This window comes from Silurus meridionalis, chromosome 1 (assembly GCF_014805685.1).
Source record: "Silurus meridionalis isolate SWU-2019-XX chromosome 1, ASM1480568v1, whole genome shotgun sequence".
NCBI lineage: Eukaryota > Metazoa > Chordata > Actinopteri > Siluriformes > Siluridae > Silurus > Silurus meridionalis.
The window spans coordinates 15,711,526-15,783,614 of NC_060884.1; the positions used below are offsets into that span (position 1 = coordinate 15,711,526).

Consider the following 72,089-nt stretch of genomic DNA (forward strand, 5'->3'; position numbering starts at 1 on the left):
GTTGTGTGTGGTTGTGTGTGGTTGTGTGTGTGTGTGTGTGTGTGTGTGTATATTGGGTGGAGGGATGGTATTTTGGCATGCATGCGAACCTAAACCAATGTCTTTAAAATCCCTCCAATTAAAGTCACAGAAAGTGCAAATGCAGCAAAACAATGTGTGTGTGTGTGTGTGTGTGTGTGTGTGTATGTGTGTGTGTGTGTGTGTGTGTGTAAAAAGTAACAGAATAAAAAATATCATAGAGGGGAAAAGAGGAAGTTTAAAAGGCAAACTGGAAGTTTAAGATGATCTGTGTGAGCAAAAGAAAGAGAGAGGGAGATGGGATGGGATGGGAGGGAGGGATGCATATTACCGGGACTTGAGTTCTGTAAGTTAAAGCAGAAGGCTGGTGGGCTGTAGCATATTTGATGTGTGTGTGTGTGTGTGTGTGTGTGTGTGTGTGTGTGTGTGTGTGTGTGTGTGTGTGTGTGATGTGGTTTTGGGGAAAAAGAAGCAGTGTGTGGCGTCAGTGGGACTCTGGGAGGGGGGTGATGGCGACAGTATGGTGCTCGGGTGACCCGCTCCCTCCTTCTCTCTTGCTCTCTCTCTTTCTCTCAACTGCCTTCTGCTTCATCTCCTTGTCTCTTTATATTATTGCATTTGTGTGTGTGTGTGGGTGTATGTCATATGTCATGTGTAAGTCCTCTTGCAGTATCAGTCAGTTAAGGATAAAGTCCACTTATGTAAAGGATCTATGAGACCTATATTTTAATCATTTATACAATTAACATTCCATTCTCCTGCTCATCATACCTTCATAATGAGATTTCTACTATCACTCTCACAGTGAGAGAATGCTTACTTCACTTAAGCTCTCATAAGAACCGCTGGGTTACGACTGTGGTCGTACAACAGGTTCTCATTTAACACAGTTTACGTATTTACTTCAAACTCTCAAGGAACAGCATGCTTTCCAGAAAAAGGTAGTGCAGGTAGAGTTCAAAGTTATAACGCATTAAAATGTAGTGAGGTAAATGTTTCTAAAAATACTTTAAAAAATTACAGATACTTGAAAAAATTATGATTTATGTACAGAAACAAATTAGAAATACTACCTTAGTTTTTACCACTTGTATCCTTAAGGCCTCATTCTCACCACTGCTTGCCTATTTTAAGTGATTTGTTTAATCTACATGAAGCATTACCAATGTTCTGGAACAGACCCAAACCTGTTCCCATATGACAATGCCCCTGTGAACAAAACCAGCTCCATTGGTTTACATGAGTTGGAGTGAAAGATCTTAAGTGTCCTGCTATAGAGCTCTAAACTCAACTCCACTGAACACCTTTCGAATAAATTGGAACACTGACTGCACACTTTACTTTACTAACACCCTTGTGGATGAATCAGGCCCAAATCTCTAAACTACACACCAAAACTGAGTGGAACATCTTCCCAGAAGGGTGGGGGTTTATTATAACAGCAAATGGGGACTAAATGTGGAATGGGTTATTCAAAAAGTATTTGACTCTTATGGTCACGTGTAAACAAACATTTGTCCATATAGCGTATCTTTTAGCTCATTTAAAATTTCAGGTATGCAAGAAGATCAGTTGGTTACTTTATTGTTTTTTGGGCACTGAATAGTAGAGTGGTGGCACAACATACAATGAAATGACCACAACATTATTGGTTTCCATAATATTTACCTTTACATAGTTCCTAATATTAAGGTAATTGGGTCAAAATACCCACAACATGTATTAAATTGTCTGGCTTTAAAATTATCACTTATTTCATGCCATGTACTCTCAGTATTACCTAGACATAGTTCAGAGGTGTGTGTTTTGGGGAAATTGCAGTCTTCTCTAGGGACAGCATTTTCTTTAGCTAGATTATTGTTCAACCCTTACATTATTAGCATTTTTCTTTACATGGGTGATAGTTGCAGGCTGAAGCTGTGGTTAGTGAAAATCTTGTGAGTGAAAGTGCAGTGCAGTGGAGCAGGTGCAGGTGTATGAATAGCTGGGTGGTTAGGTTGTACCTGTTTCCTGCAGGTACTGGGAAAAAAAGGAGGGAAAGGGAGTAACTTTCAGTCTCTCTCTCTCTCTCTCTCTCTTCTAATGCTCAAGGTTAATATTTATTTTATCTTCATTCACCTCAAATCTGTGTGTGTCTGTCTGTGTCTATGTGCACGTGTGGTTAGTTGTGCTTTCAAGTGTGTGCAAGAAAAAGTTGCAATTATCCATAGGAACTCAGTACCACAAGTGATAGACACCAACAGTCCATCACAACACATCACACATCACACAAAAACACCACCTCAAGTGTGTGCACACACAGCAAGACTTGCAGCCCCTCACGAGCAAACAAAAGGTTGAGCTCGACAAATATCTCGGTTGGCTCACTGTTGATTCATCACTGGCCCAGCTGTGGTAGTTTAAGTTCCCAAACATGAGATGATTGCAGTCACATGCAGTCTCACCTTTTCTTCACACAGGACAACTGTTTTAACACGTACACATACACATAGAGGCCCAGAAGCCACATTGCTATGTAGTGTATTAGAGTGTGAAAAATTGCTGTATATTAAGAATTGGGTGTTGAATTGTGACACACACCTAGTCAATAACAGCAGTTTCAATGCAAGAACATGGCAAAAGTCACAAGGTTAATCTGTGTTGTGCATATCATTTTGTTCTGGATGTGTTTTGGGAAGCAATTCTGTCTTATGAAATTATACGATTTCCCACTGGGGAGAAGCCACACGCTTTCTTGAGACCAAAATATATACACCTCCCTACATTAGAATTATCATCTCGGGTTGCTGTGAAGTCTGCTACTTAAGATTCAGGTCCATCGGGTTGACATTCTGTATTCACACCCCACACACATGCACTTCCCTTTCTGCTCCTTCTATGTGCTGATTATTTGTCCCTGTCTCTCTGAATCCCTCTCTCCTGCTGAGGCTGACGCCTTGGCCCTGTCGTATAGGCAGCAGTGCTAATAAACCTTGGAGCCTGGACTCCACACGGTCTCTCTTTCTCTCGCGCTCTTACTCTTTTTCTCATTCTCTCTCTCTGAATCTCTCTGATTTCGTGCCCAGTTTTTCTCTGCGGTCCAAAATGACAAGTGACTCCCACTTACAGTTTTTCTGTTACCCCCCTCCCTTACTTTTTTCATGCACTGCCCACTGTGACGAGCCTGTGCCAGAGAACCACACACACACACACACACACTCGACAGAAAACACACAGCTGGACCCCAGCTGCCTACAAAGTGAGTGCTTTGGAAATCAATGAAGGAGAATGTAGAAAAACGGGAAAGAGTTTAAATAAATTGGCACTAGAAATAATAAAGCATGGAAAGGGAGGCATTTGGAAACGTTGAAAAGAGGGGACAAATGAGGAGGGTCAAGAGGAAAGGAAATGGGCTGCAACCAGAGAATAAAGTTTTAGTGTTGATCCAATAACAGGTCAAACACTAGGATGGCCACAGACAAGAGCCATATTAGTCTCATCTTCAGTTTAGCTGAAATCTCAATAAAACTTATAAACTCTACTTCCATATGTATAAACAGCAGATTGTTTCATGTTTCACAATTCCATCTTTTTTGTGTCAGATAACTTTGTGGATTTCCCTTAAATGCTCAGTGTGATAGATTTAACCAGCTAATGTGTCTAATCAACTAATGTTTGTTCACTGATTTAAGCAATGATTATGTGCTATAATCTCGATTTAAGGTTGAGAAGTTGTACTCCGTTGACCGTCTAATCTGCTGATATTCTGTCACACTGTGAAGTCCAGAAGTAGGATATTAGGAGTTACATGTTGAGGAGATGTTCTTTTTGTTTTTGTATCGTCAGTAGTGGGAAATTCAGTATCCCAATCTTTAGTCAAATCGCATCATAGATTACATTTACTGATTTACCACATCACTCAGCAGTATTTAATTTAATATGATCCAAGTGACAAGGAACCCCAATTTTATAACTCTTCTATAATTCTCTTTTATACTAGAGAGTCTTGGCCTTGCTCTGTAGAATGTTGTTTAATTCCATTTTTCATTTTGTGTCCTCGCATTTGACAGCACACATGCAGTGTATTGTAGACTGTATTCATATTCTATGATTGAATCAGAATGTGTGTGTGTGTGTGTGTGTGTGTGTGTGTGTGTGTGTGTGTGTGTGTGTAATGGCTACAACAGTTAGGTTCAATCTCTAGTTCTGAAAGACTTTTTCAGCTCAAGGTGCTGTTTGAACCAAAGACAAAGTGTAGATGATAATTTGATCTACATTCATAACCTACTTTAGGCACAAATCTCCTTGTTTTGAACCTTGCAATAAAGTGCAATAAAGAAAATGGCTACCAGGTGACCATATTTATTTCCTTACGAATCACAAAGCATTTTGCGTCGTGGTTCTTCTTTTCTTTTTTTTGTCTGCCTTTATCATGGTGTGTTAATTGTTAAGACTTATTTTGTTGTCACTTTTCCCATGAAACAAGCCATGAACCAGCAGCATTCCAGGGAACTCACCCAGAATTTCTAATCTGCTTGGCTGTGTGTTCTCTCCCCCCGCAGATCACTCTCATCTGTCCTACACATGCTCATATCCCAAAGGACATGAAGGAGAAGAGTGGAGGGAAGACGGATGTTGAAAAGACACATTAGAGGACACGAGAAATAAAAGGGATGCGTGTGTGACATTCACACACATACTGTTTATGGCTAGCGCTGGTTGCCTTGAAACCAGAAAGATGTAGAACGTGATGAAGACGCACACTCCTTAATTTACACCGAAAGTTGTCACCTTTGCTGCGGGTTCCTGTAAGTTGACCATTTAAGCCACAAAAAGCCAGTTGACACTTCTGAGAAACATGCTGCCATCACAAATGTGTGGCTGACAGTTGAGCTATAACAACTGCATCATGTAGGAACATTATCACCTAATAGAGGAAGTGCATAACTTGTGAAGAACAAAAGTTGCCTCTCATTGCCCACTTCTTCTACAATGTATGTGTGTTTGTGTGTGTGTGTGTGTGTGTGTATGTGTGTGATGTCTGAATATCCGAATGTACTTATGTTAGAGATTGGATAGTAGATGGTAGCATTCACCCTTAAGGACTTGCATTGTGGTGTGAGGTTGACAAAACAGACAATTCACGAAGCATACTACTGAGGAAAGTCAAACACACACACACACATTTCATTTCATGCCAAATGCTTGTCTTATCAACTACTGATAAAAATATTAAATCCACGATCATGAGACTATATTATACAAAACATCTTTAATATCTAAGGTCACACATAATTCATTAATATTTACCACACAGTAAACAAAAAAGGTTTTTTGTTACCTCTTGAAGTCAGTTAAAAATGTATAAAGGCAGAATATTGCCTACGAAATATTTTTTAAGATCATCAACTGTTTGTGCGTCATGTAGTGCTAAAGCCTGATATCGATACATACTGTATATTGTATAACGTATAATGCTTATGTTTCATAATGAAATAAAATAAACAAGTTCAAATGTTAAGGTATTCAGAATGTGGCTCCACAAACATCCTTGGATATAATGGTGGCTTGACATGTTTTATTACAATTAATCAGTTAAAGATGTTAAATTGCCACACAGAAAGCACGTGCTGAAGTTTTCTTGAGCAAAAAATTAAGAAAAATAATGAATAGACGAATTAAAAGGTTTTGTATGGCAACAAATATATAACTATAAATATCTTATACAAGATAATAATTTGTGACTGCATGGATTCTTCTGTTAAAAATAATTATGCGTTGAGCTGTGGGATTTTACAAAAAAAGAAGATTTAAAAACAAATAATTGTCAGATCAGGATAAATTAATTAAATTAAAGACATGGGAAAAAAAATAATAACAATTAAATTTTAAAAGACACTGCAACTTCCTAAAACCTGAATCGAAGTGATTGATAAGGCGTAGAAAAAAAATACGGCTGCCGTGCTGACGGGTCTGTGTCTGATGTGCATATAAAGTATAATTACATACTATTTAAATTTCTGTTTTACGGAACACCTGGTAAGCAGATCAAATTTTCTTAGGTTTTTTTTTTTTTTTTGGGACGATTTTTTTTTAAACGTTTTTTATGGTAAAAAAAAAAGAATCTTGATCTAGTGTCGCTACACTTCGCAACTCAGCAAACAAATTAGAAAATGTTTGAATATAAATACATATAAATTAAAGACTAAATTCATTAAAAAATACAAAAATATGGACCTCAATTTAATTTTATTTATTTATTTATTTTTACTAAAACTCTGCAGAAGAAGTGCAGTGCACAATAAACTAACTGTAATTTTGTTTGTATTTAGAATATCTAAATAAAAAAATTATAATAATAATGTCATAATTTGAAAACTTTGTAATATATTTGCTCATTATTAAACATATTAGGTAGGCCTAGATGACGGTAATACATATTTTATTTATATATATATATATATATATATATATATATATATATATATATATATTAAAAGTGAATCTTGCTTACATTCAGTTTTGTTTATCTTTATCTTTGTTTCTTTATACTGAATTCTGTTCATTACAGTTTCGTGAGGAAGTTCACAAAATGAATTTTTTTGTTGTTTAAAAAAATGTATATATATTTTAAAACACAAAGAAATTTCAGGCTAAATTCAGTACCTCTGAATATGAAATCATCAACTGATATTTGCCTATAATAACTTTTTTTTTAATGGATCAAAGAAGACATTAGTTGCCTGTAGAATCCTAAAAACAATAAATCATCCAAACACATTTGTGTTCTGTTAAAACCCATAAAACTCCAAATCCAAGTCTGTGTCCATATGCATTACGCATGGCGACAAATTACCATGAAGAATTTAGTGATGCTGAAGGAGAATGTGGTGTTGATCAGAGAGGAAAAGCCGCACATCATGTTGCTGTGTGTGTGCATGTGTGTGTATGTGTGTGTGGTGCTCTCCGGAGTTCTCCTTAATATATAAATCGCTATCAGCTTTAAATGCGAATTCAGGTATGCACAGGTCCGAGTGATTGAAACCGAGTAAGACACATGCATTTACACACTAACAGTCTAAAGTTTACATCTCACTAACTTTTGAGTAGTTGCTGCTGCAGTTGCACGAACTTCAGACGCGCAACTGCAAAGTGCATGGAGAAAAATGCATTATATATATAAATACGTTTATCTTATATGCACGTGTCCTAATTTATCATACCTCGGTTGCGTCGGGGGTTTGCCTGTTTCCTCCGTTTTCCGCGGCTCTCCTCGGCCATAGTTCCTCTGTAGCTGCCTCAGTGAGTTCTGGGCTGAGTGACAGAGCAGTGCTCCGTGTGGCCCGCGCGCTCTGCTTCGCTGACGTCCTGCACGCGTGCACCACCGCCAGTGATGTCATCAGAGGCTGGTCCTGACCTGGCATGCTCACACGCTATAGCCCTGTTAAACATTCATTTAAAAATACACCTTTAAAAAAATTCATATGCACGCTTCTATGAATACTTTACTTTCAGAAATAAGTGCTTTTCCGTGCCACCTGGGGTGCTACCATTAGATCACTATAAGTGCGCGTGTGTGTTTTTACTTGGAAATGTGTATCTAATTGTTAAGGTTCACTACAATTGCGTTTCCAAATGCACCTTTTGCATATAAACAAAAATTGTTTGAAATGTAGAGAAAAAGTACAGCTTGGCATCTTTGGCTTTCAAAGTGTATACGATTGTGTGATTTGGATCAGGAGATTTTTTTTCTCAAATACAAACAGAAGGTATTAAAATCCAACATTAGAAAATAATAACAGTGATGCCTCTGCTCATATATTCCAGGTGATAAACTGAGATGTTATTAACAGTAACACTCTAAACAGGATCAGGGTGTTTCTTTGCTTGTCTTTTTAGTTGTTGTAAAGCATTTGCGCATATCAATTATATGCGCAAATGGGCGCATTATAGCCAACAATCTCTGACACCCAAGTGGATTCTAATGCAAAAATATGCAAATAATATACGACCTTAGAAATTTCGTTTTAAAACAAACACTTTTACTACACGACATATCCTTAATGCAGCCTATATATGCCTAAAGAAATATTGGTGCGCAATAAAAACGCATAAAACAATAGGCTTTGACATGCACACGTTATAACCTGATCTATAGATGTAAAGTCATGTAAAGTCATCCCACCTGCACCTCGCTGCTCCCCACGATCGCTGTAGGAAGTATTACATTGTCAGTTCTATTGTGTGAATGATTGGACTGTAATCTGTTTAGCAAGTGAAAAAAACATCCGAAAAAATAAAGAAATCCGCGCACTAACGCACCGTTTCAGGACCCCTACCTTGACATTCACACGCATGTCCCCCCTGCAGCGCACAGCGGGGCTTCTCCAGGCCGATGACGAGTGGGAATGTGCGAGCAAAACATCCAAACACACTCCAGCACCTCAGTCTGTTCTTACAGAGTCACCGACCTCTGCCATTATTGCTCTCAAGTTAAGGAAAATAAACCCTGAACATTTATGGAATCCGTTTTTGTATTGTTTATAAAAAAACATTTTCAAAGTATTTTCATTTTGCGGGAAACAAACAAAAACAATGGACATTTCAATGTGTGAAATAATTTTATGTGTAACATCTTTATTTATTTATACTAATACAATTCACTAATAACTGATCATCGATACTTCAATTAAACGAGAACCTAGGAACAACCACAATCCGGGAACTCTCGCGAGAGTTTGCGTGAAGTGAGGTTACTCTCAGTGTGGGACTCAGTGAGTCAGAGGCAGAGCTCGTGCCTTAATGGTTTGCGGCGCCATCTCGAAATGTCGCTCCTTGAGTAGCGCCTGAACAGCCGCTGCGCTTTGATGTGGCTGAGGTCGCCGATGCGAGCAGCTCTGAAAATAAATTAACGGCTGTTTCAGAGCAGCAAGGAGGGTTGCCCTTTGTGTGGAAAATCCTCGTAAGGAGCCGCAAACCCACCACGCTAATTGTCACCGTAGAATCTCTCTCTCTCTCTCTCTCTCTCTCTCAGAACATAGGTAATCATACTGTTTTCCATCTGAGCCTTCTGGAAATTTTGACGAAATTTTGACCTCATACTTCAATGAGGTCGAAAGTGCAATTGGTACAGTCAGAGTTCAAAATCTTTTATTCACTTTGGCATTCAGATCCCAACATCTTGGTTTTAAAGTGTGGCAAATACAAAGGGAGTGTAGGGCATTGGATAAACAAACAAATAAACAGGTAAATAAATAAGCGGTATTGATCTCAGGTGCCTCGTTTGGCTTTCTCTAATAAACTGTAGATCATGGTTCAGCGTCGGATGCGAGACTCCCCCCGTCTCTCTCACATCCACAGAAAACCGAGAGTAAAACCAACCTAATCCTCCTGCTGACCCTCTGGAGTTGCTAATGGACATTTGTCCCTTTCAGGCCTGTTAGAAAGAGGATTCCAGGTGGAGAAAAGAAAGAAAGAATGAGGGATGAGAGGGTCACAGACCTTTTGTCCAGGAGAGGAAAGGAGGTGCAAGAGGATAATAAAGCAACACCCTGCTGTGGAGCAGGGATGAGAGGACAGCCGGAGGAGGTGAGAAGAGACACACAAGAATAGGCTCGAGATGTTGAGGTTAGAGAAAAACCATACCAGGATGGAAATCTGACATCATGTCACACTGTGCTACAGAGGATGCTGTTCTACAGGGTTTTTTCCCCTTACAGAACCTGACAGCCTTTGCACGTCCAGATATGGGTATATATGGATAAAATTAGTTAGACCCTAGCTGTAGACCCTTACAAAATCCCAAGATCCTTACATTACCAGGCTTCGTCTGTTGTGTTGCCTGAGTTCCTACTCTTTTGCGCTATTAGAAGCCTGATGCCTATGTAGCTTAAAAATGAATGTGCACAGGACCTGCAAAGCGACAGGAAACCAGAGTGTGATAGCACCATTGCTCGAATGTCAGCAGCTAATGTTGTATTCACAGAGCTCTCCTTATTCTTCAGTGATTTTACTAATAATTGTGTTTTATTTCAAAAAGCACGTATTACATAAAGCAATGGTAAAATAAGTCATACTTTGTAGATTGTTTTATTTTTTTCTCTTTTTTTGTTAACAGTCATGCATGTAGTTTAACTTGCCAGCATTATGACTCTTACTTTGTATGAACACCAACCATTCATCTACAGTGGCTTTCACACTCGATACTGACAAATCCTGCTAAAATGTCAGGTCACCCACTGTTCTCACAATACTCATAGTTCTATAGGCCTACATTACTGCACAGGCCATTGTGTGTGTGTGTGTGTGTGTGTGTGTGTGTGTGTGTGTGTGTGTGTGTGTGTGTGTGTGTAAAATGTACACATAATCATGTGTTATATCTGATAAATCCAGAGGATGCTGATAGTGATCTGAGGAATCTGGTCACCAAGTGGATTCACACACACACACACACACACACACACACACACACACACACACACACACACTAGATCCCAGGGGTGGGGTGCCCCATAGATTCTGAGTATGTGTGTGTGTGTGCGTGTGTGTGTGTGTGTGGTGTGTGTGTGTGTGTGTGTGTGTGTGTGTGTGTCTGTGTCTGTGTCTGTGTGTGTGTGTGTAAAATGTACATAATCATAAGTTATGTGTTATATCTGATAAATCCAGAGGATGCTGATAGTGATCTGAGGAATCTGGTCACCAAATGGATTCACACACACACACACACACACACACACACACACACACACACACACACACACACACACACACACTAGATCCCAGGGGTGGGGTGCCCCACAGAGATTCTGAGTATGTTTGTGTGTGTGAGAGTGAGTGTCTGGCAGGGGTTCAGAGAAAGAGCACTGGGAGGAGACTCCCCAACAGCATATTAAGCAGAAGTTAATTATATGCCAACAGTTGTGACAATGAGCTGAAAAAAAGGAGCTTTCACTTGAATGGCAAAACAAGAAAAGAAAAAGTCATTATCCTGACCTCACTTTTTCGCATGTGAAAACCTCAGTTCTCATTTCAACACTTCCATTTGTATCACAAAGCTCAGCTCAGCGCATTCTGGCTCACATTTTGAGGCTGCGCTTCTGGGCCTGATTAACTCCCTGCTCGGTTTCTTTACAGTTTAATTGTATAATTTTACACACAGTCATCAACACTGTAGAGGTTTTAACTAAAGCCTGATGGAAGATCTCTAACATATGAACCCTGATATAGTGCATTTCAGTATACTTTTTTAAGATTATGTTTAGAGATATCATAATGTAAGCTTTAAAAGCATCAAATAGGAAAAGAAAATGCAGCAGTCAACTAATCTGATCAGACCCGAGGGTGTTTATAGCTTATACTACATTGTGTATATCATTATGATTGTCTGTGTTCACTACATACAGTATGCAGTAGAGTCACTGTGACATTGTAACATCCAAATTATGCATTTTTATGTCTACATTTCTGACTTAAAATATAAAAGCTTGGCAAATAAACATGTAAAGGGATGGTTTTACATTTGCAGACAAGAATAAGCTGATTATTTGGCTATATTGGAACCGAAAAAGGAATTGTGAATTGTGATGTTATCATGATTCCTCTGTCCTCATGCCTACAGACAAATCCCAGCCATGCTGATATTCAGTATAATCAGGCTCTTCCTCTTTATTGCTGCTCACAAATTGGAACAGACTCCAGGTATCCAAGGTCATAAAACACACACACAAACACACACACACACACACACACACACACACACAGAGCGAGTAAGTGAGAGAGAGAGAGAGAGAGAGAGAGAGAGAGAGAGAGAGAGAGAGAGAGAGAGTATTGATAAGATAAGATATACCTTTATTCGTCCCACAGTGGGTAAATTTCTTAATTCTTAATTTCTTCATGTTATTAAGTTTGGATATACACTATATGGACAAAAGTATTAGGACATCTGACTTTTCCAGCCATATCTGGCTTCCCCAAGCAGTTACCACAAAGCTGGAGAAACACAATTATATAAGATGTCTTTGGATGTGGTAGCATTCAATTTTCCCATTTAACTAAGAAACCCAAACCAGTTCCAGCATGAACAATGCACCTGTACACAATATGAACACTATGAAGACATGGTTTACATGGGTTGGAGTGGATGATCTTGAGTGGCCTGCTATAAAGCTCTGACTTCAAACCATATTGAACACCTATGGGATTAATTGGAACACTGATTGCATCCCAGGCTTCTTCACCCTACATCAGTACCTGACTTTACTAACATCCTTGTGGCTTGAATTAACACAAAAATGCACAACCACTCTACAAAATCTAGTGGAACATCTTCCCAGAAGAGTTGAGGTTATTATATCAGTAAATAGGGACTAAATGTGGAATGGGTTGTTCAAAATCACACACACACACACACACACACACACACACACACACACACACACACACACACACACACATATATATATATATATATATATATATATATATATATATATATGTATATATATATATATATATATATATATATATATATATATATATATATATAAAACCAAATATTTTTATATAATGTGCTTGTTCTTAACTACTCTTTAATTTAGCATAATTTTCTATGATTTAATACTCTTAATACTTAGTCTGAACAGTATTCTTAGCATCTCCACTAGATTCATTGGCAAACGTTCTTTACCTTTACTATAGTTAAAAACTTGTTTTAGAAAACAAGACATTAAACAGACATTAATTCATATACTGGCTTTAATTAAAATTAATTATATTTGTCTTGGAGCCATATTTCAACCATTGGTGTTAAACCCTTGTATATCCTTGTATATCTTTGTATCTGGAGGTCCAAACAATTATGTTTCAGCACTGGCTCCATCTAGTGTTTTGAGAGGTTTAAAAATCCCTCCAGCGGGTCCACTTATCCATTGTCCCAAATGACAATGTTTTAATTAAGTGGTATAATGATGAAGGTAAATTATGAATTAAAATGTGCACTAGTGTAATAATAACCTGGCGTTTATAGGATCAGTTGTTTAACTGCTCATTTATGCAATTATTATTGAATAATGTGGCAGCAGTACAGCACACAAAAATTAATGCAGATACAGGTTCAAAGTTTCAGTTATGTTATGTTCAGACCAATGTGGAAATAATGTGGTCTCAGGACTTTGACTGTACCATGCCAGTTGGTGCTAGACAGGACCGTATGAGTATTTCAGAAGCTGCTTATCTACTGTGATTTTCAAATGCAATAGTATGTAAGGTTTACACTTTATAATAGTGTGAATAAAACACAATACCATCCACTGAGCAGCAAATTCTGAGTAGATACAGCCTGTTCAGAAGACGTTCAGAGGAGTATAGCTACACTGTTCACAAACAAAAAAACGTAAGTGAGAACATGTGTCAATGAGGCAAATAGAATACAACAGCTAAAGACCACATCCTGCCACAGCCAAGAACAGGAAACTGAGGCTAGGTAAAGGTTCATCAAAACTGGTCAGGAGCATTAATTAATAAAGCAGCACTACTGTAACCCTGATCAGGATAAAGTGCTTAGTGGTTTCAGAGCTAGGTAGTTTAGGTCACTACTCATTTCAAAAACATTACGTGATTCAAGATGTAACAGTCCAATCGTATAATGGTATGGTTAGTTCAATTCTGTTTGAATATTAGCTACTATAACTATATAACTTGCAGTACATGTGCTCTGCATGATCCTAAAAACAGCTATAACAAGCAAGATCAGTTTTTAAAGAAAGCTATGGCCCATATCTTGCACTCCCTGGCGCATTCATATGATATAATTACCTGTCAGGAAGATTAATTAGTTATCTTAATTTTAAACTAATGTCATAAGGTTATTTTACATTTGAATGGTGTGTTTCTGGCAAGTTTAATGACGTGAGAAGATCTAAAATTTGACACAGAATATGTGACTAACAGAACTCAACACAGACATCCATCACAGGCCATGTTTATTAATAAACAGGTAGAATATAGTACCTTTACTTTGTATAAAAATGTAGAAAATGGTATGCAAAAAATATATCACTTGATTTCCGGTATATAGATGTAATAACTGCTATATCATGAATGTGTAATGCTACATTAAATTCTCTTTTGCCAGCAAAAAAAACAAACAAAAAAAAAAAAAACTGACAAATGCCAGAACAACACACAGACAAATACAAGATCCACAAAACTATTTTTTTTTTCGTAAAAAAAAAAAAAAGTTAGAAAAATTACATTCTCTATCGCAGCACTATAGAGGCATGGCGACATGACTGTATTAATGTTGATACTGAAGGGTGCACATGCACTCTTCCCAGTGCTAATCATCTTTGGTATTCCATAAACAGCTGTAGTGAAGCAAAGGGATATGCTTGTTTTGAATACTTAAATGATTCCTTCACACCATTGTGAGGCATTGCATGAATATGCTAAAAGACAGGACATTACGTCCTCTAGTTTGTCAGTTGGATATTGCGATATAATGCAATATCATATACTGTACTATAAGACTCAAAACAGTAAAATTCAGCTCAGTGCTATTGTCAGTGCAATATTTAGTTTACATGATGTGATGCAATTTAAGGTCTGGAAACAAAGCAAGATGTAAATGTCTAGTTGGTGACTGGTTTATGTTCATTTTTAGAAATAGTAGTTTCAAATAAAAACAATTTTGTGGTTGGACAAAAAAATGGTTTAGTGTCTCCAGGCCTTAGAACAAGGGTAACGTTTAAAAAGTTATAATCAGTGCCACTTGATTAAAGATACCTGTCTGTAGACGAATGAGCAAAAAAAAGTTCATTCAAATCAAATGGGTTGTACTGAATTTAACTGTCAGTCTGTTTTGTCACATTCCCTTGAATAATAATTGACAAAAATAACTACTGATAATGCATGAATACTGCACTGCACATAGGCACTTTGACTGATCTTTATCGGTTTTGTAATCTGACCTGTCTGAGTGTCTTCACTTTCTGAAATGCACACGTACAGTCATTAGCCAAACGAGGCAAAGGCACTTCAGATGTGTTCTAAAATTTATTATAACTAAGCTTTTGTATTACCTCAAAAAGGAAATGTGCTCTCTCTAACTCTTCCTAGTCTCCATAATTTTTTATAATGCAGAAGATTTTTTTTCTTCTATCATCGTTTCAGTATAAACTCCATTGCTAATATAAAGCTAAAAGGTATGTACATTTTAAACAAAGTGTTTTACTACTAACCCTCCCAGCATGGCAACTGAAATACCATTTTAGTCTTGATAATAAAACCCAAGGTAATGTTTATTAAACAAAGAAATCAAAGACAAATGAAAAAAGAAAACTAAATCACTGTCTGTAGAAACCCGGCCCATCCAGTAAGACTTACTACAGGCAGGGGGTATAGGAAGGTCCACACCAACCGCTGTTTCTCTATATGCATTTTTCAAGAGTGTAATTAGTCCAATGAATGTTAATATAGCCAAAATGACAGTCTGTCATAAAATCATCTGAAACATTTAAAGTTATTCTTTAAGTCAGTGTGTTCAAATACTTGTTCTCCCCAGCAAGGGATGTCAGCATGGAAGTCATATCTCCAATGGCCATGTTAGAAAGGTTAGAGGGAAGGGTGATGGAGTTTTGTGGTGTTGTAAGACGAGAAGAGGCCTGGGAAGAAGGCTGATGGCCCAGAACCGGATTTACAGGGCTGTAGGATGATGGATCTGGATCTTCAATGATGGAAGCAAAGTCTATCTGAGCATTTTCCAAATCTATGTTCTCAAGTGTATTTGACATAGATGCAGATTGGGGATATGCCACTGAAGCAGCCTTTGTAGACGAATCTAATCCAGCAAGGTGCTGCTGTGTCTGGCAGGATCCGTCATGGGGTTCCAGGGTCTTATCCATGTTGTGGTGCATGTGGATCTGACCTGAGTAATACAAACTATCAGTGTTTTGCTGCTGTTGATGAACAGGTGGGAGCCTCACACTTCTCCTTGGACTGGTGGCAGAATGACCAGGACTTAAGTTTGGTGGGCTGCTTAGGTATGTACCATTTGCCTGCTGGGATAGACTGTTCTGGCGACATAGAGGCTTTCGACCCTGAGGTGGATGTGGCACTATATCATGGCTGTAGGAGGAATCCTGCATGCTAACCATCTGTTCCTTGACTGGCACTGAGCTGGATGCTTGGCTATGCTCTGTGGGACTCATGACATTCTGATTGGTGTAGCCCTGGTAACTGTTATGGTAGATATTTTGATTAAGTTGCTGATCTTGAGGGCTATGCTGCATCAATGCTGGCTGTGATCCCATCTCCATGCTTTCTGGCTTACGAGGGAGATTACTGTTTGCTGTTTGTTGCTCTTGCTGCTGCTCCCAAAGGAGTGCCTGCTGTGATTGCACATAGTTTCGTACCATCATCTCCTTCACCTGCAGCATTGGCGTCTGTGACCTCCGGTCCTCAGACAACACAGAGCCTGCACAGCCAAGACTTAAACTTCCCCCATGGAGGAATGAACCAGCCTGGCTTTGCTGTTGACGGTGAACAGTCTGGGTCTTGATCTGACCATGGATAAAGTCACAGCTGGGGTTGGAAGCTTTGCTGATTAATCCATGCTCTTTTGTTTGTGGTGCATACCCTTGCTGGCATACCTCCATACTGCTTGCCTGGCGATGCTGTTGAAGAGTCTTGGCATTTTGGCATGCACTGGAGCCTCCCATGGGTGGGTGGAATTGTTCTGGTTTGATAGTGACCCTCTGTTGATTAGGATCAGTGTTGGGATTATAAAGACCTTGAGAATACTGCTGTCCCTGAATTCCTGTGCCTTGGAACTGCATAGTAGCTTGCATACATACATGAGAATTGTGAAGCTGGCCATTTTGTCCCCAGGGTCCTGACCCCTCACTTGGCTGCCCCAGACCAGGGTAATGTGGCCCAGAGGGGCTGAGCTGACAGGTGCTCATGCTGTACTCTGCTTGCTGGAGAAGAGTGTTTGAAATCTCATTCTGACCCATAGTCTCCCCAACACCTACATTACCACTTTGACTTTGATACTGCCCCTGCATTTGTGATTGGTAAGAAGGATCCAAGCATCCTATGCTTTCATTTCCAGGAGAAAGCTGGTCACCAGAATGAGAATGAGGCTGAGACTGCTGGTAGCCCATGTAGGCTCTGTCTGGTCCCTGTATCATAGTTCTGTGGTCCCGACCTTCTGTTGTGTTCCTCTGAGGCTCCATTGCCATGGCCTCCATCATCACATTCTCAGTAATACTTGGTGGTCGTGGTGAATACATGTGTCTGGTGATGTTGGCATCAGATCCACAGTGTTGCAAGGCATTACGCCGGCCCATCAATGTCATGTTACTCAGGCTGTTAAAGCGTTGCACTTTGGGAAGACCTTGTGGGTCAGCTACAGAACGCACAGGATCGCTAGCACGTCGCATGTTGTTGCCAGGGGCCTGGTGTGGGTAAATAACCCCTGTTCCATACTCAGCATTGGCACTGTGTCTCCTGGTTCCCATTTGATGTAGAAATGGTGGGAGTGGCTGACCATCATACTCACTCAAGAAACCACTCTGTCTACCTGGGGTACTAGGTGGCTCCATATTGGGTAGAGGTGTTGGTGGTGGCCCACCAGTTGCTGCTGCATATTTAGCTTTCAAACTATATTGTTCTGCAGGGGTAAGACTTGGTAGACCTGGCAATCCACCGGTGGTCTGGCACAAGCCAGCTCTGTGACAGGTTTCGGGTGATAATGGGTCCCCGCACATGTCGTTTCCAATGACAGACTGGCAATGGCCACCTGTGCCAACCTGGGACACTTCACTTGAGCGTCGACTTGATAGGTAGGGGGAAACAACAGAGGAACGACGGCTCACGGTGTAGGCAGAGCTTAAACTACTGGTACCACTTCCACGACGGTCACTAGGTGGACAAGGCATAACCATTCTACCAATTCCACCCATACCACCCCCACCCAGGTCTGGAGTAGAGAGCTCCATCACACGACGATTAGAAATCAAAGGCGATGGGCCACACATGCTGATCATCTCACTTGATGCTGAGGATAGAAAGGGAATGTTATTTGTGTATCTGTGCTACTAAAATCCTTAAAAGGAATATTTAGGAGAAAAAATAAATACCATACCTGAAAGTGCTGGTAATTTATTTACTGTACCCTGGACTGGTGGCGTCTGCCTGCGGATCTGCTTTAATTTATCGATCTTCAAGTTCTCTAGCCTCTTCAGGGCCTGTGCAGACATGCTTATACCCCCAGAACCCGCTCTTCCATTAGATTCAGCCACACTGGTGCCCCCTCCATCTTCCACTGCTGTCAGGTCTTCCAGACTACCTGCTGCATTCAGGTTCATCTCCACACCACTGTCATTGTTGTTTGCACTTCCTAATGGAGAGCGCTCACTACTGCAGGATGACTGACCTCCAGGACTTGGTTGAGACTTCTAGTGTGTTAACAGCAAGCAGAAGTAGAATATCAGAATATCAGACAGAGCGGTACAAAAATATTTTTATATGATTTGAAAATATTCTAAGGTATGAAAGTGTAAAAACAAATGTCTTACTAGTATATTTTCAGGAGCCAGAAGTTTGCAGTCTTCTCTGGTCCTTTCCTCTTTCTCTACCAGCAGCTCTGAACTTTGACCTGGAGAGGTCAGGGCAGAACCTAGTGGTCGAGGTCCAGTGTCACCACGGTGTTTCTTAGTAATGTGAGCCTCAGGCCCATGTACAGTCTTTACATGTTTCCGCAGAGAGCTTGGGTCTGTGTAACGCTTTGTACATCCAGGGATCTTGCACACATAAGGTTTCTAAAAATGAGAAGCGGAATGAAGGAATGGATAGTATACAATACATTTCACTTCATATGTCTGATTTCTGTCATGAAGCTTTTGTTTTTGTGTCTTTGATATATACCTCATTGGAGTGTGTTCTGTTCTGGTGCTTTGCACGATCTGAGGCGTTAGAGAAAGCCTTGTTACATCCCTCATGCTCACATACATATGGCTTCTCACCAGTGTGTGAGCGCAGGTGCGTTTTCAGGTTCTCCAGACGAGAGTATGCTTTGTTGCAACCCTCAAACTAAGGCACACGATAACACATGATTAGAGATAATGTCATGGTTTGTAGAGACTGTATATAAAATATCTCATTAGTCACACACTTACAGTGCACTTGTGAGGTTTCTCGCCAGTGTGTCTCCGCATATGAACCACCAGCATATATTGAGCCTTAAATGGTCTCTGCTCACGAGAGCATTCCTTCCAGTGGCAAACAAATTCTTTCTTCTCACCGTGGATATGCTCATTATTGATGTGCTGAAGGGAGAGACAATTAAATAAACAAATCCGTAAAGATAAAGAAAAAAGTTATAGATATTACATAAATAACTGCACACACAGAATAATTTCCCTCAACACTTTCACTTCATCTGTCTTACATGCACAAGTTGTTCCTGGGTGTCAAACTCTTTGCTGCAGCTCTCCCAGTGGCAGTTGGTCTCATAGATAGCCTCAGGCTCTGGTTTCTCATCCTTGTCTAAATCATCTCTGCCCTCCAGAAGCCCAAGAAGAGGATCCTATAGGAAATGCATTTTATACATTTTTACATGCAAATAAAGAAGTATCTGGTTCACAAACCTTACAAAAAGTACTTTAATCCACAATATAAAGGAAATGTAACTGTTTTTCTATTTTGTTGAATAGATCTATAAACAAATTTCTAACAATACTTTCAAACATGGAGCATTTACTCTGTTTGAATCAAACCCTGGCGTGTTCTTCTTCTTTGGTGTGGTTCCTTTGGCCAGGTAAGAACATAGAAGTGCAGAACAATACAACTGGTCCAAGACCTTCTGAACAGTCCAACAGCATAAATATTTACTAAACAAATATTATCTGTGGATTCATAGCTAATAGTTAAGGGTGCAATACCTGAGTTCCAGTTGAAGATGGACTGGCAACATCTCCTTCTGAATGCTCCTCTAAACTCTTCACATTTATTCCATCCATCACACTCCCTATGATGGGTTCGGTCTTCAGCTAAACACACAAGCACACCATATTGTGGGTCAACACCCAAGTCAATTTAGGATGTTGTAAAATTGGCAAGGAATCACAAGATCTTATTTACATGTCCATGTTTTGGAGGTGCGTGCAGACGGGGGTTGTGAGGAGGCAGGCGAGTTGGGGGTCCATGGCAGGGAGCAGGTGTGTGGCCAAGTGGAGTTCCATACATGTTCCCTTGAGGCCTGGACTGGTAGTTTGTTGAGCTTGAGTAACCCATTGATGGACTACATATGAAAATAGAATTAGTTACTCAGAAATGTGCAGATATTCTCTCATACAACTGCAACTACCCTGAAGTGGTTTTAATATTTGTACAAGGTTTTGTGGACCAGTGACTGTGTCAAATACTGAATGGAGGCATGGCCTATTTACTGAACATCTTTAATGCTGAAATGATATAACCTGCTACTTACCTTAAAGCTCCCACAGATAGGTGTCCATATGAGCTCGCAGCATTTTGCCCACAGCGAGAGTTAACAAATGCAACCAGAGAGTTAGGAGACGTACGAATCACTGTTTGTATGTCTACGCTTGTATCAGACAGAGGAGAGATGGATAATGCTCGCTTCTTGCTCAACTTCAGTATGGAACGAGGGGTCGAGAAACGAGAACCTGTTGAACGAGCGAAAGGATTGTTTATTGTAATACTTTTCCCTCTCCCCAGGTATTTTGCAGTTGCAAAAAAAAGGTAAACTGTCATTAATAACTCACCTTCTTAGCCTATAAAAAATGTAAGTATATACTTATAAAATTAAAAAACATGAATGTGGTATTCAGATGTTTACAGATTCATTTAACAGATTCCATGTTATTCACTATAACTTAAGAAACCATTTAAGTGCTGTCTCACCATCTCCTGAACCCAAGTGTTCTGGGCCTGACTGATTGTGAGGAAAGCCATGATGTGCTGACATTGTGTTGCCCTGGTTACAGTAGGGGGTACCATTACCTCCTAAAAACACACAGAATACAAATTAACATGAAATACTGCTCCCGACTAAAAAGGTGTTTGAAGAAGAAACATTGGGTCTAAGAATGTTTCTGTTGAAAATGGTTTGAACCAGTTATTCTAATATGCGATATAGTGTAACAGATGTGTTTTTCTGCAGCATTTCTGACATTTTTACCTATATAAACGTATATAAATGTCTTGCAAACAATGAATTTCAGGTTTTTGCTAAGAGCACATACCCTCAGGTGGAGGCATGCCACGGTGTCCCATCATGCCATGGGGCAGGGGTCCCTGTGGAGGCCGCATGTAAGGATCCATGCAGGTTCCAGGGTTGAATGATGGGTTGTACATTGTTCTGCTTTGTGGAAGTTGACCACAAGGGGGAGCCCCACACACAGGAGACACCTCACTGTAGGGTGATTTTAGTGATGGCGCCAGACTACAAACATACAGGACATAATTGTTTACATTTCACACAAAAGTTTTGCAGTATAACTTTAATCAATTTCAGCAAGTACTAATTGTAAGAGCAGCAACTGTATTAACATAATGGGCACAGAATGCCATTGCCCTTTTTATAAAGCATACAATATATAAATATAATATAGTTTCCCTCAATCTGATTTCAATAATATAACTTGTAATTGAAAGAGTTGTATATAAGACCTAACACATTGTGTCTGATTCCTGTCTTCACATCATTCTCATGGTAAAACATACAAGGAATTACACCTAATTCTGAATATGGCCGAGAACAGATTTGGAAAATATCAGCAACAATATGTATAGTAAACAATCTGAAATGATTAGCTTGCAATGTATCCTATGTTGTGATATACGTTCCTGACCACTGGGTGGCATCTAGTGACTGTATTTGGAGAGCAAAAGTGACAGCAGGGGAATTCCCACATTCCTCCAATACGTTGCCTGTCTTGTACACAAATAAACCCCTAGCCATGTATTGCAATTTTGTGAGGTATTTCCATTGATGTGTGATTCACTGAAATCAAAACATTTAAAGCTGTAGCTTGCAAACAAAAGGGCTTTTCTTTAAAGAGACCATTTAAACATCCTCTCGAGGCCATAAATGCAATGTATTACTATTACTCTTGCAGACATAAAGTTCCCATGAAGAGATAAATACATATCCAACACATACCCATACCCAACACACACACACTTAATTCCTTTACACTTTACACCACGTTCACTTGAACACCCAGTCGCTGTGATTCTTTCAGAAACGTCATGTGTATTCCACAACTCCTAATCTCCTTGCACTAATCCACCAATTCCCCCTTCCCCCAATTCTGCCTCCCTTTATGTACTCTATTTTTTGGGGTATTTTTTTCTGAAGCTCCCTCCTTTCATGCAAGTTCTTTCTTCCCCTCTTTCTTCATCGGTAGCCCTGTTCTCGCTGGTGAACATTCTTTCTCTCTCTCTCTCTCTCTCTCTCTCTCTCTCTCTCTCTCTCCTTCTCTCTCTTTCTCTCTCTCTCAATTTCCCCCTCTGTCTCTGACAGCTGCTTATTACTGACTGGTCAGGGAGCTGCTACTCTCCGCATGACTGACCAAACACCACTCAGGTTACCCCAGAGAAAGAGCCAGAGCCCAATGGTGGCTCAACCTGGGTGGCATTCTGCAGAAGGAGGGAGGGTGGAGATGGGGAGGAGAGGAGGAGCTAGTAAGCCTTCTCAACAACAACATCAGGGCACAACGTAAGGAACGACAGAAAGTTTGGCTGCTACTGTAACTCCAGCCCCCCTCCCACCCGCCCCAGGATGTTTGAGTAAGGTATACCACTTGCACTGGTGTTTTAGTAGGGATGCCCTAATCCTGCCTGTTTGGATAAACACAGCACTTAGGTGGAATGTGGGCATCTTTTCTAAATGCTCGTCTTACCCTTTGCTTGGTTGACTGTTGTTGTTGTTGTAGTGATACAGCCTGTGGTGAGGCTGCATGACCACTGGCATTGGGGCCAGCACTCCCGCTAGTCCTGTAGGACCCTGAGAGGACAGAAACAGATTGACGTCAGCATAAATGTGAAGAAAAATGACATGAACACAGAGTTGATCAATATAGCAATGCCGGTTTAATTAATTTCCCACAAATTTCTAGATATACCGTCAGCACCATCAGTTTTAATTAGTCAATAAATTCATTAAAAAAATCGATTGAGCGCTCACTTAGATTACACACCCTGACAGGTTTGTGTGAATGTGTGTGTAGATGTTTTGAGGTGTATATCTGATAATGTGCTAATGAGGTGGATACACAAAATAGAGATCTCTTGTCAAGCCACAGCTGCTATAGCTGTGCCCAATCCTACACACATATACACATACACACACACACACACACACACACACACATATGGACACCTGTTGGAACCAATTCGGGGGGTATTAGAGTATAAGCCAAAAAGAAGGGCTCTGCATTACTGAGAAAGTGTGTTCTTTTGTGTGTAGCAGGACAAGTGTTAATGCATCAGTGACTAAAGGCATGCTGCTTGGCAGGCATGTGCCAACATGCATCGTGCGGGTTTGTGATTGAGAGAAATTGATTAATTACATAGCTAAAGTATTTGAACGTATCTACTGTATGCACAGGATTTTCCAAAGTTTGTTCCAGTCGTCTCTCTCAATTGATGGAGTATAATAATGAGTCTGCCTGTAACTACTAGAGACTTAGTGATGTGTGTGTGTGTGTGTGTGTGTGTGTGTGTGTGTGTGTGTGTGTGTGTGAGGGAGAGAGCGGGAAATATTGCAGGTGCAACAATATCCTGCTGTAAAATGGAAAAATATTAATAAGTATCTCAAATATTGGTCTGTGGAAAAGAATGAAGTAATGATTTTAACACCAAAAAAGACTGTATGTATTACATACACTTCCTTTAAATAGAAACTTTCTTTTAACCACTTCTTGACTAGGACATACACCTCCAAACACTTTATTGGGAGTACCTGTATTAATGCAGTTATAGTTGCTCTGAGTAATGTTTACTATCAGGATGGGGAAAATGTGATATCAGTAATTTTGACTGTTGCATGATCCTTGTTGCCAGTCAAGTTGTCTTAGGTATTTCTAAAATAGTGCCTCTCCATTAATTTACATTTCATTTTCACTCAGAAAAGTGGGTAGAGTGAAGTTAGAGTGAAGTAAAAACCTTTATTGAACAGCAATTTTGCAGATGGAAACACCTTGCTGATGAAATTGGCTAGGATTTTTTGAGCTGACATTAAGGCATTACATAGATAATCACTCTTTACAATGTAGATATGCTGAAAGTGACGTCTCAGAATGCACAACCTGTCAAACTCTGAGACAGAGGTGCTACAACAGCAGAAGTCCTGGGTTCCACATTTGAACGAATTTGAATACTCACATCAATGAGCACAGGGCATAATTAAATAGAAAGAAAAAACATTTCGGTCTGATTAATTTCAGTTTCTGCTGAATGAATTCACCAACAGCATGAATCCATGGATTCAACATGCCTTGTGTCCAGGCTGGTGGCAGTAGTATAATGATGTGGGGAATGTTTTCTTGGAAAACCTTATGCCAGTTAATACCCATCAATAATCCCTTAAATGCCACAGCCTATGTTTTTGAATATCATTCTCTTTGTCCAACACAGTGACCAGTAGTAGGCATTGGTGAGGTGATCTGTGCAGAAGAGGGCAGATAATACTCCCTGTGATGCAGCATGAGGACCAGTTTCAAACTAAGTAGCTGTCTTGATTCACGCAAAATAATTGTGTTACAGTCCACAGGTGGTAAAACTTAAAAATGATAAAATAACAACTCTGGTAAGCTTCATACCTAGAACTTGCCCAGTCGTAGTGACTTGTACTAACAAGATGACCAGGAATAAATGTAAATGGCAGTCTACCACTAACTTCTACCTCATTTCCCCAACACTAAAAACACACAATCATAAGCACGATACTAATAAATCAAAATCACAAAAAAAAAAAAAAAATTTAACTTGTGTATAACGGAGTAAGCTTCATTTGTTTGACAGTTACTGTTAGCTTGAATTCCAGTTAAACTAATAGTATGGTTGGAACTAGTACGTGCTGTTTAGTGATACATTTTAATGGAATGTAATCTGTATGCCAAGTTGTATAAACCTGTTATTTTCCAAACACAGAACAAATGAACTCTTCAATACTAACATACTGTGCATTACATGAATTAGTTAATGCAGAATAAGCCATGGTTGTGTTGCTTCTATTTCTTTTTAAGCGCAAAGTGTAAAAACTGACCCACACACAAGGATGACTGCAATAAAACAAAAATGAAGGCACCAACTATCCAAAACAAAGATTATGTCAAAGTGGACCGAAAGGATGATGAACACCAAATGCCGGAAGAGAGATCGGGGTGAAAGGGTATCTCTTCTTCTCTTCCTTTTAATCTTATTTTCCACAATGCACAATGGTGAATAGGGCGAGAAAATAAATGAAACACTTTCCCTGCAAGTCTGTGTATGAGCATCCTTTAACCCGAAGTACACAGTTAGTCTCTTATGCACTCTTCAGCACTTACAAATGCATCAATCTGCTCAAGGATAAGTTGTCATCTTGTACTATTTTCTATCACTCTGGTTGAATTAACGTTGGTGACCAGCAGCAGTGTTTGTGTACGGAGCAGTACACCAGTCTAAAGCACGATGTTCTGTACAGCCTCACTGTGTACACTCTGTTTAACTTCTTGCCTTACAGACATGTATCTGACCCCACACATACGCCAACATCCATCATTTTAATCTCTCTATTACCACTACTCCTGCTCTATCTCTGTTTCCATTATACGTATAACAGAATGAATTTTCAGGCACATCAAGCTCTCTATCATCCACCTCTTTCACTCCACCCTTTGCACTATCCGGTAATCCTCAAATCGCTCTGTTTGTTCCCACTCGCTACTCACTCTGCGACTACAACATAAACAGTTTGGTACTGTCCCCCAGCAGAAAAGTGCACGTCACCACGAACGAAGGAACTCTAAAACAAGACATTTGGGCTCTAGACACTCGTCTGAACCCCCTCCTCTTTTTCCTCCTCCCTTTTTAGCTGCTCATCTTGCACTCTCTCATCCCAACCCCCATCGCTCCCTCCCTCCCTCTCCCTTTTGCTCATGGAGCAGAGTCGAGGTGGGTGTTCTGGCTGTTATGAGCTAGAGGGGATAATGGCAGCTCTAATGTAGCTTGCTGTTCCTGAGAGAGTGCGGGAGAAAGGGAGGGGTTGGGGGGGACTTGTGTTTTTTCGTGAAATACAAAGAAAAAAAAAATTAAGCGCGTCCTGTCGTTTCGTTCTCTCCACTTTCCGCACTTCTTTCATTTGACTTTTTTTTTTCCAATGGTGAATTTTGTTTTATCGGGCTGCCTTTGTTTGTATAACACATACTCATCGTTTCCTGCTCCCCTCAACCCAGACACCCCACCCCCAAACATTCACTCAAATTCTTTACCACCAAGTACCTCAAGGTGAACTTCTCCTCACAGGAAAACTGTTGTACTGTGTTTGTTTCGCCTCGTCCAGTTTCTGCTGAAGGTAATTGGTAAAAGCAAACATTTGTTTATCTGTACAGAAAACATGACAGTTCATGTGCATCAGTTTTTCTCAATGCAGAGTCATCTTTTGATGACTGAGCTGATGACAGAGTGACTACTGGAAAAGAACTGTAGTCGTGAGATAGAAAGAGAGAAAGGTCTCTAAGAATCTGCTGAAGAAGGAGCAGCAATCCATCCAAAAATCCATGTTCCTCTAGTTTAGACGTGCTCTTACCTCCATCTATCCCGCTTTTCTGCCTCTCTCTTACTTTCCGTCTCCAGGCAGTGCATACCTGTGGTTTCCTGTCGCCCTCCCTCCCTCCCTTCACCTCATACCTCAAGTTCTCTTTCTTGGTCTCCTTTAATCCTTATAACTTCTGAGTTTAGATGCTGTCTGCTTCTATGTTATCATTTCCCACATCCTCCCTTAACTCATGATCGATATCCTAACTTCTTAAAGTCCCGAAATTTTTTTAGGTTATTATATATATTTTTTTACATTTACCCTTATATTTAGACACTCTTATACAGAGCAATTTACACTTTTTATCTAATTTATACAACTGAGCAGCTATGGGGTTAAGGGCCTTGCTCAAGGGCCCAGGAAGGGCAGTTTGGTGTGGCTGGGATTTGAACTCACACCCTTCGGATCCAAATCCATTTGAAAGCATGTAATCAAATAATCACAATATTCAAATACGAAAACTAATACAAAAGATAAGGCAGTGTTAGTGTGTACTCTATCAATGCATGTTGGGAATAATAATTGTCTAAACTGAAAATGATTGTACAGTCTGTGGCAGTCATGTGGCTCAGATGTTTTTTTTTTCCTTCTTTAGTCTCTGTTCTTTGTCCAGAAAGTCTTACATCCTATAGTACAGGGTTATTAATGTGCCCAAATGTGCCCACATGTATCCCTTTGAACTCCCTGTAGGAGACGGAGGAAGTCGGGAGGGACGGAACAGATGAGGAGGAGAAGGAGGAGGAAGAGGAGGAGGAGGAGTGGAAAACAGCTCCACCAAAAGGCTGGGATGCACAGCTGGGACCCAGCTGCAGCGGCCGAGCCCTGACACACGCATGCACGCACCCACCCACACGCACAAACACAAAGAGTCAAGAATAGTAGTGTATAACCCTCTACTAACCCCTAACGTTGGCTACGATGATTGTGTAAAAAAATAATAATCGTAATAATTATGGGTGGCCCAAGAACTTGTGCTTGTGTGCTGAATATTTTCAGAACCCTTACTTTTACTGTAAATACCACAAAAAAACCAAGGGGGACGGTGACAGACAGCAATGAACGGTTGAGAGAAGAAGCAGGCACAGGATAAGAAGTAGAAACAGGACTGTAGAAACATGCCTGTTTTTTTTTTTTTCTTTTTTGAGGAGGTAACGCCAAAAAACCCAAGATTTACATTTTCAAATGGGTTTCATAGCAAGGCTGCATGCTGAGTGTCCTCATGCACACAGACCACACACACTAACACTGACGCCCGTCTGGGATCATGTTCTAGTCTGACATGGCAGTCTGACGTACTGTAGGTCATGTCTGTTTGGGCGTGATCTACAGAAATGATCAAAAAAGGGGGCAATCACCGACATTTGAAATACCTTATTTTGGATAAATCTGGAATTGTACCATAACAACAGTACTTTATCTCAACAGGCGGTTTGACTGCCGTTATTCTAAACATCACTGACACTATGATGCCTTAACAGGGTTCGAGATCGCCTTAACTCCCTACTGAACATTTCCAATCTTTAATTTGGGAAAGTAAACTTTTATATAGCCTGTTTCGACTCACACTCGGCTTGTTAACCGGTGTGCTTACGCGTTTGTGTGCTTATGCATGTGTGAGTGTGTGTTAGGAGCTGACAAGGACTGTAAGCTATGAGTCAACCTTTGGCTCTGTTCCTGGCACACTGTATGAGCATCTTCCTTCTTTATTGTTTGTCTTTGTCATGTCCATTCCTCCAGCTTTTCTCAAGGATTTTCTAGGTGCTTGATTGCAAGCTAAAATGCAGCCTCAGCACGGCTTAGCAGGTCTAACCGTAAAATCAGCTCGTTCTTTAAAACTTTTTCTTCACTACCTTTTCCCACAAGACTCAGGGATCAGCAACGGCACGCGTATTGAGCCTCATATCTTCAAGACCTAACCGTCAACTCTGCACCTCGAAGACTTTGCTGTAGCTGTAAGAAGTGAAGAAAGCTGCAGTACTCGTGTGTGGCCTCGACGGCTGCGATGCTCGGCCAACAACGCTCACTCACACACACCACGCTAACCAGTTCTCACCGATCGTATTACATACGCACACGCACACACATTCAGAAATGCACTCAGAAAACCAAACAGTTTTAAATTGCTCTCGATACTCGACAGTATAAAAATATATAGCTTAGACTATAAAGTAACAAAAAAAACGTTCTGAATAATGCCAGATCCTATACTCACATACGCAGATGTACGCACCAGTTCTGGAGAGTTTCTCTCATTATCCTCATTTAACACGGGCACACTTTCACGGTACTGGAGTGAGATTTTAAAGGGTCGGGTGGGTGGGGGGGTGTCAGTAATGATAATAAAGAATAATTTCAAAAACAAATGAGACAAATGGACTGGATGAAATAGATTCTTGGCTCACAGGAACTGCAAATTGCACATACTTATAGCATTCTGTCTAAAACCGAGGTAACGGAGTATGTTTTTTTTTGGCAACATATAAGCGAGAATAATAGTTATACAACAGTTTTTCTAATTAACCAATCTCAGCACATCATGAAACAACCAATAGATGAGGAAGCACTCTTATTTTGTTGTCTTACTGGGGCCCAACCTGGTTTTAAAAACATTTCTAGGTGGGTTAAGAGAGAACCCAAAAGAATGAGTCGTATGCCAAAAGCACAAGTCTTGGCATTTTAAACAACATATCCACAGATGCACATCACCTTAGTATTCATGGTTAAGCTAATAAATCGGATATAAGAAGCTTAGAATACAACGCAAACAACATCACAAGGATGCCAGGCCGTATATAAGCAAAGTCCTATTATGACTGTATTGTATCCTGTCCTGTATTAGTTTTTTAAGCATTTTCAATACATTTCTATATAACCATATAGAAAAATTGTGACAGACACCATCAAACAAATGTATGTACTTGATCTAAATTCCTAACAAATTTAATGCATACAACAACAGACACACAATATTCACTTCCACTCTTACTCTTTACATAGTGGCCATTTTGTCTGATTTCGTCCTCTGTGAGTGATCAATAATCTGTTCATATTATCATATATGTTGATGTGAATCTGCTCATATCAGCATATCAAAGGGTGAATATTAAACACACTCCAGTGCAGTGCCTAATATTGTAACATTATTACAGTTGTATTATAACCTATTTTAAATCCCTGAGTCATATATTACTTTCATACTAACTCAAAATAATTGTATTTCATTAAAATGTATGAAATTAATTAAGAACAAAAAATTAATTTATTGTGATACTGTTAATCTGTAATAGTAAAAAGTATGGTTTTATTGTGTGAATTTTTTTCTTTTTTTGTATTTTGTTCTATTTAGTTCAGACAAATTGAAATGCTTATGTCTTCACTGAAATCAACAAGTAGCCTGTAGCAATGGTTGCGTTTTTTTTAAAGAAAGAAATCTCTATAATGTGAAAAAATCAACGCCTTCCAGTAAATGATATTATAATATTTATATCAGGAATGCTACATCCGCTGTTACTAATTTCATGAGGTGTACCAGCATTGTGTCTTGAGCTTTTTGGTAATACAAGTGGAGCTGATTTACCATTTTGAACTAGACCCTTCTGTTTAGGTCTGCATCTACTTCTCCTTTCACTTCAGGATCGAATGAGAACGACACAAAGAGATGCCTTCTCCCCCTCTAACCTGAACTCTGTCCATCTCGCCATCATTTGCCCATTCTCCTTCTTATTGCCACCACTTGTCAGACATTAAAGGGGGGAGAATCCTTGAGTGGATAAAAGAGGCTACGCTCTCTCTCCTACCTGGGGTGGAGCAAACATTCAAACGTTTATGATGAGGGGTATGAAAAGAAAGGGAGAGGATAGACAGAGAGAAATAAAGGGGAAATGCTCTTGTGCTTGAGAGAGCAGGTCTGCTGAGAGCCAGGGTCTAGGGCTCTTGGGAAGTTTGTCTTGTAATTGAGTCAATTGTTGACCTCCTGTTCAGTCTGCCCAGGCTACTCTAAAGAGAAAGCCTCCAGAATAATAAATGTTCTCTCTCTCTCTCTCTCTCTCTCTCTCTCTCTCTCGCACTCTTCCCCTCTTCTACTCCGTTGTCTTAGAGTGATTGTGCTGTGATTCAAAGGCTGAGTTAGGGGAAGTCGAACGATCTTATCACTCACGTTCTCCGTCTTTCACATTCTCGCGCTTTTCATTCTTCTTTTTGTTCTCTCTGTGGGATAAATTTTAATCACCCACTCCTCTTACAATTGCTCAGTGCTTTCCACTCATCATCCTTTTATAACCTAATTGTCTTTTTTACCCCATTGGACAGTGGAGTACAGCATTGTACAGCAAAAAAATAAACCCACTTTCTCTTTTTTATTTCCATGCCCAAGTGAGTCATACTGTAACTAAGTATGTTTTCTGAATCCTTCGTATCAAATAACAAGTGAACTGAACTGGGTTGAAAATGTGGGGCCCTAGAAATAATGCAGAAGACCAAGTGGTCAAAGGTGCGTTTGGTCCTCACACAATCATCATGCCTAGTCACAAGTCAGAAAATTGTCATGTTGAAAAATGACCATAAAAATGACCATACCAATGACCATTTCTACCATACAAGATTACACTTTAGAGCTGTTTAGGATGTATTCTTTTAGCGTACTGCAAAGAATTATGTATTCGCTACACCTTATACCGTAGATAACAGTACACCGTTTTAGATTCTGCCGCAGAAAATAACCGCAATTGTGAACACTATAAAACCAGATCACGTTTGTACATTACAGCTGTGTACACTTGAATATCATTGCTAAGGTGATGATATGGTGATAAGTATGGTCCTGTAATAATAGATTTTTGTAAAAGTCATTATATACATTTGACATAAATTTAGCTATATACTTTTTTTTCTAGAAAACGAAAGTTAAACTCCTCCCCCTTTCACAGGTACATTTACTTTTACGGGTAAATTTACACAAAAACGCATCTCTATGTATATGCTATGAAGAATCATACACACTTGATGAGGTCTGTTTAGGATTTAGATTAGTAACTACACTGTTAAATGTTGTACCACACTGTCCTTTGTTTAACTTTAGTTTTACATGTCTAAAAAGTGAAAACACTACAGTCTGCACTCCAATCCAATCCTTAACCAAACAAAAATACACGCATGTTATTTCCAATGACCTTTAATACACGCTGAGTTAACTGTCAGTTACTGTGTTGTGTCTACATGTTCAGTCAATAACACTGAGTTCTGTGGTTTTGATGCTGTAGACAGTGGAAAAGACCTCTTCTCCCCAAAGGCAGTATGTTTGCCCAAGAGCTTTAGAGCCCTGTCTTTGTGTGGATGGACTACAAAGGCCTTTTCTTGGGATTAAGTACGGGGTTCCAAAAAAGCGTGAGAAGCTGATATTTCAGCTCGACTTCACAGCTAATGGTTTATAATTTAATAGTTAACTATTTAATTTACCAGATAATATTCTAAAGGGTTATCAATGAGGAGTTTGAACCTATTCATGATAAAATCTAAACTCCTCACACTTCTAAACTACTTCCCCTTTACTTTCAACCAATAATCTATTACTCCTGCATTGATGCTTTTTCTTGTTCAATCACAATCATTCTCCGTACACACTGGTATTCCATGATAACTACCTGTTGCATGTGATTAGCGATTACTCAAAAAATGTTGTCTTTAGCACTAAAGTGTACCAGTATGATGTATGACAGTTCGACCTGTGGAAGTTGTGTTAAATAAACTATGCCAAACGGACGAGCAAGTGCTCTTCAGTCCTCTTCATTCCGTCTCGTGTCCTCTGCCGTGTGTCCCCTCTCCTCGAGTGTTTGTTAGGAAATCCTGAGTAAACCGCTGCTGTTTGTTCTCGCTTTGTGAACGACCCGTTTTTATAGACTTCCACTGTTGACAGTTGTTTCGCTTCTGTTGGCCTCGCGCAAGCTGGATAACGCTGTGCAAATATGTACGCGTACACACTCGTGATCTCCGAAACACTTACGGACTCGCACAATCAAGCGCCGATCCGGCTTGAAGAATGTGCTAATAACGACATAAAGACTCTCAAGTCAAGTTAATTGGCCACTTAGTTAAAACAGTATTTCTTTTAAACAGGTTTGTTTTTTTATTAGTGTTGCTATTTGCTTTTTGCCCCGTAAAAAACAAAAAAATTACGCATTAATGTAATGTCAGTATTTAGCATTATTGACAACTATTTTATTTTATTTTTTTAAATTAATGTTTTTTACAGACTTCAGTGAAACGTAAATTAGAAAAATTCGAGAAACTGGAATTTACTTTCCCTCTGATGTATTAAGAACAAATGAAATGCAATCAGAAAGATCAACAGAATGCTAAACAAGGATATATTTAAGGGTTTGCATGAGATGTTAGAGGAAATGCAGACCAAAGGACTGCATGGGAATCACTTTTCGACAGTAGCACCGTGTGTACATTAGGCATTGAAAGGTCATTTGATGGTACTTTAGTAGGTGTGTGTGGTGGAATTCTTACGTGTAGCAGGGGGCCGGCTCGGAACAGCTGCTCATTAGTAGTACTTTGGCCGCAGCCGCAGGCCTGCCGTCAGGTTGCATTCACCTTAACGCGGGCAGATCATGGGGCTCAGTGGGGGATTTGATCTCAGGCTGCAACAGACCCCCTTCCTGGGTTTGATCCCTAATACCAATTCTCCCCTTTCATGCATCATCTCAAAAGCTCTTTCCAGCAAGCTGTCCCCTCCTCCCCTATCTATCCTTCTGTCTCTCTTTCGCTCCGTGACTGGTCACAAACCCATGACAATGGCAAGGCTGCAGCACCTTCTCTTTGTGTATTAGAGGACAATGGAGACTAGTGCCATAAATGCTTCCTTTTCACCCTGGGAGAAGTGTTGGTGTGTGTGTATGACTGGCTACTGCTAAATGGGTCATTAACATGAGAAGGTGATACAGTGGGAGTGCGATAATGACAGTCACTGGTCCTAGCTTCTGTCAAAGGACTGCGATTTGGGTAAAGGTTAAATGAACATTATTACATGCTCAGTTAGTATGGGATTTAAGTTTTAACTGATTTCTCCAAATCGACTTCTGTCCAATCACACCAAAGTATAAAGTTTAACACATGCTTCCTCTTCAACAGACGAAACCAGCAACCACAACACATCACCACCTCTAGCGAACATCATAGAAGTGCTGAAGGTGCTTTGACAGCTTTCTGACCTGCGCACAAGACACCTCTTTACTTTGCCAGCGTCTCTTTAACCAACAAGGAAACAATTTAAGATTGTTTGCTGAAGCAAGTGCCATTAACTTTAGTTATTTGTTATTAAGATTTGTTTTTCCAAATATACAATTCATCTACTAACTTGTGCTCAAAACAGTGAACAGCTGCCTCATCACTTTTTTTGTCATGTAGAGCAGAAAAGCAGAAAAAACATATATAGCAATTTCCTTACATCTACCACACACACACACACACACACACACACACACACACACACACACACACACAAACAAACAAATAAAATCTGAGATATGGCCAAATTTCCAAAATGTTTTATAAGTTAGAGTTTACAAAAAAAAAAGAAATCCATACAACTGCACCCTTTTATACGAAGTGCCTTGTTCTGTACACAAACAGTCTTTTCATTAAAAAAGCCAATTATTAACCAAGTAATTAATGGGGTTAATTCGCTGCCCACTGTTTATTTGTCCTGATACATAATAGAATAAGAAATCATTTGCATTTCCAAAAAAACTTGTCTGAAGTTTCTTGACAGCTCTGTGCTTGACAATTTCTACCACATCACACTGGCCGCATCAAGCCACAGCTTGCGTCTCACACAGAGCGTAAGTCGGTGGTCCAAGGCACAGTTGGCATTGATGAGTAACAGCTTTAGTACACTGACCAGCTGCATCAAGTGTTTTTTTTTTGTTGTTTTTGTTTTTTTGCACTGTGCCTAATCATGTATATACATCTGAATCAAAGTTTATTCTGGTTGGGACTTTGCTGTTTATGATTTCATTAGTAAGTAATATGGTTTAGTATGGGAGAATACGCAACAGGTTAACAAAGGGTTCACAGCTTTTTGTGTCTGAAGCTTATTGCAGGATTGCATTTAAACAGGAAACATTTTGATGAGGGCCAAATGTGTCTGACATGAACAGGAGAGAGATATGGGGGAAAAGAGGATCCCTCATGAGATCAGAAAACTCCTAAATGAATAAAATCCTAAAGCCAGAGGGTACATTAGCATTTTAACAGGCATACTGGGGGCCTGTCTAAGCCTGCCTTAGCGTAGACACACACACACACACACACACACACACACACACACACACACACACACACACACACACACGTAGGCCCTAGAGCTGGCTGGCTGGTTGCTAGACAATGTAATTGGTTATGTGGGTTATGTAAAGGCTCTTGTGCACACAAAGCCAGAGGGGCAGCAGTGCTATTGTGAGCTCTTCAGCATCCGCTCATTCCGCACAGAAAGCCCCACTTTCTAACCAGCCATCACACTTCAGACTGTTAACCGCCTTTACTCTCTCTCTCTCTCACACTTTCTCTCTCTCTCTTTCTCAATCCTTCTCTCTCCCATTCCTGCTCTGTTTATGAGAGATGAGGCTGTGATTTATCCATCCAGCTCCCCCTCCTTCTGTCTACTTCAGCTCTGGGGTTAAAACAACTGCCTCCTTGACCAGTGTGTCTAACAGCCCTGGAGAGAATTTGGGTTGTGTGTGTGTGTGTGTGTGTGTGTGTGTGTGTGTGTGTGTGTATTTAGTCCAGTCTCTGGAACTATGCCTCAAGGCTTCTCCTGGGTTTGGGATGAGCCGCTTGAGGCTTAGGGGAAAAAAACGCTGTCCAGGCTCCACCCTGAGTATATATACACGTGTGTGTATGTGTGTGTGTTCTGTTCACATAGCGGTGAGCCACACACATCTGTACCTCAGCTCTCACCCAAAATGGTCCACCTGAGGAATATTAGCCTCAAATATGAGTAAATAATAACAACTCACCATAATTTTTACCATTGCAGGAAAATGGTTATAACTCGTAACATAATCCCTTAAGACCTGAGGAAAATCTTCTGCTGCTGACCAAGGTGAAAACACACAGACAGTTGCTATGTTGTGTCTCATGTGTGTATCCCAGGCTCTTAGAACAGAAAATTTTTTCACTTCGCTGTGGAGTTTCCCTGATCAGAGCCACGAGTGTGTCTGTGTCTAAGGGTGTGAACAGCAGTGTAATGGGATGTGAGCATCCTGCTTTAAGAGCAATGGTGGACCAAAAGTTTTTGCCCTTTGACCTGTACTTTCCCTTATAACACAAATATAGAATGACCAAGCACTTTCCCACACTCAAGCTACTAGTCCCTGCATAAATCTCTCTCTCTCTAGCAGTTCATTGTGCAGAGTCATTACATACAGGTGTCTCAACAGGGAGCCAGAGAAAGCATGACACAACACACACCTGCTCGTCACAAAGCAATGGTAAAGTAATCAGGAGAAAGTTTCTTATCCAAATGACTTCCTGTTTCTCTAGAAAATGTGTGTACTTTTACTCTTTAATTCACATTATATCATCTATGGCTTAATTACATTTCAGTCGATTTTGCTAACAGTAATTTAAAATCAAAACTTCATTAATACTTCTGTTAAAAAAGTACGATTGACAAATGAATCGGGCTCCATTGCCATGAACATTAATCTTAATACTGAAAACAACAACATTTTAATTCAACAAAGACATACACGATACGACCAACATGATTATTGCCACACTGCCATAATGTTATTCATAAGAAAGATCTTCAGTGCTATGGTACAATTGAATAGTTTCGACCAGAACGCTATAAACTGCTTAGAACACGAGACTGTAAACTGCAAAAAGTACTAACATCCCAATCACATGCCTAAATGTGAACTAGTTTACTAGAGTTAACTTAACTATCTGAGATTAAAGACACAAGATATAGGGTCAGTTGCACATTTATAGATGCAGACATCATTTAATAAAGGTAAACATCTGTAAATGTGGCATTTAGCATACTCAAAACAACTTATTATTGCAGATATATGAATGCTTTCAAAATATAGCCTAAAATGTTAAGTTACACTCATCACCATAAACTGTCACTGAAAGTTATCCTAAACAGAATAAATAATTTGGATGACTAGAATGTTGTATTATACATTTGGTATAACATTAATGACTGATACTTAATTAGGAGAAACAGCTAGCTCCCACACATGCTTGTTTACACTACCTGAGCAAAGGTGAGAGAAAATGAATGCTGCCTCTGTGTGTATATGTGCGAGTGTGTAGCTGTGGGATGAGCCACAAACCCCACTATTTAACCAGGTGTGGGGCCACTGTCCTGCCTCTCCGTCCACCTGGGAAAGACTTTTAACAGAACAATGGATTTATACTCAGTGTATACAGTGCTATCTGACACACTTGGGTCACATTGTACAACTCGGGTCAGAAAATGTTAACTTATATTTTAAATACACTTTTAACACTAATTAACTTCCAGGAAAATTATAAGAGAGCTCACAGAGCCAGCAGCTTGGAGCTTCAATCTCTGAAATGTCATTAAACATCTATAACATGGTGAATAAAACATTGATGAAGTTCACATTCATTGGACTTGCCTGTAGTGAGGTTCCTTTGAGTCCTTTAGCAGCGGGCTAGTCTCAGCATGGGCTTTCAATCCTCTACACAAAACCAGTCGCACACAGAGTGCGAGATCAAACAAACTAGTACAGATCCCACTTTTGCTATTTTTCTTCTTGCCTTTTCTTCTTGTGCAGTGAGGCCGCTGAAGATGAACCACAATCCTTCACTGAACCTTTGCAGTCTCACACACACATACACTCTCACTCTTCATCTTACACCCGCCTACCCTTCCAACCCCTTGATGGCAGGTGGACTTGGCTTCCGTGAACTTTGCTGACAGAAAGTTTTAGAATGGGGGTAAATCGGCCAATTGAGGAAGAGGGTGGGAGACTACTAAAGGATGGGCAGAGAGAAAAAGGGGGATGTGTAAGGAATTGCATCAAGGAAGAAAGCTCAGAACCTGAAACAACAACAGCTGTGGCAGCATGCCAACCATTTAGCATTTGTCATCAATAGGAGGGGCATGGTAATGTTGCTGACCTAACTGATCGTCATACACATCTATAACAAAGCCACTACAGGCTGTGACCAACGGCATTACAGACTGTAGGCCTAGCACATGTCAGCTTTTCTATCTATAAAACAAAAAAAATGAACAAGTACAAACAGGCCTTAGTTATTGAAATACGGTAAATGCATCACAATAGCCTGTTTAGGAATCCTGATGTCCTAGTATATTACACGCCCCTATATTCTGTCATTGTACCCTTAAAGTCATGGCTGTAAAAGTCTCTAATAGTTATATCAAACTGAAATCATTGTGTGACCACATCGATGTGATTCAGAGCTTCTTTTTTGCTTGCCTAAGAGTTATGAAATGTCAGCGCCTTGCAAACTGCTCCATCTTGTGCTGATGTAGTGTTCTCATGCCAACCAAAAATAAGATCAGCATATCATTTTTATCCTGGCACTCGATCCGACATGCATTAAGCGCTGATTCTTCCTAGCAGAAAACATGCAAGAGGGGGATCTCAACTCTTACTTACTCCACACCGGGATGTCAATTGACCGGTGATATTTATCACCCTTGTACTAAAAAGGAAGCGTTCCCATTTTACCAGTAGCTTAGTGGCGTGGTCACACACACACTCTGACTAGTGAGAAAACATCTGTGGCAGCGGCAAACACCACACCGGTTTGCTTTGGCTTAAAGAATGAGGGCGGAAGAAGATGGTATCAAGTGTGTGTGTGTGTGTGTGTGTGTGTGTGTGTGTATGTGTGTGTGTTCCAAAACAACTGGGAATGGGGCTGAGACACACCACTCCATTATAGTTGTAGTAGTGCAGTATATACAAGTGTAACTACAGTACAATAAAATGTGTACTGGTTTTGGTCAGATTTTTTTAATCATTAAAACCTTTGAATCAATGAGAAAAAATTTCATTGAACCAGTCAAGCTGCTGCCTCCTAATTTTACCAAGATCTTGGAGAACGAACCCTAAAGGTCTATAGGATCAGACTAAGTGGAAGTGCAGGCCTCTGACGGAGGTTTTTGTAGCAGCTGAACTTGAAAAAGCTGTAACTCTGAATGACTGAATGCTGGACGGACACAAGGGACGAACTGTGTGTAATTAATGACATGCAATTATTACAGAATGAACGAGGCACTCACACACACACACACACACACACACACACACACACACACACACACACACGGCAGTCAATAATAGCTTTAATGGCTTACAGTCATGACTATTACCATGAAACCCTCACATATTAGCAGGCATGGGGCTTAGAGAGGAGACAGTGCAGAGGAAACGTCATGGGAACGAGACTAAACGAGTGCTATATTAGGACTCAAATGATCTCTGTTTGCTTTAATTATTTTTAAAAAGCTCTGCATGTGTATACAGATCCACTTTTTCATATTAAGTCAAAGCACACATTGAATCTTCTCAGACAAATTCATAATTTATTTCTTATGTAAGGGATTTATAGTATTTTCTAAAAACAATTGCTGCAGGTGGTAAGACTCTAACATTAACGGTGCTAAACCATTAAAGTATATATATAAAAAATTTATAATGTTTTAATTTATTTAAACAACATTTTTTTGCTATTTTTTTTTGTCTGACATGATCCATACTCAATTTATTTACTTAAATCAGCTCACAGTTGCTGCTTTAATCACACTATTACTAGGACAGCAGATTCTGCACATCTTATTTACAGACGGAATCAAGGAGAAGGAAAGATGCGGGCTATGATCCCCCAACCCCCCTCCCCTTTCACATAAAACAAACAGAGTGGGCTGGCACGAAAGCACTCATAGCTGAGTGAGTCTTATCAGATCTGAAGCTCGGGCTGGAAAACGAGCATTGCTGAAGCACTAGCATTTCCAGAGAGAACATCTTTTTTGCTTTCTTATTTCCCCTTACTCCCTACTTCTAAATAAAATCATATATAACTTCTTGTTGCAACATTTTCAAACCGGTTGGGTAAAACAAGCCGGACAGGGCTCAGGGGACCAATAAAACAACTTGAAAGAAATTGGCATATCAGAGGCTGTAAGAATGCGTGAACATCATGTTTCCCAAGGTGGAAATTATGATCCCACACACACTGACAGAGTAAAGCCATTATCTAGGCATTCCTGTGCATAGAGTTCACCTCGAAAATCAACACCCTTGTGTTGTGTATTCACTATAAACGCCAAGGTGGAAGAACAAACGCAGGGGAAATGCACAAACTGTAAATAATTTGTGTCGCAGATTGGACAAGGTGTAAGATAATAATAATATTTAAAAAATAATCACCTTTTGTTGGAGAAGAAAAAAGAAAGAAAGAAAGAAAGAAAGAAAGAAAGAAAGAAAGAAAGAAAGAAAGAAAGAAAGAACGAAAGAATAGACTGAAACGTATTTCACTGAGTTTTCTGTCCCACTTGCTTTCTGTGATTTGCTCAGACTGTTGCTCCGGCCCACCCAAGAAGAAGCAGCAGCCCATGGGCATAAATCTGAGAGCCTGACTCACAGTGGATTTAATCTACAGCTCTCTCTCTCTCTCTCTCTCTCTCTGTCTCTCATTTTTTAACCCTAACTCCTCTTTCTTGTCTTGTTCGATATCCTTCCCTTCTCACCACCAAGTTATGAAACATAACCCTTTCTCAGACGTTATGAATAATATTATTTCGCTGAGTTTGTTACTGAATGTGCCGTGTGAATATTTGTGTGTGTGTGTGTGTGTGTGTTGCTACCCCAAGTGTTGCACATGTATGCAACAAGTCAGTCGACTATTCAAATTCCACATCCATCTGTAGTTTGAAATCTTTAATTCACTTACATTCTGAGTAAATGAGTAAAGACACAAAGCTTTACCCATGCCTCATTTTTGTTTGTTCATTACAATAGTTCAGAACAATCTTCTAGTTCATCTTCAAACTAGCCAACTGGTAAACACTTGAAATCCTTGCACAGTTTCAAAGAGATCAGGTAATTGAGTGGTTGCTCTGTTGTATCTAATTTGTCAAATGCTGAAAATCCAAATGAGGAGAACAGAAACATCAGAGGTGTATAATTATACTGATGGCAGCAAAAGAATATGCAGTCTCTATGGCAACCGGTGCGAATAATAAACACCACTCCCCCTCTTTTCTCAAAGAGGTGGACATCAGTGAGTCATCACACACACACACACACACACACACACACACACACACACACACTGTATTGCCGAGATCCATAGAGAAGAGAGAGAGTGTGTGTGTGTGTGTGTGTGTGTATCAGAGATTTCTGGCATGTGTTTTTTGTTTGATGTTTGTCTCTGGGTCTGGGTCAGGGTCTATACAACACACACCAACACACACACACACACACACACACACACACACACACACACACACACACACACAGACCTACTAAGTCCTCAGGCCTACTTAATGCTTACTTACACCCTAAGACCATTGTAACAGGCTGCATAATCGATTGACAAAACAAAAAATGCTAAAGTAACACATGCTACTCTGTGTCAACAGAACACCAAAAAGATAACTTTTTCAAACAATTCAAAGTGAACAGGTCTTCAGTTAAAGCAGGATGCTGAAAAAATTGTTGTAATTTGTTCCTGGCAAAAGTTATAACATGACAAATGTAAACAGATATGGCAAGGAATTAATATATTCCTTAACAGTCTTAATCTTTTAACCAGCTTTTAATAGCTCTTTTTTTCCTCAGTTGGGTTTGATAAGTTTTTTCTTTCTCTGATTATCCAGCAATAAAATAACTGCTCACTGAAACCATGTAGGAGATTTCATATGTATGGGAGTGCAGAAGTCTTTAAATAGAAATGTATGAAGATGAAAAAGAGTTTACCACTCTAAAAGACCATAGGGTTTATCATTTATATCTAAAATGCCGAAATATACATATATATATATATATATATATATATATATATATATATATATATATATATATATATATATATTATATTATATATTACGGCTGTCAAAATTAAAACCGTCCTTTAGAAAATTAGAGTATTTAAAACTTATTTAAAAAGTATTAATTATTCAAGGTAAAGAAAGTATGCAAAGAGAGATATCACTCCAGAACTCGGCATTTATGCTGCATTCAGTGCTATTAGCAACTGTGCACAGCGAAACAGTCACTCAAAGAAATATTGTGTTCAAGGTTAAAAAAACTACTACATGACTGAATCAAAAATCTACATGTATATAGAAATAAAAAGATTTACATGTAGCTTACATTTTTTATGTAATCTTTCTTTTTAAACTGTATTTCTTACTTCTTGATTTTTTTTCTCCTGCCTTTGGGCTTTGACTACAGATAGAAATTTGTACTTTCTTCTGTGAGTCAAATCATTTGACTCAGTTCATGAATAAGAGTTGACTCTTTTGCCTTCCAAACAGCTCATGGGCTTTTTTATTTTTATTTCCTTAAATCACTTTGTCCAGATATCTGATCACCTTTCTTAATGCATCTATATGCATACCATAAATATTTCACCAACAGCAGTGTAACATATTTGTGACAGTCCCTCACAGACATTTAAACATATTTTACCATTCATTCTAAAAAAATTATGTTTTTTTAAGTATTAGACAAAAGTTTGGACCAACCTTCTCCTTCAGTGTATTTTTTATAATTTGTATTATTGTTATTTTCAACATTCAAAATGAATTTGAAGACTAACTATGAATGAACAAATATTGAATTATTTGCTATACAAAAGCACGTGAAACAACCAAGCATGTGTTTTATATTTACGATTCTTCAAAGGAGCCACCTTTTGCTTTGATGTCAGCTTTGCACACTTTCACTCAGCCTCATGAGTCACCTGGAATGACTTTCTAACAGTCTTGAGGAGTTCCCAGAGATGTTGAGTACTTGTTGACTGCTTTTTCTTCACTGTCTGGTCCAACTCATCCCAAACAATCTCAACTGCTTTTAGATCCGGCGATTGTGGAAGCCAGGTCATCTGATGCAGCACTTTATCATTCTCCTTCTTAAACAAATAACTCTTACACAAGCTAGAGGTGTGTTTGGAATCATTGTCCTGGTGGAAAACAAATTATGGTTACACTAAGTGCAAACCAGATAGGATGGCATTTTGGTGCTGGTTACATGTGCTCTCGATTTTGAAGTTTAAATCATCAACAGTGTCATAGACACTGCCACACCATCACACCTCCTCCTCCATGGTTTGCAGTATGAACCACAGATTCAGGAAACGTCCATTCACCCTCTGTATGTCTAATAGACAAAGGGGTTAGAACCAAAAATATCAAATTTGGGCTCATCAGACCAAAGGACAGTTTTCCACTGATCTAACTGTCTATTTCTTGTGTTTCTTGGCCCAAGAAAGTCTCTTCTGCTTGTTGTTCTTCCGAAGTAATGGTTTCTGTTCGACCATGAAGGCCTGACTCACACAGACTCTTCTGAACAGTGGATGTTGAAATATGTCTGACACTTTAACTCTGGGAAGCATTTGTGTAAATCCATAGTTTCTGAGACTGCTAATTCTAATAAACGTATCCTCTGCAGCAGAGGTAGCTCTCGGCCTTCCTGTCCTGGAACAATCCTCATGGGAGCCTGTTTCATCATAGCATTTGATGGTTTTAGAGACTGTACTTTCTGATAAATGTAAAGTTCTTGAGATTTCTTGGTTTGACACCTATATTCCTAAAATTAAGTATGGACTGTCTTTTCTCTTTACTTGAGTGTTTCTTGCCATAATATGGATTTGTACAGTAGTTGCAGTAACACTAAATGGGCTACTGACTCTGTACTCACCAGTTCCTCTGAACAAGACAACTGATGTTCTAAATCAAATTAAGAAAGCAAGAAATGAACATTTGACAAGGCAAACCTGTAAATTGAAAACCATTCCAGGTGACTACCTCGTGAAACTGATGGGAAAACGCCATGAGTGTGTCAAGCTGTCATCAAAGCTAAATGTAAGAACTCTTAAAACTTCTAAAGCATATTTTGGTTAACACTTTTTTTGTTTACTTCATAAATCCATACATGTTCTTTCACAGTTTATATGTACAATGTTAAAAATAATAATACAAAAAACACTGAAGGTAAAGTTGTGTCCAAACTTTTGACTGGTACTATATAGTCATTCAAAAGTCTCTTATACCAATTTGTATGTGTGGACTATTTTTAAAGAATGGATTGATTACAGAGCTAAATATGTTTCTTTTGCTGCTTACCATAAAAGTCAATATAAATTCCAGAATTCCTATACCACTAGTTCTTAAGATATCAATCCAATGAGACGCGCAGACAGACTGTTTTACGAAAGGACAACCTGACAACATAATGCCTTCACCACCTAGTGGTGGAGGCCTAAAAAGCCCCCAATGAGGCAACAATGCCCCACTTCTACTGTGTAGAAACTCTCCAGTCAAAAGGACTACTCTAGTTAATGCTCAGTTGTATGGTTTAACTCAATTACCCAACTGTTTCGACCTGCAACACAAGCCTAATTCGGGGTGTGCTGCAATCAAAGCAGCCCCTCTCCTTTCTTCAGCCCCTCCAGAACAGATAAAGTTTCAACAGGGCTCGCGGAAAATTGCAAAGCTCAGAAGAAAACGCTGAAAAATCATGCTTGATGTGAGGTGCTTTAGCACCTGGATCTCATTAACTACAGTATTATTAGTAATATCAACCACATGGGTTTTCTCTGAGCCAAACCCACTCAAAGAGACCAATCAGAGAGACGGGAATGGAAGTTAACAGTAAACCTATTAGTTCGAAATCATTTAGAAACTCCATACTGGTAGAAAAAACAACTTACAAATATTTTCCTTTAATACCTCTATTATATGTGAAAAAAAAAAAACAGCTATTAATAACACCAATAATTGATACTACACTGTACTACACTATCAGCTCTATTAAAGCAGTGTCCTTTTTTGGCTGCTACTTTTGGCGGGGTTTGTTCGAAGTGCTCATTCCAAGGCTAAACATTTAATGCCTTTGCCCTTTTGTGTTCAAGCAACTACTTAGCAATAGTGCCGGACCCCTCCCCCGCTAATTAAATTCCACCCGGTAGACCTGTGTCACTGACCCAACAATCAATGACAGAAAAAACATCACAATGACATCCAAAGATACACCTGAAAGACTCGGAGATGCGCTCTGCTTTAAAGATGTCATTCTATACTCGCTACACCTGTAGCTCTGCAAAACCCAATTCAATTTTACTACAAAAAAGACTCCTGAGGTAATCACTAGGCAAGCACAATGTGCATAACTTTAACAGGTGCAGAAGAAAGAGATGAAAAAGAAAAAAACAGAGAGGAGAGAGAAAGAGAGAAAGAGAGAAAAAAAGAGAGAGAGGCAGAGAAGGAATTAAAAAATATAAAATATATATACACTCATGTAAGCAAAAGGGGTGCATAGCATCAGTCGTAGCTTTTATTATGTTTCCCTCATCCACAGAATGAAGAAGAGAAGAAAAAGACAAAAGGCATGTAAGGGGGATAAAGACACAGAGAAAGAGAGAGTGAGAGAGACAGAGAGAGAGAGAGAGAGAGAGAGAGCGACAGAGACATAGACATAGAGAAAGAGTGAACGGGGGACATTTAGTGCGAGTCTTTTGCTTGGTCTGTTTCTATCCTTTTTTGGCTGGCGAGCGGATGGACAGCTGCTATTAAACTCTGATTGTTTCAGGTTCACGGGGTGTGAAAGGGGCTGATTGGGGGCTACGCTCCCTATGAGGGTGGTCTCTTCACCGGAGGGAGGAGTGGAGGGGTGAAGCAAAAGGAAAGGCTCACGTGACGAGTGCATCTCGCTGAGCAGCCTGAAAAAGGAATCTAGTGTGGAAAAAAAAAAAATAGCACTCGATGCCGCCTGCCTGCTCTGTGACACATACACACTCGCTTACACACACACACACCTCAGTGAAGCAATAAGCGGTATCCCACCCACATGCATTTTGCATGTGCACCTAATCTCCTCACTCTGCTTTGAAATGAATTAAAAAACAAAAACACATATTTAAAAAAGAGTTTTGCGCCACAACAATCTCAATCGCAAACCACAAAACTGGAATTAAGTCGAAGTCTCTGTGCTCGATGCCTGGAGATAAAGAATTCACACTTAATCGCCGTCACACGAGCTTAAAGAGCCCTATTACAGCATAATAAGCATGTGATAATGTCATAACAACTACATTCATTAGCGAGTGAAGTTTAATCTTGCGGTCTCCACCTCCATGTTAGCAAAAGGTAACATGCATACACCAGCCCCTTGACACCTCTCCGTTAGGAACTTAGGATGGTCTGGGTGGCTGAGTCGAAAGGAAGTTCAGCTGTGTAAAGTGTGTGTGTGTGCATGTGTGTGTGGATGTATGGGTGGGAGGGTGCTTGCTAATGAGAGCCTTTTGGCCCTAACACTGCTCCATCAAACACTAATAATGAATAACAGGGGAGAGGAAGAAACCCTACTGAGGCATTCTCACCTCTCATAGGGCAAGTTCAGCAACCATGTCAACCTGCAGAGGGGCACTTCTCGAGAAATGTGTATGGATTTGTATGTGTGTGTATGTGTGTGTGTGTGTGTGTGTGAGAGAGAGAGATCTTCAGTGATTTACAGCCCTAGTAACTTGTCACCTGTGACATTGCATTGTATGTGTACATACAGCTCTGACTAAAAAGTACAATGTATTCAGACGATAGCCGAATGGATAGTACTCTGACCTCATGTAAATATGATTATGAACAATGTTTTCATTAATAATACCTGATCTCTGCATCATCATCATCATTATCATCATCATCATCATAGGCACTTTAAAAGCACAAATGTTGAAACCCCAATCATGACATCGACTTAATCCGTATCAGCTCCTAGTTCCTGCTGAAATATCCCCCGCCCCCATTTACGCAAACCACAACACAAAGTCATTTATGGGAAAACTTTTTTTTTTGTTGAGTTTAAGATGTTTAGGGGATCTAACCACAGTAAACGCCTGACTGAGCTCTTTACACTGCAATTATGAAGATTAGTAAAGCTTACATAAGCTTTTACACTCGGTACTCCAGATCTCCCCCGTTTTAAAACTTCTCTCCTCTATCGCTCTTTCATTCCTGTTTACACGGAAATATTTTAAATAGCTTTAAAAATGTATGTAAAGTTAGAGAGATTACATACACAGCAAAATATTGGAGTAGGAGAAAAGGGGAGTAGATTTGAAAAAGAAGCATTGATCTTTTTTTTTTTACTGGAAGTGTTCTGACGCCTCATGCAATCATATTAAGAATATTATTGCAAATTATGCTTTAATTAAGATTTTTTGCAATTAATAAATTAATTACAAAAAATCATTCAGGTAAATATCAGAGGCTTTAGAGGGATTTGCTAAGTCCCCTTTTAACTCTTCTGATTATGATTCATTAGGCAAATTATAAACAGGCACCACTTGCTATATGGTTGCATAATTTTATATATATATATATATATATATATATATATATATATATATATATATATATATATATCTCTCAAATGAAAAGAAGTAGTAAAATTTTGGAATCACAAACTATAAGAGTACGTTTATATTAAAACTGAATATCCTTAAGGTTTCAAAATGGCTACCACTAGAATAGGTGATTTTTTTTGTATATTAATTCATTGTCGTTATTATTGTTATTATTTTGCATGTGTAGTTTGTGCAAAAATCTGGTCAAAAGTTTGCATTATTTGTTATCACTTGTTCTTGATTTCCTCCCCAGTCATTATGTCTACCTTCGCTAATGGACATCTGGGGTAAGTGTGTTCATCTTCCCAGAACCCTTTCTTTTAAATCATTCACCAGGACAGTGAGCCTATTGCTCGGTCCTAGCTGTGGTGGCGCACATTTGGAAAAGATATTTGCTCCTAAAGTATTTCAGGTTACGAGAAACAGCTGCTGAGGTGCGGCCCTCGAGCCACACAGGAATCCTGTGACCTCCAGAATGAAGTGGGCTTCCTGGGACCTTCTATTAAAGAAAAGTGTAGTGAAATTTACTAATTCTTAAAGAGTTACAAACTATACATATGGAGCCTGCAATCCAGATGTTCTGAAATGCACACAAATATGGGAAGAGAGGTGTTTGAATACAGCTTTACCAGGACTTCTATGTGCCTGTCTTTTTGGAGCAGAATGCCTTAGTTGACCCCCAGAAGACCACCATGACGCATTTTATTTCTGGACGACACGTAAAACTTGAGAGGTGACGTTCCTCTTTGCTTTGTTTGGACTGTGCAGGAATTTGGATAAAAAGGAAAAGCACCGAGCCTGTATCATCAGCAAAACAGTTGGATAATGGATACGTGTTAAAGGGAGCACCGAGTAAGCTCATGACTTGAGAGTGATCAGAAAAGTCAATTCTTTTTCATTCAGTAAGCTTCTTGAGGATACTGGAGGACTAGCTGGATGTGCCTGGATGTATGCTCATGTGCTTATGCTTTCTATCTCTAGTCAAGTGATTCTCCTGAACACTGTCACATAGAGACATGTTTGGTTTGCTAATCAATGCGCAAACATGCCACTTGATTAACACAACTTGAGACCAGCACTCATGCCTTTTAGCCATTTTAGGGTCTATTGGCATGTTTAGCATTGGGCTGAAATGATTTATTTGCTTGTAATATGTACAGGGGGAAAAAAGAAAACGGAAAGACAGAGCTTACCTTTCAGATTCTCGAGCTGTCTGCATCAGCTTGTGTGGCCTTCAACTTTTCTCTGTATAAAACCCAAACAAACAAACAAAACAAAACAAAAACAAAAAACAACTCACTCTATTAAAACAACAACAAAAAAAAAAAACAAAGATATAAAAAACGTTCTGTTTGAAGCTGAAAACCACCAGTGGTTTGAGAACTTCCAATAAAGCCCCTCTTTCTCTCTTGCCGGACACACACATACAGATGGAGCGCACAGGCGCGTGAACTCAAGATTTCACCTCTCTCCAGCACGTAGTGCTGCACTTCACATACATGAGATTGTAAAATCTCACACTCACATACACGTACATCCAGAAAATAAAAATAAAATTTCCACTAAAGTTTGGAGTGAGCGGTAAAGTTGAGCTCCATTTTGGGTATCCTGCTCCAGAGAACCCGAAGTTTTCGAGGCAGCGCGAGCATGCGAGCTGAGCCCTGAGTCCCCCTCCTCAGCCCTCCTCCTCCTCCTCCTCCTTCTCCTGCAACACACTCCGAGGACCACCCCGAAACAGGAAGTGAACTTTCTGTTTTTCTTCAAGGAAAGAGAGAGAAAGAGAGAGAGAGAGAGAGAGAGAGAGAGAGAGCCCGACTGCTGAGACTGTAACTTATTCCTCTCCTGTTTCAAGCATCGTCTAATAAAGTTGTTTCTAAATAGAAAACTGTTTCTAAATATAAAAACACGTCTACTTTTAGCTTTAACTACTACTACTACTACTACTACTACTACTACTACTACTACTAATATTAATACTAATACTACTACAACCATTAGTACTATTACTACTACTTCTACTACTACAACCATTAGGACTATTACTACTATTGTTGCTAATTCGAATAACACAACCATTACCACTACTACTAAAACTAATTCTACTTCTACTACTACTACTACTACTACTACTACTACTACTAATATTAATACTAATACTACTACAACCATTAGTACTATTACTACTAATACTACTACTACTAATACTACTACTACAACCATTAGGACTATTACTACTATTGTTGCTAATTGAATAACACAACCATTACCACTACTACTAAAACTAATTCTACTTCTACTACTACTACTACTACTACTACTACTACTACTACTACTACTACTAATATTAATACTAATACTACTACAACCATTAGTACTATTACTACTAATACTACTACTACTAATACTACTACTACAACCATTAGGACTATTACTACTATTGTTGCTAATTCGAATAACACAACCATTACCACTACTACTAAAACTAATTCTACTTCTACTACTACTACTACTACTACTACTACTACTACTACTACTACTACTAATATTAATACTAATACTACTACAACCATTAGTACTATTACTACTAATACTACTACTACTAATACTACTACTACAACCATTAGGACTATTACTACTATTGTTAATAATTCAAATAACAACCACTACCACTACTACTAAAACTAATTCTACTTCTACTACTGCTGATTCTGCTACAGCTACTAATATCTTATTTCCAAGGACGCCATTATAACCACAGCACATATTTAATTCTAAAACAATATATCAATAAACATGTGCCATCATATACATTTTTCAAGACATCATATTTTAAGAAATGTAGTAAGCAGTACATTTGCTTGTTGCCTGAATGGTAAATTTGTGGGTACACAAAACTTTAGGGTGTACAGTAATCCCCCAATTTACCACAGAAACACGTGCCCCCGGTTAATCGTGAAATTGCATTTGCTACATAAATAATTTGTTTAGCTGATTTTCCCAGTCTCTCGCAGATAGCATGATAGACCAAAAAACTTATAAAGAATAGTTTTTTGGAGTTTTATGTTGAAATAATGAAATGTATTAATAAAAATATAATTATTTATTATAAAATGAAGTAAACTGTTAATACAGTACAGTACTGTACACATAAAATAGCATTTTTGCGGTGGCATCCATTTATCGCAGTTTTCCGTTTATTGCAGGCGTTTTTGGAACGTAACCACCACGATAAATGGGGGGTTACTTTATATTCAAGAAAGTAAAAGGTTATGGTAGAGACGTTCCTAATTAAGTGAAAATCTAATGTATAGAGGTGTTCCTAATACAGTGGAAGGTTAGTGTATAGAGGTGTTCCTAATAAAGTGAAAGGTTAGTGTATAGAGGTGTTTCTAAGAAAGTGAAAGGTTAGTGTAAAGAGGTGTTCCTAATAAAGTTATTGGCTAATGTATAGAGGTGTTCCTAATGAAGTGGAAGATTATTGCATGGTGGTGTTCCTAATAAAGCAAGAAGTACGTGTATGGAGGTGTTCCTAAAAAGGTGACTGGTCATTGTACAGAGATGTTACTAATAAAGTAATCGGTTTGTGTGCAGAAATGTTCCTGTCAAAGTGAAAGGTTAGTGTATAAATGTGTTCCTAATAAAGTAAATTATAAGTGTCTTCCAAATAAATTGCAATATTAGTGTATAGAGGTGTTCCTAATAAAGTTAAACTTTCGTGTATAGAGGTGTTCCCTTTCAGGAACTCAAACTTTGGGTATGCTTCACGTGTGTAATCCGGCCAACTGAGAGACGCGACATTACCGGCAGGGTGATGTCACGACCTAGAAGCATAAAAAAAGCATAAAATGCTTGCTTTTCTTTTGTTCAGGAAGCGCTCTCTGTGTTTGTCCCCTTCAGCTAAGTGGTAAATGTCCAAAATGTCCTGCCTTTTTCCCTGATCTGCACACAGAGGTGTCCAGATCCTGGGACAGCCCATATGCGGCCCGTTTCTTTACCCCACATGTCTGGCTGTATGCGAACGTAGTGTGGATGAAAGAGCATCTATGGGGCGATGCCTTGGGTTGAAGAGATGCTGGCTGGCTATCTATCTCTGAGTGCAGCATCTTCCCTTAAGGCCCTGTCTCTGCCCACCAAGCAGTTGCGATCAACTTTGGCTCTGGTGGGCAAGGCTTATGTGAAAGCGGGTCAGGCTGTGGGTTGCCTCCACACCATGGCTGTGTTGCAGGCATACCAGGCTGACCTGCTGTGGGAGATGAATGAGGGGCAGCGTTTCAGTGCTACCTCCCTCAACGCTCCCAGGTCACTCCTAGCGGCAGGCGCAGCCTCAGCCCGTTGTTACCGAGCACCACAAAGACCTCCCAAAAAAAACAGAGCATTGCCATTCAGAACCCCCCAGAGACAGGGTTTCCGGGCAACGCTTCAAGCCCAAGCCTCAGAAGCTGAAGGATCTGAGGGCCGTCCTCTCTGGCAGGCAGGCTTCAGCGCGGAGTCCCTGACAATCAGGGGGTGTTAGTTCGAAGGGGGCAGTGTACACCTCATCACACAATGCCCGTCCCTTCTCAGCGCCACCAGGAGGTCAGCTTAGACAGAGAGTCCAGGTTCTACAGCCAGTACTTTGTGGTTCCCAAGAAGGATGGGGGGTTGCGTCCTTTTAGATCCACCCTCGCTAATATGGCTCAGGTTCAGGAGGCTCACCCTCAATCAGGTCGTGTCTCAGATCAGGTCCGAGGACTTGTTTGTCACGATAGATCTAAAGGAAGCATACTTTCACATATCCATCCTTCCGGCTCACAGGAGGTTACTTCGGGGTGAAGCCAATATTGGGTCCTTTCGTTCGGCCTTGCGCTCTCAACCCGCACCTTCACAAAGTATATAAACAATATTGATGATTGGTTGATATTAGCTCGATCAAAGCTACTGGCAGTCCGGCATCAAGATGTCGTTCTTACCTGTATGAAGGAGCTGGGGGCATTTAAAGCCAAAAGACTAAACACCTAGAAGAGCGTGCTTTCTCCAGTACAGAGAACCACTTTCTTAGACGTAGTGTGGGACTCAACCGTCATTGGGGCACAGTTGTAGGACCGAGTCTATCCTCACAGTGGTCAACAATGAAAGAAGGCCAGTCACTCACTCTGAAGCAGTTGGGCTCATGGCAGCAGCATCCAATGTGATTCCAATTAGCCTCCTGGACATGAGAACCCTCCAGTGGTGGCTCAGAGACAGAGGGTTCTCCTGCAAGGGCAACCCACTCTGCACCATCAAGGTCTCACGGCGAGCCCTTTGAGCCTAAGACGTGTGCAAAGAACCTGCGTTGCTCTCTTACGGCCCTGTCCTGGGAGCTCATAGTCGTCGTATAATGCTAATGACGGATGCTTTTCTCACGGAGTGGGGAGCGGTCATGAGTGGTGGAGTGGGCTCCATCTCACTTGGCACATAAACTGCCTGGAGATGCTGGCTGTGCTTCTGGCTCTGAAGCACTTTCTCCCAGACCTGAAAGATCACCATGTGCTGGTCCATACAGACAACACATCGGTGGTCTTATATATCAATCATCAAGGGGGGTCTGCTATATATGGCATATACAGGCTTGCACGGCAGATCCTCCTGTAGTCCCAGGGAAGACTGCTCTTATTGAGGGCTGCTTACATCCCTGGGTACCTAGGGTGGAGTATTTACAAAGCACAGATGGATCTGCTTGCAACTCAAGAGACATCGCACTGTCCCTTCTGGTTCTCCCTCACTCACCCAATCCCCTTCGGGGCTGGACACCACAGTGCAGACGTGGCCAATGCTGCGCCTGTACGGTTTAACCCTTATCTCGCTGCTTCTGGGAGTTCTGGAGAGAGTTTGCCATGATGGAGTCCGGTTGGTGGCCACCAGGAGACCCTTTGGTGACACATTTCCTGCACGGCACCTGGAGGCTGAGGCCCGGGACACAACCCAGAGTGCCTGTGTGGGACTTGGCCATCGTGCTGGAGGCTCTGTCAAGCCCTCCTTCAAGCCATTGGCCGAGATGGCCCTTAGCATGGCTAGTGCCTTTGTTTACCCCAGAACGAGAAATGTACCTAAGGTGCCCCTATGAACAGTCGTGTTGCAGGCATTCTATCCTTCTCCCTTTTAAGCCTCTGACTAGGAGAACTGGCCTCTATACATCCACAGGACAGGACTGTGGAGGAAGTCGGAGCAGCTGTTTGTCTGCTATGGCCCCTATAAAATAGGCTTCCCTGCCAACAAGCAGACTCTCAGTAGGTGGATTGTGGATGCTATATCCTCCTTTTATGAGTCCTCTGGTCTCCCCGCTCCCTTAGGGGTCAAGGCTAACTCCACTCGGAGTGTGGCGGCCTCTACAGCTTGGTCCTCTGGAGTCCCACTCCAGGACATTTGCAACAACGCGGGCTGGTCCACCCGCTGACCATCGTCAGGTTAAATAACCTTGACCATAGACACAGCGACGCAGCTCGAGTTCCTGAAAGGGAACGTCTCTAGGTTAAGTATGTAACCCTAGTTCCCTGAGGGAACGAGACGCTGTGTCTCCAAGCCACACTCCCTGTATCCCAGCCGCGCTTTCTTCTCCTTTTAAAAGCTAGCTAGTTTTATGCTTCCTGGTCGTGACGTCACCCTGCTGGTTATATCGCGTCTCCCTGTTGGCCGGATTACACACGTGATCCAGAGCGTGGACAACGCGGAAGCGTTCTCAAAGTGTTGCGATGCAGTGTCTCGTTCCCTCAAGGAACTAGGGATACATATGTAACCTAGAGACATTCCTAATAAAGTAAAACATTAGTTTCTAGAGGTGTTCCTAATAAAGTAAAATATTTGTGTCTAGAGGTGTTTCTAATAATGTAAGATATTAGTGTATAAAGGTGTCCCTAATAAAGTAATCGCTTTGTGCACAGAAATGTTCCTGTCAAAGTGAAAGGTGAATGTGTAAATGTGCTCCTAATAAAGTGTCTAGAGGTGTTCCTAATATAGTAAGATATTACTGTGTGTAGAGGTGTTTTTAATAAGGTGAAAGGTTAGTGTATAAAGCTGTTAGTAATAAAGTAGGATATTAGTGTATAGAGGTGTTCCTAATAAAATAAGATATACGTTTCTAGAGGTGTTCCTAATAAAGTAAGATATTAGTGTGTAGAGGTGTTCCTAATAAAGTAATATATTAGTGGATAGAGGTGATCCTAAAAAGGTGAAACATTAGTGTCTAGAGGTGTTTCTAATAAAGTGAAACATTAGTGTATAGAGGTGTTCCTAATAAAGTAAGATATTAGTGTATAGAGGTGTTCCATATAAACTGAGATATTAGTGTATAGAGGTGTTCCTAATAAGGTTAAATGTTGATGTATGTTCCTAATAAAGTAAGATATTAGCATATAAAAGTGTTCCTAATAAAGTAATATATTAGCATAAAGAGGTGTTTCTAATAAAGTGAAACATTAGTGTCTAGAGGTGTTCCTAATAAAGTTATATTGTAGTGTATAGGGTGGTTGCCTAATGAAGTAAAACATTATTGTATATATGTGTTCCTAATAAAATAAGATATTAGTGTCTAGAAGTGTTCCTAATAAAGACAAATATTTTTGTATAAAGGTGTTCCTAATAAATAAATATTTGAGTGTATAGAGGTGTTCCTAATAAAGTAAGATATTAGTTTATAGAGGTGTTCCTAATAATGTGAAACATTAGTGTATAGAGGTGTTTTTAATAAAGTAAGATATTAGTGTATAGAGGTGTTCCTAATAAAGTGAAACATTAGTGTATAGAGGTGTTCCTAATAAAGTAAGATATTAGTGTGTAGAGGTGTTCCTAATAAAGTGAACGCTTAGTGTCTAGCGGTTCCGTTCCCTTTATTAGGAACACCTTTACAGATTAACTGTTTAGTGTACAAGGTGTTCCAAATGTACAACCTAGGTGTATATAATATAAAGTTTATTATAGGACCTTAAGGATAAAGTTATATATTGGCTATGTATATATTGGGTATGAGCAAAAAAATTTTATGTGCATTATAGACTGGTTAATAGACTGAGCCGTGATCCGAGATAGATATTGTGGAATTCTGTAACTTTGATTTGGCAATAATAATAATAATAATAATAATAAGAAGAAGAAGAAGAAGAAGAAGAAGAAGAGCAAATCATGTCTTTTAAGCAAGCCTGAACTTTTTTATATGAATAAGCTAAAGGTGTGTGGGCTGAGCTGCAACGCTGTGTGTGGCTGAAGAGAGAAGAAGTGAGGTGCAAAACCAGGAATGGAGTCTACAAACACAGACACACACACACACACACACACACACACACACACACACACACACACACACACACACACACACACACATGCCTACAGCAGCTGAGAAAAGCGGAAACTGTGCAATCACATCCAGCTGCTCTTGGGACGGACAGGCAACCAGCAGGAAGATCTGATTTTAAAAAATCAAGTCAGATAGCTATCTTTGAATCCACTATCTCTTATGGGTGTGTATTTACTGTATGGGCAAATGCTGTGTACTTATAAATGAATGAAATACAAGTAAACAAGCTACGCAAAGTTTCTAAAGAAGCATGACATTTCAGACATTTTCATTAAATAATTTAATGTAAATATATTTTAAATTGAATAATTTAAGGTAATTTAAATATAATTTCTCTTCAGCTGCAAACCTCCTGCAGCCTCAGAAGCACTTTGCATGCACAACTACAGAAACATCCTGTTTCTAAACACACTTTTGTGTACTTCTCACAACTTTTCCTAAACCAAAAACAATGATTCAATAATGAAGTTACTATCTATCTATCTATCTATCTATCTATCTATCTATCTATCTATCTATCTATCTATCTATCTATCTATCTATCTATCTATCTATCTACACAGACAGACAGACAGACAGACAGACAGACAGACAGACAGACAGACAGACAGACAGACAGACAGACAGACAGATAGATAGATAGATAGATAGATAGATAGATACTATACATTTAGAGAATGAGATCCTAATGTTTTCTATCTATCTATCTATCTATCTATCTATCTATCTATCTATCTATCTATCTATCTATCTATCTATCTATCTATCTATCTATGTTTTCTATCTATCTATCTATCTATCTATCTATCTATCTATCTATCTATCTATCTATCTATCTATCTATCTATCTATCTATCTATCTGTCCGTCTGTCCGTCTGTCTGTCTGTCAATAGATGTTTTTAACTCATGATTTTTGAGTGTTTAAACCTGGAACCCGTTTACAAGCACTCTGGCAAAGATCTCTTGCTCTTGTCAGGAGCAGATTGTGAATGAGAGCTGAAGCTGCTTGTGATACCATGGGCTTATTTTCAGACAGATGCTTCAGCCATATGCCAGGTGACTTTAGTTATAACTACCGTTGTCTGTTTTTCTTCTCTTTTATCTATCTTCTGTCATCCCCCAATGACCACCACCCCCTCCCACCCCACACACATATGGTCCATCATATGCGGAGTCCTGCAATGAGGATGAGTGGAATTATAAAAAAAAATTAAAAGGAACAAAAAAAGTTTGGTTTCGCTCCACTGCTTCTCCACGCATGTTGTGTCTGAAATTTGTACTTAGTTTTATGTATGTGTCCTAAGTGTGCTATTATATATACAGTACATCCTAAATGTACAGTATGTATGTTTGAATATGTGTAAAATAGACGTTTTGTAACACGTTCTTGGAACAGAGGCAACATTTGCTTGTTCTAAAAGCAGACTTCAAAGAGGATTTCAAAAGAAATTAGTGAAGTTCAGCTGTACTACTTCAGACCCAGATAAGATACTGACCACCTGTGCATCCAGTGAATTGGAATAAGCAGGCTGTAGCTTGGTTCACAAACAGTCTAAATATTGCAGGTGTCCATTCACAGATGTCTGGCCAAGCTCAGTCAGAGCTTTGTGGATTAGTTCAATGGAATACCATAAGCCAGAGCAGAAGCTAATTTGGCCAATCTATTCATGGAAGTGACATCCGTGATCCAAACACATGTGGATCTCTAGAATCGGTTGTTATTTGATAGGCCAAGTTCATGAATATAACCTTGATCCATTTGTAATAATAATAATAAAGACAAATGACACTTAAAATCTATGTATTTCAGGATTCTTTTTCTTTTTTGTGCACAATTATTAGACTCCAAATTGATCTCAATTGTTAGAATCGTCTGATCTTGAAGTTGGTTCCTTTATGGATGGAGCTTTAGGCAAAAAGAGGGTTTCTTGCAGTACATCTGTTGCCTGAGTATTTTGCAGTACAAAATCCACACCATCGTTATGGGATTTGTTTTTCCATTACAGATGGGCTCATGCACATGTTTTCTTCTCATTGGCCCATGATCCAGAGCTGCTACCGATACACCACACACAGCGTTTTGTATAAAAGGCTGCTTCTCCCGTTCTTTCCCAGCTTCTCGGTGCTCACCCCTGCACAGCAGAGCGGAGAAAAGGAAAGCCAACAGAAGTATGAGCAGAGGAGGATGAGCAAAGTCATTCTTGTGCAGAGATGTAGTTGAAAAACGCAAAGAAAACTGCAAATACATGTGAGTAAACTCTGATTTATTGCATATAATTTTGCATGCATGAACAAGGAATTACAGATCAGAATAACCTTTTTTAAAAATATTTTTTACTAAAACAGGCAGCATGCGTTAAATAGTTTGTCAAAAAAAGAGTATGTTTTTTGGTTAAAGAGTTGGGTTTTAATTTACAATCAATTATCGTTTTCTTTTTCAAGCTGGGGAAAAAAATAGCAATTTTTTGTAATCCAAAAGATATAGCAGTCATTTATTCATGCATTCCTATTTTATGAATACATTTGAAACACATTCCCTACACTTAACTATGTAAATCAGCTAATTTGATACTTCCATTAAAATAAAAATAGATTTATGCATTCCATAATGAATATGATGTGTTATGATCATATATTACAATTGTATTATCATTAATATTACCGTTTGTAGACATTTAAATAAGATTATGCTCCTTTTAACAATGTACTTTATTACATAATAAATTATTTAATAGACAAGTAAAAAAAAAGAACACAAATGTTGCAACACATTTACAATAATCAGAATAGAGATTAATCTAAGCAAAAACATGAGCAAATGATAATCAATTGAGTACAGTATCCTGTATATTATGCATCTTTAACATGCATGATACGTGATGCCCAGCAGAGGGCAGTGCTACACAATCTTCACTCTGACAACATAGCAGAAACATTTCTTTCCCAGGAGAGCTTTGATTTGATCAGCTTTGCCTTTGGCAACATTAAATATTTATATGCATGTATTTATTAATAAATTATTACTGAACGTGTACAATTAAAAGTGTATTATTGATGATAATTGGAAGCTATAAAAATATGTTTTGACATGTTGCATGTTGTAAATAACATCTGTACATTTATTTAACAAATTATTTACTCTGAATATATTTTATTATTTCACTGTCTGGTTTACTATTCTGTTACACTTTGTCTGTAATTCTCCTGCACTGGAAACCCCTGATGCCAAGTCAAATTCCTTGTGTGTGTAAGCATACTTGGTAATAAAGCTATTTCTGATTCTGATTACATAATATGGTCATAAAATAAAAATCAATAAAAAATTTTTTTAATTAAAGCATATAGGCACCAAATAGCTAACAAGAGCAGATCACAGAAAAGTTTAAATCTGAACCAAAAACTTAAAATAACCTAATTGCTCTCCTCTTTGGGTAGATAAACACATATTCTCTGTTTTCCACATAATATAACCTGCCACAGAGACTTTTGCACCTCCCAAGGGCACCTGGGAGCTTGTATCCAGTTGAATCTTAAAGAATTAGGTCTCCTTAGCAAATTATATGAGTGCCTGAAATCCTTGTGCAAGTAGGGGTTTACAGAGTGGAGCGCCTGTGACATTAATTCCCTGAGCAGGATCACTCACTAGATAAATCTCCTAGTACTCATTACATGCACTTGCTACTCTGTAGATGACTTTTCATGCTTTAACTAAAGTAAGGAGAAAATAATTATTTGTACACTTTATGTTATTGAATATATTTGTTACATTTAAATTGACAATTGATTAGACAAAATAAATAGAAAAAAAAAAAAACTATTCAGACTACATAGTAAAAAAAAACACATGCATTACATGTAAGTAAAAAAAGGTTGTATTATTATAATGGCAACTGGTTGAAAAGACTCCATACAGCAATTAGTAATCAAGATGAAGGTGAAGAAGCTTCTCAAAGTTCTCAGTGACACTATCAATATAGATATAGATGAATCAAAAAATACAGTCAAGATACATTAGACTAGATATTTAAAGTGTTTATATAGTACACTATATGCACTGAAAATATCTATAATAATAATATAGAAACTGTCTGAATGCTCAATTCATGTATTTGACCATTACAGATTGATGTGAAATAAGCAGTCACATGATTATGCCCTTAGACACAAACACATACTGTTTACGTTACCTTTTGCATTACTGCACTAGAAAATCCAGGTGTGCCCATATTCAAGAAGCTCGGAAAGAACGTTAAAGAACAATTACAATTCTTTGAGACAGGGTGCCTAAATGCAAACCCTGTCTTATTTTTGTGCAGGAAAATCGCCAATCTGTTTTGTATCCACCAGGTCACTTGAATGGGAGCTGGGAACCAAGCATTCATTAAAAAATGAAAAAAAAAAAGTCCAATAATTCACTATTCACACACAATATATTTATAAAACATTCATAGTTCGAGAAGCAACAAAAGTCACTGGTCATGTAAACTGTATAATATACACATGGACAATATGAGGGTGTTGTAGATCTGAGCAAAAGTGTTCCTTACCGATTGTGCAGAATAAAAAATTTGGAACAATCATGGAATCCCAAACAATCCCTATACAACATGCAGTGTACGAACCATCACTGGCATATTGTGAAACAAGCAGTCAAATCATTTGGCAATTACAGTTTTTACAAAATGTGTCTCAATAAGCCATAGGCCAACAGCTATAAGGTTAATCCAACTTTCTATAACCTAAACTAACAATTAACATTTGACAGCTCCACCAGACCACATTTTTCTTAAAAAAATAAAATAAAAAAATAGTTGACATTCAGTTGGTTTAAACTTAAACTGCAGTGAATGCAACAAGAGCCTCACTACTGTAAAACTATTCTAGGAACAAAAGTCATAATTCATTTAGGCAAAATATCATACTGCAAATACAAATATTACACTTATGCTGTCTTTCCTGGATTAATTTGGCTCTAGACAGCAAGCATCTAGTCCTAAAAAACATGTTTTAATGACAACATAAAAATGTTTCTAGGTGCTAAATACTAAAAAAATATTCTAGTTTGTATTCAACTGATGGTATGATTCTGTTTGTATTTGTATTTTTTCTCTTGATATAGCTGTTTGCTGAATTGTCTAATTGCTAATTGTCTAAAAGTTAAAACGAATTATATCTGTTGGCTTGCTATAAATCTTTTGGCACCACCTATTGATGCGGTAATGTATTTTTCTGAAAATATTTTAATACTTTATTTCAGCTGACATGCCTGGTAATGAAGAAAACCTAAATTGCCAAGAACATCTGAGACAGCAAAGGTTTGCAGATAAAAAGGTTTACTGTAGTGATGAATGGTTGTCAAAAATAATCGATTTAAAAATAATTTGAAATAATCGATTTAATATTCTTGAAATTTAGTTAAATTAGTTTAAATTAGAAGTTAAATTAAAAAATCGTTTTACATAATTTAACACACTTGACCCCACTCATCTCAGTTTTTAGTCCGTACTGAATCAAACTAGTTGAACCCAAACTAGGCATCTCTTTGTGCAGGTCCTAGAAGAAGACCCTGACAGGATGTTTCTTTAAAGAATTACAGTGAAATTGTATAGTGTCAAGTGTGATATTGACACATACACAGTAGTTACAGTATAGTAGTATATAGTACAGTTATTTTATTTACATGCTACAGAATGATGCCATTATATCTAATGACACAATTATATAGTCTACTACCAGAGTACATTTCCTAAAAACTATGATAAAGGATTTTGTCCTTCCTCTTTTCACAAGCTACTTTCACAAGATGGACCTCTAGTGCCCAGAAATGTAGGCTCAGTAACTTCAAAACAATTCTGGCCCTGGTGTTGTTAGAAGAATTCGCTTATTCACCTAGGCCCCCATTTCAGCATTCGTCAATGTGTTCAAATGAATTCTCTTCCAGTTTGCTTTTCCTGGCTTCCCTTTCTTGTATGTTTGCTAGAAAACACATGCAAAAATGACATGCAAAGACAAAGAAATCAACACCGGATTTGCCAAATGAGATTTTGATTCAGCATCACACAGCTCTATTTCTGCAGTTTGATTCTGAGGTTTTGGCAACAGTACATACAGAGTTTGACATGTTCTCGATGTTTAGTGTGTGCTTCATTTGGGTTCTTGGGTTCCAGTGGTGGCAAAAGTACACGAAGTAGTACTGACTATACTTTTTTACTCAAGTTAAAGTAAAGAGGTTTGGGCTCTGACATGCAAGTAAAAAGTAAGTAAAAAGTAGCCTTTACTACTACTTGATTTAGTGTCACGCTGGTAACTGGACCTCACTTCATATTAATATTAGGGCTGTCAATCGATTAAAATATTTATTTGTGATTAATCACAAGATTTGTCATAAGTAACTCACAATTATTCGCAACTCAAATGCACATTTTATTGTACATTAGATGAATGCTTAATTTTAATACTCTAATCAACATGGGCAGTGACAAATATTTAATGCTTTATGCAAATGCATGTATATTTATAATGTGAAACCAAACTCAACATAGAGCATGAAGACAAAATATTCTTGTAAATGTTTTCATCAGGAATCATCCGGACACCAAATGAAACCATTGCTATGTTTCCACACAGACGGTTAATAAGGTGATACCGGAGAAACTGTACCTCTTATAACTTCCATACCGATTACATAAGCAGAGAATATTTGTTTTAGATATGAACAGTTTTTTCTTTTAAGTAGACATTTCGAGCTTTCGATTCATATATTTATTATGTGTGAGGCAAATAATTACTTAGATTTAGGTTGTTTTACTTATGTCTGTGAAGAGAGATGACAGCGACAGAGACTGCAGAGAGCGCCCCCTGTCTGTTTTCATTATTTTACAAAAGCACAGTGTTTTGTTGTTTTTATGAGTGAATAAATACAAATAAAAGTAGACCTTTCACAGATTCGAAGGATGAATTGCTCTTATCTGTATGATAAAAAAGACAGAGTAATTTAAGTTAGTTTCTGTCGTTATGAGGAAAATATGCCACAAAACACCCCCGCGCAATTGTCGACCCCAGAGGGTTAATTGTATGTGTCAGAGAGCCACCAGTCACGCCTCCATCCAACACTTAACACTCTCGCTCAGCCTCTCCCTCCTACTAATCACCATCACCTGTTTTCCATTTACCCGTCCTCTTTAAAAGGTTCCTCTTACCCTTCACTCACCATCCGATCTACCTTTAACTTACCATAGATCATCCAGACAATCTACCGTTCTTACACTCTTGTGTTTTGCCTATCTAAGATCAATAAACGGCACCTTGTTTTACTCCCGGTTCCCGATGCCTGCTCTATCCGTGACAGTATACATCAAGCCGGATTTTGGTGCTTGAATTGAAACTTGGCACATCAATAAAACAAATATTTTCTGATTTAAAAAAAAATTCGGTAAAGTTTATTTATTTATTTTTTTTATATGTCTGAGTAAAGAAAAGGCCATGAATAAACATGTGTTGTGCTGAAAGTTTTAGTTTCGCCTCTCTTTTATATATAATAAAACTGTCAAAAAGAAATAGTCCGTTAATAAAATTAGTGTTGTTAAAATGAATTTGCTTTAACGAATTGTTAATAGGTTAATTTTGACAGCCCTAATGAATATATAAATACAAACAATTTTTAAATGTTGTTATCTAATGAATGTATCCAGGCTAAACAGCTTCTATAGCAAACAAAGCGATCTCATCCACATTAGCTATACCTCTTGTAGCCTTCTGCCTGCTCATTGTTTGCTTCGTAATCTAGCCTGTGTCTGTGGTGTGTGAGAGACAGGAAATGATACACCAGTGGTAGATGGAAAAAGCAGAGCAATGACAAGAAATAGGTTGATGGACTGAAAACAGTGAGAAGAAAAAATATCAACATTTCAACACATAGATCTAAAGAATGAAATAGAACTGAAGTAACAAGTCTTTTTTTAAAATAAAAGTAAAAGTTGACCAGTAAAATCTACTTAAGTACAGTAACGAAGTATTTGTACTCCATGACTTTTCTCCTCTGTTGGGTTCACATTGTACAAAAACATATAGGTAGGTGGATTGGCTAAAGAAAATTGCCTGTAGAGTGTGCCAATGTGTGTGCATGTTTCCCTGCAATGGACTGGAATCCCGTTCAGGCTGAATTCTTCTGCCTTATGTGCAGTGTTTGGCTCCAGATCCAAAGTGACCCTGACTAGAGTAAAACAGTTACTGAATATAAAACAATTGATATAACGCAAGTAGGCTGTTTATTATTGGATGCAGAGATTAGCAATTATACACAGTAAACACTGTACTAGATAGATTTTTTTTACCTTTATTATCTATATTTGATAGTAACAAATGAAACTGATTGTCACTTCACTGACAAGAGTTGATGGTGGGTAGTTGGAATTGCAGAGTAAGTGTGATGTAACTGTTTAAATATATCAGGTAACTGGGTCTAGAGTAATGGGATCAGCACAAAGCTTTGAAAGTTGGCCTTTGAAGTGCATTGTGGGAGGATACTAGCACAAACAGTCTTCATGTGAATTGTTATGGGCATTAAACCCCATTGTGGGTTTGTATGGGAGTTTATCTTTGCAATACTTTGTCGGGCCATTGTAGAGATATAAAACAGTGTATTAGTATTATAGCTAGTTTATCTCTACTGATTAGTATGATGGCAAAATTATCTGCATCTGGTACAGACAAAAGCATATTTGGAAGTATACGGAATTTGATAATCAGTGTTTGAAAGAGCGAAACAATGTTCATTTGCTCAATAATTCTTTACCCAATTGACCCACCATTGACCCACCAGCTGGTAGTCATTTTCAAACATTTCCGCATTTCCACAGCCCTCACCGGACATAAACCTGGCCCTTGCTCATTTTCATCACCTAGTCAATAAGTAAATTGGTATACTGCGGTGTCAACATATTTGGTAGGAATGCTTGGTTTGGCTACAGCATGATATTTTCTAACTCAGATCTCACAGATCTCGAACACAGAGACTGCATGTGACCAGTACATGCAAGTTATTGACTTGCATCCATAGTGATGACTAATAGCCAATAAAAAAAATGCCATCTTAAGCATTATCTTTCAGTGATAATCATCACAACAACAATTTGCAACAGGTGCAGATATGGCGAACTGCTCTGGTGAATTGTTTTTCTCTTCCCTACCCAACAATAGTGGGTTGTCTTCAAACAAAACATTTTCCACCATAGCTAAACTACCTCTTTTCCAATCCATGTGGCAAAAGACTGCAGTGAGACTGCTACACGTTTGTGAACCTGGCATTGCAAATTCTGGCTAATTTAAATAATAAGATGTGCCACCCTGCTGATGCCAGACACTGTCTGAATACAACAGCAATGCCAATGTATAAATGCTATACCTAGGAACAATATACAACAAAAAGCTTAGTATGTCAGGGAGGTTTTTTTTGTTTGCTTGTCAAATATTAAAAAATTGGGGACTAGTAAGATTGAAAAATGGATGATCTGCATTGTTCAAATACTGATGTGATGGCAAGTAACTCTTTAGTGTCTTGACATTTCAGGTACCAGAAACAAATTATTTTAATTTTGCTGGGACTAAAGGCATGGTATATCTCTAGGTTACCGTCACTGTGTTTAAATCTTCCTTATTAATACATGGCCTGATCTTTCTTTTCTTTGCATTTTTTTTTAAATATTTTCTTTAGTTTTAGAAATGGAAAGAGGTATTCTTTGGTATTAGGACAAGTAGCCCAATGACACCATGGCAGGTTGATTAGAAGGCAACTTACCTGCCTTCATTATACTAAATATGGACAGAGATATTCTGAAAAGGGGTATTCATTTCAAAGCCTTTCGCTTAGTAGCATTTCACTCAAGATTTAAGCAACCAAAGTAACTATGAGGGTTCTACCTCTTAACACCACATTCACTTTTTTGTTGTTGTTGCTAAACATCCTAAAATTATGGGGGTTCTAAGTGATGCTTATATAGTTTTTTATATTGTCTGTTTATATAACATTTCATTTATGGCTTCTGGCAGACAGCCTTATTCAGAGTGAATTAAAACTGATTAGTTGAGGGTTAAGGGCCCAGCAGTGGTAGCTTGGTGGTGCTGGAATTTGAACTCATGACCTTCTAATGTCCAATGCCTTAACCACTGAGCTACCACCTCCCACATGAAGCCAATCACTGCATCATTTACTGCATTGTATATACATATTGTGGCAAATTGTGTCACTGCAGCATCTTTCTAAATGCATTAATCTGGAAGTTAACTTTGCTTATATTACTGTTAACTAAGTTAACTAGGTTATTGTTAACTAGGTTGTGTTTGTGTGCTTCTAGTCCACAATCAGGTCTTAAGTTCTCTAAATGTTAAGGTCAATGTTGTCATAGGTATTAATAGTGATGGTGTAAACGCAACAAGACCAAGGATATTAAAAGCTAAAGTTGAATATAGCTAAAAACATACATTTTGAGCACCCAGACTGGGATGCCATCAAGGCCAGGAGCCTTGTGTACATCCACCTGCTGAGAGTGAGCACACATCTGTGGGGCAGAAGGAGAGCTGGAGGTCACCAATTAGTAGTTCAGCTTTGGATACTGCATACTGCAAGGGTGACTCACTACATTCACCTTGAGTTGTTTCAGTGACCGTGTTAATTGATTTTAAGATGTCTATTGTATATCCCCAGAAACAACTGTTTGAGTGGATTTAAATTAAATCTTTATAAGTGATAAAACTCTGCTGTAATCCTTTTAAATAAAAGACAAGAAACTCCTCTAATCCTAAACTGCAACAGACTAGGCAATGTAAAGTTTTGTAGCTTTACTTTGACCAAACAATTATATAAAAGTACAGATTTTAAACTTTATTTTCATTGAGAATTCCTCTCTTTGCATGAATAACAGCTTTATACAATATTTACATCTGGGCAGTTAGTTTCTTCAAAGATTCAGCTGAAATATTGTTGCATAGTTGGATATTTCTCCCTCACCTTACACTCCAGTTCATCCAAGAGCATTTCAATAAGATTTGAGACCAGTGACTTGGCAGGCTATTCCATGATAGCTAACACTCCAGCTTGGTTTCAATTTTTTTTTCAAAAGTTGGTTTCAATTAGCCTTAGTCCATACTAAATTGCATTGCATATTCACCTAATAAAAGTCTTTAAGGTTCCACCTCTATGTTTGACTATGGGAATGAGGCAGTCTGGCAACATCTCTCCTGTTGTCTGTCTTATGTAATTTCTTTTGTTAGAGCCCAAAAAATGTAAAAGTTGGACTAATCTGTCCACAGAAATTCTTCCAGCTATTCACTGTCCAATTTCTGTGTGTTTTTGCCTTTTACCTAGTTTATTAGTGCTCTTTTTTTCACAAAAAAGTTTTTCCAAACTTTTGACAGGCACTGTTGTTTGTGTATATACACAACTGTGTTAAAAATGATGTAATGTGTGAATGCTTTCAACATAAATCAACATCAAATCAATGTTTGGTCTGATTGCACAAAGTCAAGAATCAGAGACAGGTGTATGATCAACCAGTTACACCAACTGGTTGCAAATGATCATCAGTTTCATATGTAGATTGAAACATAGTCATTTACTGAAACAGAAACAGCTGTGTAGGAGGCTTAATACTGGGTGAGGAACAGCCAAACTCTCCTACTATGGTGAGGTTGTGGAAGACAGTTTCATGTCACAGGTCATACACCAAGGCAAGGCTGAGCAGAGCAACAAGCTGTGGTAGTTGTACTGCATCAGAAAGGTCAGAAAGCAGGGGGGTTCAAGATATGCAATGCAAGCTATTTAAAAAAGCCAAAGAAACTGCCAATGTTGAGGACCACGGATACAGTGGCCTTAGCAGATGAAAGACACATCATTCCTTCTCCCCTTCAAAATATGCAGGTGCTCTGGACTGATAAGTCAAAATCTTAAATATTTGGCTGTAGCAAGAGGCAAACTGTTTGCTGATAGGATTGAAAGAGGTACAATACGTTTCTGCAAACAACTGTGCAAGTTTAGGCCAGCAATTCTGCAAATAGAGTTGAAGCTTTGTTCAGGATTAATGATGTCCTCAATGCTAAAAATACAGCAGATATTTCTCCATCATGCAATACCATCAGGGAGACATCTAACTGAGCCCAAATGTATTCTGCAGCAGAACAACAATGCCAAACATACAATTAATGTTATTAAAAACTCTTTTCTCTGAAGAAAACAATGAGTCCTAAAACTAATAATTTTGGCCCCTACAGAGTCCTGATCTCAATGTCATTGAGTCTGTCTGATATTACATAAAGAGACAGATGGATTGAGGTAGCCTTCTCCATGATGTTAGAACAACTTACCTTACAATTTCCCTCAAAAACTGTGTGAGGAATTTAAACTTTTGCAGGCAAATAGTGGTCACACCAAATATTGATTTGACTTTTGTTTACTTACTTTACATTTTGTTAACTGATAAAAAGAAAAAAATTAATATACATATACTGACTGAGTATTGACTCCTATGTATGCCTTTTTGACTAATGACACTGTTTGTAGCCAAGTGTGGCATCTAAAGAACCTTTAGTACAATACACTGTGTGAGGATTAATGGGATAGAAGATTATCTGTGTGTAAGGACACATGTTTAGGATTAGAGTAATTTTGTTGGTCTCTGGGTTAGTGTGTCAGTATTTCAGTGAGTCACTAGGTTTTCCTGGATTACACACTTCTTTATAGTAACCACATATCAACAATCTCCTCCGGGTTGAATATATTTTCAGATACTGCAGGTGAACTACCTCACACAGATACATGCACAGTTGCACAAAAAAACCTTTCCTTCCCTAAACAATTGCCTTCAGTGGATTGGTGTCATTTAAAGATAGACCTTTGTCAAACTTTCGACTGACAGAAACAACCAAGTCTATAGCGTTTAAAGCACTAAACACTGAAATGTATAATAGCTGCCCTAATAGCAGTTTTGGATGATTGCATTTAATTAAAAAAAATTGATTTATGTGACCAAAGGTGTTTTATCTAATACTGCAGAACAGATAATGTAAGAAGGCTTTTATCATTTGGAAAACAATGGGAAAATCTAGAAGGGCAATAGTCAAAGGAAATGTTACTATTTTAATTCCTAAAATGTTGATATTAGGAAGCTTTCAAAAAATCCACTGCATGATATGCTGTTTTGCTTTGGGAAATTAAAATGCTCGCAACGTTTGTGGGAGATTTATTTAATTTAAGCAGCCCAAAGCTTTAGAGAGAAATGGCTGGAACTTTGCAGAGTGGGGTAAAGCAAAATTGATAAAGTAGCTGGCAAAGGCAGCAGGTGAAACTCAATTAAAACCAATACAAGACAGAGTAAAAAAACCTTTATGGTTTGCAAATACATACTAAGCATAGACTGCTAAGAAAACTGCAGCAAAGAAGTACCAGCAAACAAAGCTGACATAGGAATGCTTTTTTTATACATTCCAACTTGCTGTCTTAAAGCTTTTCAGCCCATGCCCTCACTTTTGGGCCAATCTGCACCTCCCTTTGGGCTTAGCTGTAGATTTACTTGCTGAACTGCCAGGCTCCTACAGTGCCCACTGGTTTCACCAGGTTTGCAATTGGAAATCAGGCTGCTCTACTACCTTCGGTAAACTTCATTTCCCTTTCAGGAACTCGAGCTGCGCCAACAACGCTTTGGGAACGATTCTGCATGGTCCACACTCTAAATCACGTGTGTAATCTGTCCAATGGAAAGCGCGGCATAACCGCAGGGTGACGTCACGACCAGGAAGCTGCATTTTATAGCTTCCTGGTCGTGACGTCACCCTGCCGGTGACGCCGCGCTTTCCATTGGACAGAATACACACGTGATTCAGAGTGAAGCTGGCACTAGCTTCTGTTTGTTTATGAAGCACTCTATGTGTATGTGTATATTGTCTGTCCATATTGTTTGTCAAATATGAAAGCAACCAAAAGGCTAAGCACACTTTTCAGCTGTGTGTGACTTGTGTGGGAGCGAAGCACTCTAAGTCAGTTCTCAAAGAGCCGACTGTGCTCATTGCACTCATATGTCTCTGCGAACGCTCCAGTCATGGTGGGCACTCAGAATACACACGTGATTCAGAGTGAAACTGGCACTAGCTTCTGTTTGTTCATGAAGCACTCTATGTGTATGTGTATATTGTCTGTCCATATTGTTTGTCAAATATATGAAAGCAACCAAAAAGGCTAAGCACACTTTTCAGCTGTGTGTGACTTGTGTGGGAGCGAAGCACTCTAAGTCAGTTCTCAAAGAGCCGACTGTGCTCATTGCACTCATATGTCTCTGCGAACGCTCCAGTCATGGTGGGCACTCTTTGAGGAGGGTGCCCCTGCTCCTCATGGTTCTGGCCCCACTCTCGCTGAGGCGGAGTGGCACGCTAGTTTCTGGGATTCGCAGATGGACCTCGCACAGGGTTTTGAGATGGGCTTGTCCCTTTCTTCTGCCTCACCTGCTCGGTCCAGAGCTTGTTCGCAAGCTTTGGAAGCACGCCTGTCGGCAGTTTCTTCCCCTTGTGATGAGAGCATTCAGCTCGGCCTCCTGGCAGGGGGAATGAAGGTGGGTCTGTGCTCAGTGCGCCGGAAGTAGACGAGCTCATGGAGGTTGTGAAATCGAGACAAGCTAAATCTGGTTTGGTTAGCTGATAAGCAGAAAGCCCGCCCATCCAGTAAACTCGACGAGCACTTTCTGCAGCCTATGTCACAACCTCCGCATTGGGGTCTGCCATTCTTTCCTCACCTGCACACTAAGGTGTCCAGGTCCTGGGCGAAGCTGTATTTGGCCCGCCTTTAAATTCCTAAATCCTTGTTGTATTCCAACATTATGGGACTGAAAAAGCGAGGGTATGAGTCGTTGAAGTGCAATGTTACAGGTATATCAGGCTGAACTGCTGTGGGAGTTAAATGTGGGAGGCATCTTGGGAGGCCAGGAGGTCCAGGAGCTCCGCCGTATGCCGGACATAGCTCTGTGGGCAACTTAAGAGACCACTATGGCCATTGGCTGGTCTATGGCTGCCCTAGCCTCCAATGAGGGGTACCTATGGCTTACCTTAATAGATCTTTCCGATAAGGATAGGGCTGTGCTGCTGGATGCCCCTCTAGTGCCGACTGGTCATCGACTCCGTAAACACGGTAGTTATTATGTTCCAGGATGCCAAGAAACAGGTGGCGGTGTTTTGGTGGTTCCTCCCTTGTTGCTCTCATGGGTCTGCTCGGTGGGTGAAGCCCTAGGAACAACCCAGCCCCTCCCGTCATTGGAAGGTTCAGAAACAGAGCATTGAGACTTGCAATCCCCCCACTAGTGATCCTGTGCGATGCTCTGGACCAAAACCTTGTGAAATGACAGATCCGAGGACTGTCATTTTTAATAAGAGGGCTTCGGCCAAAAAGTCGTGACACGGGACATTCTGGGGATTTTGCCAGGAAAGGGCATGGTGCATCTCATTACACGGTGCCCGCCAAGCCCCGGCACCTCCAGGGACCTGGTCCGTCAACCCAGCCACAAACAGTACTTCAGGGCATGGCCAGCTCCAGTGCACATCCTCCTTGATTTCCGCCCAGTATCGTAGCAGACCTGGAGAACTTGCGAACTCCTTTGAGGCTCCTAAAGCTGCACCAGGGCGTAGCCATGGCTCTAGGCCTAGGTCAGTTTCGAGCGACTGATACCCTTAAGAGACTACCTGGCAGCCTGGGAAGCTCTGGATTCTACAATCCAGAGCTTCCTCCACAAGGACGTCGTATAGAACCTAGATGGTGCCTGTTCAGTGTATGGTGCGATCAGCACCAATTGGATCTATTTAACTGCCTGGTTCAGTGCTGGAATTCTTTCAGGAACAGCTCGCCAAAGGGTTGGCTCCGTTCACCCTCAAAGCCTTCTTGTCCGTCATTTTGGCGTATAAGAGCTTGACACATTTTCTCTGCGGCACCCGGAGGCTGAGGCCTCTGGACAGACCTAAAATGCCTTTGTGGGACTTGACCGTCGTGTTGGAGGCTCTATCTGAGCCCCTCTTCGAGCTATTGGCTGAGGCATTCTGAAGGTTCCTCACATTTAAGACTGTATTCCTCCTGGCCATTTCCTGTGTCAAGAGAGTAGGGGACCTTCAGGCCCTTTCTGTGACCCTCTCTTTTTGGAAGTTCACTCCAGGCATAACCAGTTCCTTCCTATACCCTAGAACCAGTTACATTCTGGGAAAAGCTGAACCGGCTGCCGGTGCGAGTACTGGACATTTACGTCCACAGGACGAGTCCGTGGAGGAAGTTGGGCCCTCCTAGGAGAGGCCTCCCTGAAAAC

At 39.4% G+C, this 72,089-nt stretch overlaps 2 protein-coding genes across 3 annotated transcripts in view; both read right to left on the bottom strand.

Moving 5' to 3' along the window:
* Positions 1–8,436, bottom strand: part of LOC124387691 (zinc finger E-box-binding homeobox 2-like) — a 25,027-nt gene extending 16,591 nt beyond the window's left edge. Inside the window, exons 1-2 of one of the 2 annotated variants that reach the window (XM_046852310.1) lie at positions 8,337–8,436; positions 7,221–7,438 (exon numbers count right to left, since the gene is read on the bottom strand). In XM_046852310.1, coding sequence (XP_046708266.1) covers positions 7,221–7,278 — 58 coding nt within the window. In that variant the 5' untranslated portion in view covers positions 7,279–7,438; positions 8,337–8,436. Of the gene's footprint in view, positions 1–7,220; positions 7,439–8,182; positions 8,217–8,336 lie in introns of those variants that run through there. The other variant, XM_046852230.1, reaches the window with a different exon arrangement.
* Positions 8,437–13,959: 5,523 nt separating this feature from the next.
* gli1 (GLI family zinc finger 1) lies at positions 13,960–49,145 on the bottom strand. Its single transcript, XM_046856070.1, has 14 exons — positions 48,828–49,145; positions 48,652–48,703; positions 22,926–23,029; positions 21,264–21,463; positions 20,923–21,024; positions 20,486–20,684; positions 20,137–20,296; positions 19,938–20,045; positions 19,445–19,582; positions 19,173–19,322; positions 18,922–19,086; positions 18,573–18,815; positions 18,140–18,452; positions 13,960–18,052 (listed from the first exon to the last, which is right to left on the bottom strand). Exons 3-14 carry the CDS (start codon positions 22,994–22,996, stop codon positions 15,522–15,524), a joined length of 4,380 nt encoding a protein of 1,459 aa, XP_046712026.1. The 5' UTR covers positions 22,997–23,029; positions 48,652–48,703; positions 48,828–49,145; the 3' UTR covers positions 13,960–15,521.
* Between the last annotated feature and the right edge of the window lie 22,944 nt (positions 49,146–72,089).

What these genes read in the sequence shown, in the direction of transcription:
- gli1 (XM_046856070.1), bottom strand. Translation starts at nt 22,996, where the DNA reads ATGCCAGTGGTCATGCAGCCTCACCACAGGCTGTATCACTACAACAAC. An exon ending in CACCTCCAAAACATGGACAT is followed by an intron (nt 20,046 to 20,136) that starts GTAAATAAGATC and finishes TTGTGTGTTTAG; the next exon opens with CTGAAGACCGAACCCATCAT. An exon ending in CCCAGGAACAACTTGTGCAT is followed by an intron (nt 19,323 to 19,444) that starts GTAAGACAGATG and finishes CTCTCCCTTCAG; the next exon opens with CACATCAATAATGAGCATAT.